Source organism: Ornithorhynchus anatinus, chromosome 21, assembly GCF_004115215.2.
Source record: "Ornithorhynchus anatinus isolate Pmale09 chromosome 21, mOrnAna1.pri.v4, whole genome shotgun sequence".
Taxonomy (NCBI): domain Eukaryota; kingdom Metazoa; phylum Chordata; class Mammalia; order Monotremata; family Ornithorhynchidae; genus Ornithorhynchus; species Ornithorhynchus anatinus.
This window is the reverse complement of record NC_041748.1, coordinates 2,484,214-2,551,262: the sequence shown is the minus strand read 5'-3', so window position 1 is coordinate 2,551,262 and position 67,049 is coordinate 2,484,214. Positions and strand designations below refer to the sequence as shown.

The window sequence follows — 67,049 nt, the reverse complement described above, 5'->3', positions numbered from 1 at the left end:
CGCCGGGCCGGGCCGGACCCCCCGGAACCACAGCACGGGGCCGGGGGGCTCCAGGGCCTCCACCAGGCAGGGCAGGGTCACCCGGGCCCCCCGGCGGGGGCCGACACCCACCTCGCGGGGCTGTCGCACGTCGGGGACGCCGGGCGCCGGGCGGCCCGCTGCGGACGGCGGAGGCCGGGGTCAGAGGTCGGGGGAGGCCGCGCGCCGAAGCTCCGGGAGCGGGCGGCCTCCCGGGGCGCGGACCGCCGTGCCCGACGCCCGGGACACGCCGACGGAGTCGGCAGACGCCCGTCCGAGCCCTCGAGGAGCTGACGGTCTACCGGGCGCGGAGCGCTCGGGAGACTCCGATACGGGGGGAAGACACGATTTCCCGCCTTCCAGGAACTGTCGCGTCTAGAGATCGATAGTCTTTCTTAAGCAGCCTTCAAGGAGCTGCCGATCAACCCATCAATCAAATAATGATGATGATAAATGGTACCCGTTAAGCGCTTACTATGTGTTCAAGCACTGCTCTTGGGGGCTCCTGGGGCCTCCCAGTCTTCATCCCCCTTTTCCAGAGGAGGGAACCGAGGCCCAGGAGAAGTGAGGCGACCGGACCGGGGTCCCCTTGATCTATTTCTTGCTACTGTTCTTGTCCGTCCGTCTCCCCGATTAGACCGTGAGCCCGTCAAAGGGCAGGGACTGTCTCTATCTGTTACCGATCTGTCCATTCCAAGCGCTCAGTACAGTGCTCTGCACGTAGTGAGCGCTCAATAAATACTATCGAATGAACGAACGGACGAATGAATCCGACGGCAAGAATGACTCTCTGGTCTCTTTCTTCCGTCTCCTCTATTTTTAGAAGCTCGAGGAATATTCTCCAGCCGCCCTCGGTGGAAACCAGACCCGCCTCTGACCCGAAAGAGGAAGCCGAGACCTGAGACCTTTGCCGGGGTTAGTTTCTTTGTTTTTATGGTTTTTGTGAAGCGTTCACTACGCGGCGGGTCCCGCGCTAAGCGCTGGGGGGAGACGGGATCCCACGATCGATAAATGTGATTGGATCCAAGCGCTTAGCCAGTGCCCTGCACATAGTAAGCGCTCATAATACTGTTGATGAATGAACGAGGAGGCGGGCCTTCCAGTGAGGCTCCGAAGGCCGGGAGAGCGACGGTCTCGGGGCCGGAGGCGGGACGCGGCGGGCCACAGGGGACCCATCGAGGCCCAGCCAGAAGGTCGGCGTTAGAGGAGCCGAGCGTGCGGGCCGGACCGTACCCGGACCGATCGGCCGGGGGAGGTCGGAGGGGGCGGGGGATGGACGGCTTCCAAGCCGCCGCCGGCGCCGCGGCGTCTTTTTTACAGGTGACGGAACGGAGACACGGAGGATGATAATAATATTTGTGGTATTAATTGAGCGCTTACTCTGCGCCGGGGCACTGGGACCGAGCGCCGGGGGCGGATTCCGAGCCCCTCGGGTCGGACCCGGTCCCCGACCCCCGTGGGCTGACCGCCTCCGTCCCCATTTTCACAGAGGAGGGAACTGAGGCCCAGAGGAGGGAAGCGACTGCCCCAGGGCATAGAGCCGGGCCGAGAACCCGGGTCCTTCTGACTCCCGGGCCCCGGGGCTCCTCCCGCTAGGCCGCCCCGCTTCCCTCCTGCGTCTCGGCTCCCGTGACGGCCCCGGGTCGGGGCGCGGGCGACCCGGCTCTTGGGTCCGGCCCGGCCCCGGCTCCCGAAACCCAAGTCTCCTCCCCTAGACGGTCAGCTCCTCGGGGGCGGGACGGCGTCCCGCTCAACTCCACGGGACTCTCCCGAAGCGCTCGGATACAGCGCCCTGCCCACGGTAGACCGGCAGTTCTTCGAGAGCGGGGACGGTGTCTGCGCAACTCTCCCAAGCGCTCATGCCGGCCGCTCCGCCCACAGTAGACTGGACGGTCCTCCTGGACAGGGCCGTCGTCTGCCAACCGTACTGGACCCTCCCTAGCCGCTAAGCCCCGTGCCGAGCGCCGGGGCTCGGGAGAGAGGTGACCCAGCCGGACGCCCCCCGCCCCACACGTATCCACCCCGTCCCCGCCGGACCCCTCGCCGCGCCGCGGTCGCTCACCGAGCCCAAGGACGCCGGCCAGGAGGGTCAGCGAGGTCACGGCCCCGGGCCTGGGGGGAGCCATGCCGGCCGCGAGGTCCGGGGGGCGGGGGCGGGGGGCGGCCACCGACTTACCGCCCTCCCGACCGCCCGACGCGGCGAGCCCACGGACCCGCCGGCCGCCGGTGGGGCTCGGGGGAAGAGGAAGCGGCTGCCCGCCTCGGATCTTGCGGAAAACTGGGCCGCGGGGAGGGGGAGGAGGCCGGGCGCCGACCGGACGACCGCGTGACCGTCACCCGCCCGACGTCCGCCGTCAGATATTCCCTTCCTCTCGGGCGGCCCCCGAGGTCAACCGACCTCCCCGGGAGAGGGGCCTGGAAACGGCCCGGAGACCGCCGCCGGCCTCTGGGCGGTTTCCGGGGAGGCCGCCCCAAGTCGGTCTCTGGAGGTTCGGAGGCCTCAGCCACGGAGGGGCAACGGGGCGCGGGGGGCCAGCGGCGGGGCTCAGCGGGAAGAGCCGGGCTTCGGGAGTCGGAGGTCACGGGTCCGACTCCCGGCTCTGCCACTCGTCAGCTGGGTGACCGTGGGGCGAGTCACTTCGCTTCTCTGGCCTCAGTTCCCCTCATCTGGAAAATGGGGATTGACTGAGAACAGTGCTCTGCACACAGTAAGCTCTTACACCATACCGACATTATTATTATTATTATTGTTAACCGTCGACCCATCGCTGCTATTTTCGAGCACCTCCTTGGGGCAGGGCACTGGACTGAGCGCTAGGGAGAATTCCCATCCGACACAGAGGGTGTCGGATACGAGCCCCCCCCCCCCCCCCCCCGTCCCCCATCGAATATTATTATTGCGCGTTTCTGTGTTTCGGGCACCGTAAATGGGTTGGCCGCCGGTCCCCGTCCTACGCGGGGCTCCCCGGTCTCCCTCCCCATTGTCCAGATGGGGGAACTGAGGCCCAGAGAAGTGAAGTGCCTCGCCGCAGGTGCCTCGCCTCCTCCGAGAGGCCTTCCCAGACTCGAGCCCCCTCTTCCCTCTGCTCCCTCTCCCCCTCCTTCACCTCTCCGCAGCTAAACCCTCTCCTCCCCCCTTTTCCCTCTCCTCCTCCCCCCCTCCCTTCCCATCCCCCTCGGCGCCGTACTCGCGTCCGCTCGACTGTCTACATCTTCATCACCCTGTTTATTTGTCAAAGAGATGTACATCACCTTGATTCTATTTATCTGCTATCGTCTTAATGAGATGTTCTTTCCCCTCGATTTCTATTTATTGCTAATGTTCCTGTCTGTCCGTCTCCCGTCAAAGGTCAGGGCCTGTCTCAATCTGTTAACCGATCGGGTCCCATTCCAAGCGCTCAATCAGTGCCCTGCACGTAGTGAGCGCTCGCTCAAGAAATACTATTGAACCACGACCTCTGCCTCCCAGGCCCGGGCTCTTTCCACCGAGCCCCGCTGCTTCTCAATTTGTAGTGACGCCCGTCACCCCACTTCGGGCCTGTGAACTCGTTCCGGGCGCGGGGGCATCGGTCGGTCCCGGGGCGGGCGGTTCCGCCTTTCGACCAGCAGGTGGCGCGGCGGTCGGGGGGGGGGGAGGGGAGTCCCGGCGCGCAGGCGCGCGCGCAGGCGCAGACGCGCTCCGCGTGCCCGGCGGAGGGTTTGGGGGCGGAAGCGGGCGACCGGAAGCGAGCGACCCGGAAGCGGCCGGCTTCGGCTTCCGGCGTCGGGCGCGGAAGATGGCGGAGCGGCAGGAGGCGCTGAGGGAGTTCGTGGCGGTGACCGGGGCGGAGGAGGATCGCGCCCGCTTCTTCCTCGAGTCGGCGGGCGGGGACCTGCAGGTGGGGCCGGGGGCGCGCGTCCCGGGGGGGGGGGGGGCCGGGGGCGCGCGCGGGGAGGGAGGGGAGCCCCGGATCCGCAGCGTCCCCGCCCCCCCACCGGAAGTGAGGGGGCGGGGCCCGGGGGGGGCGACAGAGAGACCTTGGACAAGTCGTTTCCCCCCCCCCGGGTTCCATCCAGCGCAGCGCTTAGGACGTAGTAAGCACCACGCCGTCGTAAGGGCTGCTGCTGGGGTGGCTCCTTGCTAAGCGCCTCCCAGGTGCCAAGCGCCGTTCTAAGCGCAGGGGGGGCTGCAGGGTCATGGGGTGCCCCCCCCCCCCCGTGGGGCTCACGGTCTCCGTCCCCATTTTACTGACTGGGAACGCAGTGCTTAGCTCACAGTGAGCACCGACCACGCATGATAGAGAAGGCAGCGAGGCCAGTGGAAGGAGCCCGGGCTTTGGGAGTCCGAGGGCGTGGGTTCGAATCCCGGCTCGGCCACTCGTCGGCCGACTGTGGGCGAGTCGCTTCACTTCTCTGGGCCTCAGTGACCTCATCTGGAAAACGGGGATGAAGCCTGGGAGCCCCACGGGGGGCGACCTGATTCCCCCGTGTCTCCCCCCCAGCGCTTAGAACGGTGCTTCGGCACAGAGTGAGCGCTTAACAAATACCAACTTGATGATTATTATTATCTGATTCTATCCAGCTCATCGCTTGGCGTAGCGCTTAGCTCATAGTGAGCACCCAACGGGGGGGGGGTGGCCACTGGGGCCCCCTCGATTCTCTTTAGCACAGTCAGCACCAACCATGCATCATCCTGATCCTAGAGAAGCAGCGTGGCCCAGTGGAAAGAGCCCGGGCTTGGAGTCCGAGGTCACGGGTTCGAATCCCGGCTCGGCCACCTGGCGGCCTGGGTGACGTGGGGCGGGTCACTTCTCTTCTCGGTGCCTCAGTGACCCTTATCTGGAAATGGGAGAAGCCTGGGAGCCCCACGGGGGACGACCTTGATTCCCCGTGTCTCCCCCAGCGCTTAGAACAGTGCTCGGCACCTAGTAAGCGCTCAACAGATAGCAGCGTTATTATTATCGTTGTCCGCCCGCTTCCCCTCCCCGCTAAGACGAGAGCCACGTGTGGGACGGGGGAGGGGCTGGGTCCCAGCAGCCTGTATCCATCCCAGCGCTCAGCACAGTGTTCGGTCCACGCTCGGCCCCTCCAGGGACGGAAATGGTCCCGGTCCCGCCCTCCCCCCCCGGCCGGGAGCCCCCCGTGGGGGGGACGGGGGCCTGGCGGTCCCGCCAGATCCTTGCCCATCCCACCGCCTAGCACAGTGCTTAGGGCATAGGAAGCACCAACTGGGGCAGAAAGGGGCTCCTAAATATGCTCGATCCCCCCGCCACCGACCCGCCACTTAGATGGGGCCAAGGCTGGGTACGGGGACGGGGGGGGCGGGGGGGAGGGGGGTGGACCTGCGGCCAAGCCGTGTGGGGGTCGGGGGTCCCCGATTTCAGATCGCCCTGCCAGCTTCTATGAGGACGGAGGGGACGAAGACATCGTGCCCCTCCCCCCAGCCCCTGGGCGGCACCGGCCCGTGAGCCCCCCCACAGGTGAGGACCCCCCCCCCCCCCCCCAGGCCCCCTCACGGATTCCTCTTCCGCACCCCCTCTCCGAGGTGCGGGAAACCGAGGGCTGCAGAACCAGCCGCCCCCTCGGTGGTCTTGACGCGACTCCTGCTGGAGCCGGGCACCGTACTAAGCGCCCGGAGAGTCCAGCACAGCAGAGTGGATGACACGTCCCCGGCCCCCGAGAGCGACCGTCTAGACGGGGAGACGGCAAGGGGATGGGAGTGAGAAAACGAGAGGAGGGGGACGGAGCGGGGCTGGACGGGGGAGGAAAGAGAGGAGCCGGTCGGCCCACCAAGAGACGGGAGGAGGCGCGGTCGGGGAGGCCCTGGGAGGAGGAGGAGGAGGAGGAGGCGGGCCTGCCGTAAGGCTCGGAAGCTGGGGAGACTCATCGTCTGCGGGATTTGAGGAGGGAGGCAGCCAAGTGAAGTTGGACCGGAGCGAGGAGAGGCGGGAGGTCGGCGGAGGAGGCCGATACGGCGGCTCCAGGTGGGAGAGGACGAGGGCCTGGATTAACCTGGGAGCCGGTTGGATGGGGGGGGACAGGGCGGATCTGATGATGTTGGTATTTGTTAAGCGCTTACTATTGATCTGAGCCACGCGCCAGGTGGGGACCCAAGGATCTATGACGGATCGACTAGGGGGTCGAGAGAGAGGAGCGGAGGAGGAGCGAGGTGCGGGACGGCGGCGCCGTCTACGGCGACGGGAAAGTCCGGGGGAGGACGGGGTTCGGGCGGGCAGACGAGGAGCTCGGACGCTTTAAGCCGGAGGCGACGGGAGGACCTCCCGGCGGAGACGTCCCGGAGGCGGGAGGAGAATGGGAGACGGTGGAGAGGGAGATTGGGAATAGTCCACGTCGGGGGCGGTGGGAGCGGTGGGAGGGAACCGGGAGTTCTCCGGGGAGTCGGGGTAGACGGAGAAGAGAAGGGCGCCCGGGGCTGAGGGAGAAGCGGACGGACGGACGGACGGACGGACGGGGGGAGAACCGGGAGAGGACGGGGTCGGCGAGGCCCAGGTCGGATAAGGATTCCGGGAGAAGGGGGTGGGCCACGGGGTCCCGGCCGGCGGGGAGGCGGAGGAGGACCCGGATGGAGTCGGGGCCGGAGGATTGGGCGAGGAGGAGGCGGTCGGCGACCTCCGGCGGGGCGGCCGCCGGGGAGGGGAGGGGACGGGAGCCGGACCGGAGGCGCCCCGGGACGGACTCAGAGGAGAGGTGAGACGGACTCGCTGGGGGAGTCTGGAGAGGAGGGGCGGAGGCAGCCGGGGGGGCGTCCACAGGGGGTGTCGTAGAGACGCGGTGTTTGAGGCGGCGGGGAAGAAGCCACTGGAGAGCCGACGGTTGAAGAAGGCCGCCGGGAGGGAGGTTTTTGGGGCAGCGTTCGGATGAGGCGCGAAGGGACGGGGAGGTGGGGGGGGGGTCTGTCTGTGAGGCAGAGCGGCCCAGCGGGTAGAGTCCCGGCCCGGGTTCTCGTCCCGGCTCCCCTTGCCCGCCGCGTGGACCTTATGCGAGTCGTTTCGGTCCCGGCCTCGGTTCCCTCTCTCTAAAGTGGGGACGGGGGACTCGCCCGACCCGTTTTGCTTGTTTCCACCTCAGCCCTCGGTACAGGGCCTGGCACCCGCCAACTCCCCCGATTACTATCGTTATCAATGCGATCTCGATGTATCTCCCCCAGCACTACGGTCCGGGACACGTAGTAAGCGCTTACCGGATACCACCGCCGTGACCGTCCGTACGCGGGACGACCGCCCCGAGGTCACCCGGCGGCCGGGGGCCGCTCGGGTCTCCGACCTCATCCCTCCCGCTGTCTTCCAGCGAACACAGGGGGTGACGTCGTTCAGAGACCTCGTGCACGCCCAAGAAGATGAGGAGGAGGAAGAGGAAGGTCAGAGGTAAAAAGCCTCCCTCGGGGCGTCTCCCCCGCCCCCGTCCCACCCTTCTCCCGCCCTCGGCCGGCCCAGCCGACCGGCGGCGCCTACCGCCCGCCCGCCGCGGGCGGAGCGCCCTGCCGAGCGCCGTCGTGGGCCGGGCGCTGCGCCGCACGCTCGGGAGAGGCCCGATCCCCGCCCCCGCGGAGCCCCCCCCCGCCTCTCTCGGTCGGTCGGTGGCGTTCACCGGACGCCTAGCGTGCGCGGAGCACGTGTCGCGGGCTCGGGGAGTCCGGGGGAGTCCCTCGCGGGAGCCGACCGTCTCCTACGTGCAGAGCGCCCCGCCGAGCGCCGGGGAGAGTCCGCTAGAGTGAGCGGACGCGATCCCCGCCCTCGAGGAGCCGCGCCGAGCGATCGGGAGAGTCTCGAGGAGCCGGGGGGGGGCCGGGGGGCGGTCCCCGGCCCGCCCGCCGACGTCCGCCTGTGGGGGCCGGGCCGGGGGGCGGCGGGGGGCTCCAGGTTCTACGCCGGGGGCTCGGAGCGCAGCGGTCAGCAGATCGTGGGCCCCCCGCGCAAGCGTAGCCCCAACGAGCTGGTGAGGACCTCTTCCGCGGGGCCAAGGAACACGGGGCCGTCGGCCGTCGACCGACCCGCCAAGGGGGCCGGGGGACCAACAGGCCCAAGGTGCGGGGGAGGCCGGGGAGGCCGGGGGATCCGGGAGGCCCGACGGGCACTGAGGGCGGGAGGCCGGAGGCCCGGCCCCCGCCGACGGCCGCCACGTTGGGTTCCCCCAGCCGTTCGCCGGGGGCGGGTACCGCCTGGGCGCCGGCCCGCAGGAGGAGTCGGCCTACGTGGCCGGGGAGGAGGAGGCAACAGCAAACAGGCCGGGCAGGACGTGAGTAGCCGCCGCCTCCTCCCCCGCCTCACCGGGTGGGATCTAAGGAGCACCGGACCAAGCGCGGGGAGGGGACGGCGCGGGGTCCCGCGGGCGGGAGGGGGTCCGTCCGCGTCGGCCCGGCCCACCGCGTGCCCCCGCGTGTGCCAGGTCCACGTGGTGCTGAAGCTGTGGAAGGGAGGCTTCAGCCTGGACCAGGGCCAGCTCGGGCCTACCAGGACCCCGCCAACGCACACTTCCTCGAGTCCATCCGCAGAGGGTAGGCGCGCGGCCCCTTCGGGGGGCGGGGGGGGGGGGGTCGGTCACTCCGTCGAAGCGTCCGATGGCCGCCCGCAACCCGCGTGGGGCCTCACGCCCCTTCCCCCGCAGCCCCCCGTCCCCCGGGGGCAGACCGGCCGGGCGGGTCCCCCGGAAGAAAGGCGTCCTCTTCCCCTTCCCCAGGAGGTCCCGGGCCGAGCTGCGTCGGCTGGCGAGGGGCGGGCAGGTGAACCTGGACATGGAGGACCACCGCGACGAAGACTTCGTCAAGCCCAAGGGCTCCTTCAGGGCCTTCACGGGCCAGGGACAGAAGCTGGGCAGGTGAGCGGCCCGCCGGGGAGGGGCCGGAGGACCGGCAGCCGGGCGCCGGCTCTCCCCACCCGCGCTCCCCGCCTCCGAGGAGCCGACGGGCCTCCCGGCCGCGGGGCGCCGGACCGAGCGCCCGGGGCGGGGAGGGTCCGACGGGGCGGCGGGCGGCGGGCGGCGCCGTCCCCGCCCCCGGGGAGCCGACGGTCCCCTTCGCGCGGAGCGCCGCGGGGCGGTCCGGGAAGGCTTCCCGGGGACGGCGGGGGGGCGGGAGGAGGCGGGGGTGGGGAGGATAAGGGGGTGAGGAGGAGAGGGTGGTCCTGGAAGGCTTCGGGGAGGGCGGAAAGGGGTCCGGGAGGGGGGAGTAGCCCGGGAAGGGTCCCCGGAGGAGGTGGGTGCGGGAGGCGGCCTCAGCCCCGTCCCCCCTTTCCTCCCGTCCCCCCCCCCGCAGCACGGCCCCTCAGGTTGCTGAGCTCGGAGGCCGGCGGGCTGGGGGCCGCCCCGCCGCCCGCGCCGGGAGCCCGAGACCCCCGCCCCCTCCGGCCCCGCCGGCCCCGCCCCCACCGCCGCCGGCCCCGCCCCCACCGCCGCCGCCGCCGCCGCCGCCCCTCCGCCCCCGCCGGCCCGGACGTGGACGAGTCGCAGCCCACCACCAACGTCCAGGTGCGCCTCGTCGACGGACGGAGGCTCGTCCACAGGTTCAACCACAGCCACAGGTCAGACCCCGCCCCGACCCCCCGGGGACCCGGCCCCCGACCCCCGGCCCTGGGCGTCGCCAGCTCCGGGGCGGCCTCGGGCCGCTCCCTTCCCTTCACCCGGCCTCGGCTCCCCCCCCTCCGGAAAACGGGGACGGAGACCGGGAGCCCCACGGGGACGGGGACCGCGTTCCCGCCCCTTTCGCTCGGATCCACCCCGCCGATTAGCAGTGAGCGCTTAACGGATACCGCGAGAGCGATCGTTCCATTACTGGCTGGTATCTTCCTCCGCGCTCAGCGTGGCGCCGGGCACGTAGCGGACGCGTCAGTCCCGTAACGGGAATTAGGTAATTTTAATAACACGGTGATCGTCGTCGTCCGCTCGGTACGGCGCCGGGATGGAGGAGACGCTCAACGTGTAACGATGGCGGTTTTCCGCCTGCCTCTACCCCGGCACGCGGCGTGCTGCCGGGCACGGCCCAAGTCCTCACCGAATACCCCGATCGTCGACGTCACCCTCGGCGTCCCGTACGCGTCGCGCCGCCCGGTGCTGTGCCGGGCGCCCGGCAGACGTCTGACGGATAGCCCGACGATATCAAAGGTGACGATAATCCCTAATCTGAACAGTCGGTTCAGTAGTATTTATCGAGCGCTCACCACGTGCAGAGCGCCGTACCGAGCGCTCGGAACGAACGAGCCGGCGACAGATAGAGACGGTCCCCGCCGTTCGCCGGGCTCGCGGTCTGATCGGGGGAGACGGACGGACGAGAACGACGGCGACGGACAGAGTCGAGGGGAAGGGCGTCTCGTAAAAACAATGGCAGCTAAATAGAATCGAGGCGATGTCCATCTCGTTAACGAGATGATGAAAGTACATACAGTTGAGCGGACGGGTGCGGTGCCGAGGGGATGTGATAATACGTCGTTACCGTTATTATCCGCTCGCATCCGCCCCGGCGCTCGGCACGGCGGCCGGCACGGAGCGGGCGCCCGACGGACGCCCCGACGATTCATCCTCGTCGTCCTCATCCTCTCGGTATCTGCCCCGGCGCTCAGGTCCAGGGCCGGGCACAGAGGAAGCGCCCGACAGAGACCACAGAAAAAGTGGTTTTGGGGGGGTGGTCGCGGTCCACAAGTTGGGGGGGGGGGGGGGCCGCCCCCCCGTGCCTGCCTCAGTCTCCCCAAGACGAAGGGGGCCGTGCGGCCGCGCTGACCGCTCGGGTCTCTCCCCCGCCCCCCGCGCAGGATCCGGGACGTCCGCCTCTTCATCGTAGCGGCGTGCCCGGCCATGGCCTCCGCCGGCTTCGTCCTGACCACCACCTTCCCCAACAAAGAGCTCACGGACGAGAGCCAGACGCTCAAGGAAGCCGACCTCCTCAACGCCGTCATCGTCCAGCGGCTAGTGTGACCCGGCCCCGGCCCCCCGGCCCCTCCGGCCTCCCTCCCCCCCGCCGGCGCCGCCCCCTCCCCGCTCCCCGCCCCCCGGTTGGCATCGCGGTGGACTTGGAAAGAGAGAAACGAATAAAAAGCCCACGTGAGGAGGAGCCGGGAGCGAGACGCGGCCGCCCCGGGACGTGCCGGGAGGAGGGCGCGGGGGTCCCGGTCGCTGGCCTCCCCCCGGCCACGGGTCGGCCGGGGGGTCGGGGGGGGGGGGAGGGGGGTCACCCCCGCTTGACGGAGGAGGCCCAGGGAGGTCAAGCGAGGGGCCCGAGGTCACAAGGCAGGCCGCCGCACCGGGCCGCGCCGCCCTCGCTCGCTCCCACGGTCCGGGGCGAGGGGGGTCGGGGGGGGGGGGGGGGGCCCCTCTTCCCGGCCGGGACCCCCTTCTCCCCCCGGCCCCGCTTCGTACCCACGGAGACCCCCTCCCGCCGCCGGTTTCCGAGCGGGACGGGGAGAGGCGGTGGTGCGACGGTCCCGGGCGCTGACCCCAAACGGTCCCGGGTCGAGCGGGAGGACGGCCTAGTGGGTGGCGCCCGGGCCCGGGTTCTCTCCTCCCGGCGGCTCCGCCGCCCCGTCTGCCGTGTGACCTCGGGCCGGTCGCTTCCCCCCTCCGGGCCTCGGTTCCCTCCTCTGGAAAACGGGGGCGAAGACCGAGAGCCCCAGGTGGGACGGGGATCGGGTCCGACTCGACGGGCTCGTATCCGCCCCGGCGCTCAGTAGGGTGCCCGGGGCATAGTGAGCGCTCCACAGACGCCGCGACTATCAGAGAGGGGGCCCGTCCCCGTTTTACGGAGGAGGAGACCGAGGCCCAGACAAGTCGGGCGACGGGTCCGAGGTCACCCGGCGGGCTGCCGCGCCGGAACGTGGCGCAGGGAGAATGATAGTAATTGATCGTAATTACGGTAAGGTGAGGCGACCGGCCCGAGGTCACCCGGCAGACGAGCGGCGGGGCCGGGCCGGGACGAGAACCCGGGACCTCGCGACGGCCGGGCCCGCGCTCCGCGGGCTGAGCCGCGCTCCCCGTTGGCGTCGGGGAGGGGAGCGGGACGGGATGGCCGCCTCCGCCCCGGGGAGGGGGCGGGGCGGGGCGGGGGGGGGGGTCCGCGCTCCGTCCGTCCACTCCCACGGAGACCCCCGGGGTCCGGTTTCCGGATAATCCCCCGGGAGACCCCCGAGGGCCCGTGTTCGAATCGTGGACAATCTGGGCCTCTTTGGGTGAGACCGGTCCTCGGGCGGCGGGGGCCGAATTCTGCCCAGACACCCCGAGGGTCCCCGATCTGGGGCCCACCGGCTCGTGGCATCGGTTAAGCGCTCACTACGGGGCAGGCACCGCACCCCGCGCCGGGGTGGATCCGAGCCTACCGGGTCGGACGCGGCCCCCGTCCCACGAGGGGCTGGCGGTCTCCCCTTCCCCCGTTTTCCGGGGGAGAAGACCGAGGCCCGGAGAAGGGAAGCGACCGGCCCGAGGTCACGCGGCAGACGAGCGGGCGGAGTCGGGTCCTCGGGACGCCCGGGCGCGGGCTCTCCCCGGCCACGCCGCGCCGCTTCTCCTCCGAGTCGCGTCTCCGCCGGAGGGGAGGGGGCCGACCGATCCGGGGTATTCACTGAACGCTTACGGGCCGCAGAGCGCCGTACTAAACGCTTGGGAGGACCCGGGACAATAGAGGTGTTTTGTACCGGAGCGGTGCGGCCTAGTGGGTGGAGCCCGGGCCTGGAGATCAGAGGGACCTGGGTTCTCACGCTGAGAAGCAGCGTGGCTCAGTGGAAAGAGCACGGGCTTTGGAGTCGGAGTTCATGGGTTCGAATCCCAGCTCGGCCACTCGTCGGCCGTGTGACTCTGGGCGAGTCACTTCACTTCTCTGCGCCTCAGTTCCCTCATCTGTAAAACGGGGATGAAGACCGTGAGCCCCACGTGGGACCACCCGATTCCCCTGTGTCTCCCCCAGCGCTTAGAACGGTGCTCGGCACATAGTGAGCGCTTAACAGATACCAACATCATTATCCTCCGGCGCTTAGAACGGTGCACGGCACGTAGTAAACACCTAACGATCACCGTCCTTAATAGTCTCACCCCAGCTCCTCCCCTTGCCTGCCGAGTGACCCTGGCCAAGTCACTTCACCTGTCTGGGCCTCAGTTCCCTCCACCGTCCAACGGGGACGGTGACCGTGAGCCCCACGGGGCCCGGGGCCCGGGTCCCACCCGGTTAGCTTGGATCCACCCCACCGCTCAGTCCGGTCCCCGGCACGTAGTAAGCACTTAACACCACGATGATGGTCGTCACCTTTTTTATCATCGCTGCCAACGCAATAATCATAATCACTTAAGACGGCGAGCCCCATCGGGGACTGATCGTTCCGCATCCGCCCCGGCGCTTAGTCCGTGGCCCGGCGCGGAGTGAGCGTTTAACAGGTACCACCGGCGGCGGCGGCGTCATTCAACTTGTAGGCCGGGCGTCGCCCCCAGCGCTCAGCACACGCTACGCGCCCAGGAGCCGCAGGGCGTAGCGGGTAGAGCCCGGGAGCCTGAGGACCTGGGTTCTAATCCCCGCCCCGGCCCTCGTCCGCCCCGCGACCCCGGGCCGGTCGCTGTCCTCCCCCGGGCCTCGGTCCCCTCATCCGGAAAACGGGGACGGGGACCGCGAACGGTCGGCTCGGGCTCGGTCCGGCGCGCGGCGCACGGTAAGCGCTCGACGGACACCGTCGCGGTGCGGGGCGCGGTTCCGACAGAGGCCACGACCGTCGTCGCGGCCGCACGGTGTCTGTCGCACGGTGAGCGGCGACCCGGGCTCGCGGGTCAGGGGTCGTGGGTTCTAATCCCCCCCCGCCGCCGCTCGTCAGCTGGGGGGCTGGGGGCCAGAGGCTTCACTCGAGTCACGCCTCGGCGACCTCGTCTGTCAAACGGGGACGAAGCCCGCGGGCCTCCCGTCTCTCCCCCGGCGCTCGGCACGTGGTAAGCGCTTAACGGAGAGCGGCGCCATCATCGCTAACACTTGACCGCCACCACGGTGAGGACCGTCCTCCTCGCGGCAGAAGGCCTAAGAGCGCAGCCCCGTTTTTCCCGGAAAAAAAGGCCCCCGTGGGGGTGGTTTTTTTTTAATCACTAAGCCCGCCAGCCCCAGGAGGGAGGCGGGTTTCCCCCCTCCTCGTCCCGTGAGGGCCGGCTTAGAGTGGGCGCCCCTGGGGCTGGGGGCCGGGGGGGGGAAGGGGCGGCGGGGGCCCAAGATGGCGGCGGGGCGGGTCGCGGGGCATGCCGGGACGGCGGGGGCGGCGACGTCGTGCGTGCGCGCGCCCGCGGGGGGGGGGGGGAAGAGAGCGGGGGCGGGACGCGAGGGCGCGCACGTGCGCCGACTCTGCTCCGGCCGGGCGCAGTCCGGACTCGCCGCCGCCGCTGCCGCCGCTTCCTCCTGCTCCCGCTCCCGCTCCCGCTCGCCCAGCGTGCCGCGCAGCGTCCCGCACACACGCAGACACACGCGCACAGAGCGGCCCCCCCCTCCCCTCCCCCCGCCATGGGCGTGCAGGTGGAGACCATCGCCCCCGGAGACGGTGAGACGACGGCGAGCCCCGGATCTGCGCCTCCCTCCTGCTCCCCCCCCCCCACGGTGCCTCCCCTGCCCCTGTTCCTCCTGCCCCCGCCCCGTCTCCCCCGTGCTCCCCTCCCTCCTCCTCCTCCCCCCCCCGTGCTCCCTTGCCTCCCTCCCTGCTCTCCCCCGCGGTGCTCCCCTGCCCCCTTTCCTCCTCCCCCCTGCTCCCTTGCCTCTTTCTCTCCTTCCCCCCGCGCTCCCCCGCGCTCCCCGGCTCCCTTTCCTTCCTCCTCCGGCCCCCCCCCCCCCGTTCCTGTCCCTTTTGCTCCCCTGCCCCCTTCCTTCCTGCTCAGGGCTCCCTTTTCCCCCCGCCCCCCTTCCTCCCCAGCCCGCCTGCTCCCCCTCCCCCCCCCCCCCCGGCAGTACCCTCTGTTCTGGCCGCCCCCGCCCTCTCTGCTCTCTTCCTCCTCCTCCTCCTCCCTCCTCCCTCCTCCCTCGGCCGGGCTTCTCTCTGTCTGTGTCTGTCTCTGCGTCTCTCCCCCCCGGGGGGTCCCGCGACCCCCTGACCGTGTCCCTCCTTGCCCCCCCAGGACGCACCTTCCCGAAGCGCGGCCAGACGTGCGTCGTCCACTACACAGGTGAGCGCCCGGACGGGTGACGGCGAGGGGGGGACGCCACGACACGCACACGCACACACATTGTCCTCTCTGTCTCCGGCCGCCACCCCCCCCCGGTCCGCCCCCCGCACCCCACCGGGTAGCGTCCAGACGCCTGCCGGCGTCTCTCACGCTCCCCGCCGTCGCACACGCCTCTCCCCCCGCCCCCCGGGCCCGGCCCGGTCACCTCGGCCGGGTCGCTCGACCTCCCCGGGCGGGCCCCGACGCCGCCGACCCGGCCGGCGGGCCGTCGGTTCCGCTCGCCGAGCGCCTGCGGCGCGACCGCGAGGACCCTCCGCCCCGTCGACCGGTAGATTCCCGGTGCTCGATGGGCGCCTGCCACGTGCGGAGCGCCGCGGCGAGCGGCGGGGAGGGTCCGGTCGAGTCGGGAGAGGCCACCCCCGCCCTCGTGGAGCCGACCGTCCGGCGCCCGCTTTGCCCGGAGCGCCGGGCCCGGCGTCCGCGAGAAGACGGCGGATGCGGGACCGCCGCCGCCGCTATTGACCGAGCACCCGCCGCGTGCGGAGCGCCGGGCCGGGCGTCCGGGAGGGTCCCCTGGAGTCGGGAGACGGGCGTGGGCGTCCGTGGAGCGGCCGCTCCGTCGGGGGCACCGTACGGGACGCCCGGGACAGCCCGCCAGAGTTAGGGGACGGTCGGCCGATGCTCTCTATCGAGCGCCGCGCCGAGGGTTCGGGAACGTCCGTCGCGAGACGGCCGCCGCGCGCGGGGCGCTCGGGAGAGTCCGCCAGAGTTAGGAAAGGGTCGGCCGGCGCCGCTTACCGAGCGCCCGCCGGGGAGGGTCCGGTGGAGTCGGTCGCCGGTGGTTCCGGGGCGGCTGCCGCCGCGTGCGGGGCCCCGCGCCGGGCGCCGGGGAGGAGAGGAGCGGGGCCGCGGGCCGGGGAGCGCCGCCGAGCGCCCGCTGCCCCGGCGAGGCGTGACGTCGCGGGGGGCACGGTAGCCCGGAGGGCGACGGGAGGGCCGCCTCGCGCCGCCCGTCCCGCCCACCCCCGAGAAGCGCCGGAACCTCCCGGGGCCCGGGTTCTCGTCCCGCCTCCGCCCCCCGGGTGACCTCGGGCCGGTCGTTTCGCCTCCCTCCTCCCGTCGAACGGCGACGGGAGCCCGTGGGCCCCCCGAGGGCCGCGGTCCCGCCCGATCGGCCGGGCCCCCCCCCCCCCGCCGCCCGGCGCTCCGTAGGCGCCCGGCGCTCCGTGGGCGTCCGACGGATACCGTCGGAAGCCCCAACGCCGGTCGCGGGGGCGGAAGGGAGAGGGTCCGGGTTTGTGGGTGGCGGGCGACGGGCCCGGATCGTCCAGGGGACGGGCCGAAGCTCTGAGCGAAAAGCGCGAGTGCGAATCCGGCGGCCTGGGCCTGGCTCGCCCCTCGGCCGGGTCTCCCCCGCCCGCCCTTCCCCGGGCCCTGACGGTCCCGTCCCCCGGTTCCTCCCAGGGTTGCTGGAAGACGGGAAGAAGTTCGACTCGTCGCGGGACAGGAACAAGCCTTTCAAGTTCGTCATGGGCAAACAGGAAGTCATCCGCGGCTGGGAGGAAGGAGTGGCTCAGGTGGGCCCCGCCTCCGCGCCTCTCTCGGCCCCTCCCTCCCGCCCCCGCGTCCGTCCGCCGGGACCATTTGCCCGACGCCCCGGTAGTCTCCGCGGGGCTCACCCAGCGCCCGTCGGGCGCGGGGCGGCGTACCGGGCGCCGGGGACCGGACGGGACGGAGGAGGGACCCGTCCGCCCGCCCGCGAGGGGCTTCCGCCCTTTGGGGGCGACGGGCCGGGCCCGGAGATGCCGTCGGGTCGGCCTCCCCCGGGCGCTCGGTGGGGTGCGCTCCGCACGCCGGGAGCGCTCCGTGAACAGCGCGGATCGAAACGGCGTCCGCGTGCCGGTCGGGGCCTCCGGGCTGAACTTTTGGAGAAGCGGCATGGCGTGGAGGGTGGAACCCGGGCCTTGGGGGGCGGTCAGGAGGTCACGGGTTCTAATCCCCACCGCGCCCCTCGTCTGCCGGGTGACCTCGGGCGAGTCGCCTCCCTCCTCCGGGCCTCGGTTACCTCGGCTGTAAAAGGGGGATGGAGACGGTGAGCCTCACGGGGGACGGGGACCGCGTCCAACCCCATTTGCTCGTCTCCGTCCCGGCGCTTAACGCGGGGTCCGGCGCGTGATAAGCGCTTAACAGACGCTACGGGTGTTATCGTTTTTATTATTATTCGTCGACTCTCCGCTCGACTGCCGGGACCGTGTCCGCTGACTCTCGTGCCCCGCCCGGAGCGGCGCTCGATGCCGTCCGTTCCGTGCGTTCGTACTGATCCGGCGCCTCCCGCGGGCGGAGCGCTGTAGTAGACGATGGGGAGAGGGCAGTACAACAAACCCCAGTCGGCTGCCCCGCGAGGAGCCGACCGAGAGGTCTCGAGCACGGGGACGGCGTCTGCCGTCGGCTCCCCGGGCGCTCGGTCCGGGGCTCCTCCCGCGGCGGGCGTTCAGCGGCTGCCGTCGACCGACGGTCGGCTCGTAGAGGGCGGGGACGGCGCCGACGGTCGGCGCCACGCGGGCAGGGATCGGTGCGCGTCGGATGGTCCCCGGCGCCCGGTCCGGCGCCCCTCGCCCGGCAGAGACGGCCGAGGGACCCGGGGGGGTGGGGGGGTGGAGGGACCCGGACCCAGGCCCGGCCGCCGCCGCCGCCTCTCGTCCCTCTTCAGATGAGCGTGGGCCAGAGAGCCAAGATGACCATCTCGCCCGACTTCGCCTACGGGGCCACCGGCCACCCGGGCATCATCCCGCCCAACGCCACCCTCGTCTTCGACGTGGAGCTCCTCAAGCTGGAGTGACCCCCGGCCCCCCCCCCCCCCCCCCCCCCGGGGTAAGTCACGCCGGGAACCCCCCTCCCCACCCCGTGCTCCCGACTCACGGGGGCGGCCGTAGCGATGGCGACGACGGGGCTTCTCGGGCGCTTACTGTGTTCTGAGCGCTGGGGGAGACACGGGGTCGTGAGGCGGTCCCCCGTGGGGCTCACGGTCCGAACGCCCGTTTTACGGAAGGGGGGAGGGAGGCCCGGAGAAGCGAACCGACTCGCCCAGGGTCCCGCGGCGGAGCCGGGATCGGAACCCGTGACCTTCCGACTCCCCCGGCGCGGGCTCTACCCGCTAGGCCACGCGGCTTCTCTTCGGAGGAGCGGCAGCGCTTAGAACGGTGCTCGGCCCCTAGCGAGCGCTTAACGGATGCCGCCGTTATGATCGGTGGCGGCAGGAGGAGGAGTAGCGGTAAATAGCGGCAGTCACTTGCCTGCTGGGGGACCTTGGGCCGGTCACCGCACTCCTCGGGGCCTCGGTTCCCTCGTCTGGAAGACGGGGGGGAGGAGCGCGAGCCCCGCGGGGGACGGGGACTGGGTTCGAGCCGATCGCCTCGCCTCCGCCGCGTGACCTCGGGCCGGTCACCCCACCCCCCCCCGCCCCCCCGGCCTCGGTCGCGTCGCCGGAAAAGAGGGGACGAGAGGGAGGCGGGGCGGCCTAGCGGGAGGAGCCCCGTCCTGGGAGTCGGAGGACCCGGGTTCTCAGCCCGGGCCTGCCGTGGCACCTCGGGCGAGTCACTTCGGCCCTCCGGGCCTCGGTTTCCTCCGCTGGAAAATAGGGATTCAGTCCCTGCTCTCCCTCCCCTCGGGACCGGGAGCCCCGCGTGGGGCGGGGACGCTGACCCGGGGGTCCCGGATCTCTCCCGGCGCTTGGTACGGCGCTCGGCGCACGGTAAGCACTTCACAGATAGCTCGGGTGACGACGACTACGTGAGGAGAGGAGGGATCGAGACCCAGGCATCTTTTCCTTGTCCTTTTTAAATGGTATCCGTTAAGCGCCCGCTACGGGCCGGGCACCGTACCGGGCGCGGGGGTCGATTCGAGTCAGTCGGGGCTCACGGTCTTCGACCCATTTCCCGGGTGAGGGAACCGAGGCCCGGAGGAGCGCCCGGCCCAGGGTCGCCCGACGGCCGGGCCCCGGCCTGTCCCCGAGGCCGCAGTTGGTATTTGGCGCGGGCGGGCTGGGCGCGGCGGGGGTGGGTTGAGAGGGGGCTGGGGGGGAGGGGGGGGGGGTCTCCACCATTGTAGTCGCTGAGACATCTGGGCCCTCCGGAAGGAAGGAAGGAAGGAAAGAAGGGGAAGTTTACAGTGCAGGCTGGGTTGGGAATGGAGAGCGGAAAGGACTGAGTCAGGAGCGGGCGACAAGGCCCAAGCCGCTGCCTCCGCCTCCCCCTCCCCTCCCCCCCCCCCCTTATTTTCCTCCTCATCTTCCTTGTCCTCATCTTCTTCCACCTCTTCCTTTTCTCCCCTTCTTCTCGTCCTCCTTATTTTCCTCCTCATCTTCCTTGTCCTCCTCTTCTCCTCATCTTCTTCCACCTCTTCCTTTTCTCCCCTTCTTCTCGTCCTCCTTATTTTCCTCATCTTCCTTGTCCTCCTCTTCTCCTCATCTTCTTCCACCTCTTCCTTTTCTCCCCTTCTTCTCGTCTTCCTCTGTCCTCCTCCTTTTCCTCATCTTCCTCCACCACCTCTTCCTTTTCTCCTCTTCGTCCTCGTCCTCATTTTCCTCATCTTCCTCCACCTCCTCTTCCTCCCTTCCTCCTCCGCTTCTCGTCCTCCTCGTCGTCCTCCCGCCGTTTCTCTCCCCGCCCCCCCCCCCCCCGGAGAAACTGGTAGCCCGGCCCAGGGAGACGTGGAGGGGGGGGGTGGGGAGGCGGGGGCCTCGGCGGTCGGGGGCCGGGCCGGGCCGGACCCGAAGGGCACGGAGGGAGAGACGACAGGAAAGAGAAGGGAGCCGGAAGGCCGGAATCCGCATCCCGGCTCCCTTTCCTTCTCCAGACCGTGAGCCCCCCGGGGGACGGGGGGCTGGGTCCGACCCAGGTAGCTCGGCTCCACACCCCAGCGTTCAGTACAGGGCCCGGCCCAGAGCAAGCGCTTAACAGATATCATCATAATTATAATATAAGTCGGAGTGGCCAAAATGGTGAATTTTGGAGTCCTCGTGTAGGTTGAGGGCAGGGGACACGTGGCTACCCGCTGTTGCAGTGACGCGCAGGGCGGCCCGGCGGGTAGAGCCCCGGACCCGGGAGTCAGAGGGACCCGGGTTCCCGTCCCGGCTCCGTCCCTCGTCTGCCGGCTGACCTCGGGAGAGTCACTGCGCTTCTCCGGGCCTCCGTTCCCTCACCTGGAAAACGGGGGTGAAGAGTTGTGAGTCCCACGGGGGCCCGGGTCCAACGCGATAAAGCCGGATCCAGCCCGGCGCTTAGAACGGCGCTCGGCCCAGAGGAAGCGCTCGACGGATGCCGGGATGATGATGATGATGATGATGATGATGATCCCACGGAGACCCCGACCAACCCCGCCGCCTCCGCGCCGTGTCTCTGTCCCTCCTCAGGCTCGGACCGTGGCCGAATCCGGAACGTCAGCTTGGAAGAGAACGCACACGAGTTTGTCTGGACCCCCCAACCCTCTGCGCCCCCTCCTCCCCCCGACCCGGAGAGGTCCCCACCCCCCAGCCAGGGGCAGCCCCCCGTCCCGCTTCCGTCCGCCCCGCTCCCCCCTCTCACCGGCCTCGTCTAGAAACTATACTTCGTCTTATATAATGTATATTTTTTTGTGGGTTGGGGGGCGGGGGGGAGGGTGGTGGCGGTTGGGGGGGGAGAGGTCTTTCCGGGGTCGCACGCGGGCAGGGTTAGAGCCGCCGGCCCTGGGTTTCGGCACGGCGGAGGGGGAGGGGGGACGGGACATCCCCCCCCCCCCCCCCATGAGGAGACGGGGCCAAAGCCCCCCCACCCAAACCCCCGCCTCGGCCCCCCTCAGGTTTGGATCGTCGCGGCCTGCTTGGCTTAAATCGATCCCGCGGGTCGAGGAGGGGTGTGGAAGGGGGTTCCCCCCCCCGGGGGGAGGGCGGCGAGATGTGGACGTCCCCCCACCCCCGGCTGGGTTTTTTGAGGGCGAGCTCCCCCCCCCCCCCCCAAGGTGACCAGATCCGGGCGCCCCCCCCACCTTCCCTCCCGACCCCCGCCTGTGTTGTGATTGGTGAAAGATGTCGCCGCCACCCCTGATCTCCCCCTCCCCGAATCTCCTCCTCCTCAAGTTTTATTATTGCAATAAAAATGCTTTATGCTGGCTTTTCTCAACCACCATCGCCCCCCCTCCTTACCTTCGCCACGCGCGGCGGAAGTCTTTTGGGGGTGGGGACCCCGCGACCCCACCGGAGTCCAGAGGCGGAGGAGGACTCGGCCGGCCTGGCTGAAAACGAGACCGCAGATGGGTGTGGGTTCATTCGGTCGCATTTATTGCGCGCTTGCTGTGGGCAGAGCACTGGACGGAGCGCTTGGGGGAGTCCAATCCAACAGAGTGGGTAGACGCGTCCCTTGCCCACAAGGAGCCGACGGTCTAGAGGACTTGGGTAAGCGCTGTGCTGAGCACTGGACACCTACAAGATAATCAGATCAGAGACAGGCCCAAACCTACAGTCTAAGAGGGAGGAAACTGAGGCACAGAGAGGAAACACCCCCCCAGGTCACACACGTGGCGGAGCTGGGATTACAACCCAGATCTGGATACTAAACCTCTAGGCAAAGGTAAAGGGGCACATTCATTCAATTGTATTTATTGAGCGCTTCCCGGGTGCAGAGCACTGGGCTGCGCGCTTGGGAGAGTCCAATACAACACTGAACGGACCCATTCCCTGCTCCCAACGAGCTCACGGCCTAAAGGGGGAGAGACAGAGGTGAACAGAAAGAAAGAAGTGACGGATAAGGACGTGAGTGGCGGGGGGATGAATGAGGGGAGCGAGGCGGAAGGGAGTGGGAGAAGAGGAAAGGGGGGGTCTAGTCAGGGAAGGCCCTCTCACGGCTCATCGATGGCCTCCTTCCCGCCAAATCCAACGGCTCCTATTCCATCCCGATCCCCCTCGACCTCTCAGCCGCCTTTGACCCCGTGGACCTCCTCCTTCTCCCGGAAACGTCGTCCGACCTCGGCTTCGCCGACCCCGTCCTCTCCCGGTTCTCCCCCCTTCCGTCCGGCCGCCTCCCGCCCCCGCACCGCGCAGATCCCTCCGTCCCTGGTCCCCTTCTCCGTCTGCCCCGACTCCCCGAGAGGACTCCTCGTTCCCTCCCACCGCTTCCACCCCCACCTCCACGCGGACTATTCCCAAATCTCCCTCTCCGCCGCCTCCCGCCTCCGGGACCTCTCTGCTCGGAGGTCCTCCGGTCACCTCCGGCTTAAAGCGTCCAAAACGGAGCTCCTCGTCTTCCCGCCCGAACCCCACCCCCTCGGACTCTCCCGTCGCCGTAGACGGCGGCGCCGTCCCGCCCGTCTCACGGGGCCCGATCCTCGCCGCCATCCTTCGCTCCCCTCATCCAATCCGTCGCCAAATCCTTCACGCCGTGGTTAAAATCTGCCCTCCCCTCTCCATCCGAACCGCTACGGCACCAGTACCGTCGCTGGTGCCGTCCTGCCCGGATGCCCGCCTCGGCCTCCTCGCCCACCTGCCAACCTCTCCCCGCTCCGGTCCGTACTTCACCCCGCTGCCCGCGTCGTTCTTCCACGGAAACGTTCGGGGCGCGTCACCCCCCTCCTCGAAAACCTCCGGCGCTCGCCCATCCAACCTCCGTATCAAACGGGACGCTCTTGGCTTCCCGACTGGCTCCCTTTGCTCTTCCCCCCCGTCCCCGCCTCACACCGTTCACATTTAATTCTGTCGATGCCCGTTCACTTGTATGGATGTCTGTCTGCCCCCCCCCCCCCCCCTCTAGATAGGGAGCTTCTTGTGGGCAGGGATTGTCTCTATTGCTGTACTGGACTCTCCCAAGCACTTAGCATAGCGCTCTGCACACGGTAGACGCTCAAGAAATACGATTGAATCGGCGAGGAGGCGGGCCTTCAAAAAGGCTTCGAAACGGGGGGAGGGCGACGGTCCGTGAGGGGGGTCGGGGCCCGGCGGCCACACGGGACCCAGCCAGGCCCGTTGGCGTGAGGGGAGCCCAACGCGGCCGGGCCGGGCCGTACCGGACGATCGGCCGGGGGCGGCGGGAAGGGACGGGGGACGGACGGCTTCGAAGCCGAAGGGGACGAGCCTCTGTTTGGCGCCGAGGCGGACGGGCGACCGCCGGAGGGTCTCGAGAAGCGGTCGCCCATCCGCTCCTCAAAACTGGCGGAGCGCACCGGGTGGGAAACGGAAGCCGCGACGCTCATCGCGCGCCAGTACGCTGTACTCGCCCAGGTAGCGTCTGGCCGGCCCGCAGTGAGCGCTCAACAGATACCGCAATTATCACTATTCCCCTTCCGTCGTCATCGTGGTAACCGTGCTATCTGTGGAGCGCTTACTCTGGGTCAGGCGCTGTTCCGAGCGCAAGCTAATCGGGTCGGACCCAGTCCCCGTCCCCCCCGGGGCTCACGGTCTTCATCCCCATTTTACGGAGGAGGGAGCCGAGGCCCCGAGGAGCCACTTGCCCGAGGTCACACCGCAGACGGGGGACGGAGGCGGGATCGGAACCCAGATCCTCCTGACGCCCAGGCCTGGGCTCTACCCCTTGGGCCGCGCCGCTTCACGGGAACCCCCGTCTTCTCCCGAGCTCTCCCGCCGCCGTGGCCGGCGATGGGTCGGTACCCTTTCCCCAACGCCTACTGTGTGCAGGGCGCCGTGCCGAGCGCTTGGGAGAGTCCGATCCGCCAGAACCGATCCCCGCCGACAGTCCGGAGGGGGAGACCGGTCTGAAAATAAATCCGGATGGGGGAAGGGGCGGGGGGGGGGGGGGGGAGATAAGGATGCAGCCGCAAAGCCCGTTGCGGGCGGGGAATGGGTCCGTTCTATCGCCGTACTGGACTCTCCCGGGCGCTTGGTACAGTGCTCGGCACACAGTGAGCGCTCAATAGATACGATTGACTGATTGAATGTGGGGGTGGGGTGAGTCTCCAAGTGCTTTAGGGGACACAAACGCTCCCGCTGGCATAAAAAAATAAACAGACGGTAAGCAAAATGATATGTAAATAAGCACCCGGGTTTCAGCTGGGCTCACCTTCTGTTTTGGAGTTGGTGCAGGGGGGAGGGTCAGATGGGGATTCGATTCGACCGGCGCTTATCACTTGTCACCGAGTCAGCGCTTAACAAATACCATCATTATGGCTATTATCGTTATTTTTCGGTCCCTTGGGCGAGTCGCTTCGCTCCTCCGGGCCTCAGTTTCCTCATCTGTCAAATGGGGATCCAATCCCTCCCGCCGTGTGGGACGGGGGCCGCGTCCACCCTGATTAACTCGTATCTGCCCCGGCGCTTAGACCGCCGCTCGCCACACGGTAAGCGCTTAACAGAGCCCACGGTTCTTCTTCTGTTAACTGTTACTTAGGCTGGGGGGGTCCCACGTGGGACCTGATGATCTTGCATCTAACCCGGTGCCTAGCACAGCGCCTGGCACATAATAAGCCCTTGACAGATCCCACCGTGACTGTCGATTAACGGTATTTACCGAGCGCTCAGCAGTGGCCTAAGCGCTCGGGAGAATCCAATCCGACCCGGTAGACCTGCTCCCTGACAGTCTGGGAGGGGCGGGGAGACAGACGTGAATACGAATCGATCCACAGATGGTATTTGCCGAGCGCTTCCTGCGCGCAGAGCGCTGTACTAGAGAAGCGGCGTGGCTCAGTGGAAAGAGCCCGGGCTTGGGAGTCAGCGGTCATGGGTTCGAATTCCGGCTCCGCCCCTTGTCAGCTGTGGGACTGTGGGCAAGGCACTTCACTTCTCTGGGCCTCGGTGACCTCATCTGTAAAATGGGGATTAACCGTGAGCCTCACGTGGGACGACCTGATGACCCTGGATCTCCCCCAGCGCTTAGAACGGTGCTCTGCGCATAGTAAGCGCTTAGCAGATACCAACATTACTATTAAACGCTTGGGAGCGTCCAATCCAACAGAGTTGGTAGACGCGTTCCCTGCTCACAAGGAGCTGAAAGCCTGGAGCCTTTTCTGGGTCTCAGTTTCCTCCTCTGTAAAATGGGGGTGAAGACTGTGAGCCCCACAAGGGACAGAGCTTTGTACAGTGCCTGGTAGAGAGTAAGCGCTTAACGAATACCACAATTATTAATATTATCTTCTCCTTCCATCTCCCCTTCCCACCTCCCTCTCCTCTTCTCCCTCCCCCCCACCTTCCTTTTCTTTTTTTTCTCTCCTTCCTCATCACTCATTCATTCATTTTTAGTGAGCGCTTCCTGTGTGCAGAGCACTGTACTGAGTGCTTGGGAGAGTCCCGTATGACAATAAACAAGTGACAGTCCCTGCCCACACCCCCCTCCCCTTCTCTGCGCCATCCTTCCTCCCCTCCGTCAGTCAGTCGATGCTATTTATTGAGCACTTACTTGTGTGGTTTGGGAGAGTCCAGCGGAGCAGAATTGGTAGACGCGATCCCGGTTCACGAGGTGACAGTGTAGAGGACTCCTTCCCCCCCCTTTCCTATTCCCTCCTCCTTCCTTCCTCCTCATCCCCACCCCCCCCCCATATTATCAAGCACTGTACTAAGCGCTGGGGTGGATCCCAGCCACTCGGGTCGGACCCATTCCCCGACCCCCGTGGGGCTGACCGCCTCCATCCCCATTGAGCAGAGGAGGGAACTGAGGCCCAGAGAAGGGAAGCGACCGGCCCAAGGTCACCCAGCAGACAACTGGCGGAGCCGGGACTAGAACCCAGGTCCTAATGATTCCCGGGCCCGGGCTCTACCCACTCCACCATCCTCCTTCCCTTATCAATTAATCCATCAATGATATTGATTGAGCGCTTACTATGGGCAGAGCATTGGACTGGGCGCCCGGGGGAGTCCACTGTAACCGAGTTGGTAAATAGGTTACCTGCCTCTTCCTCCTCCTCCCTTTTCATTCATTCGATCATTCATTCAATGGTATTTATTGAGCGCGTACTGTGTGCAGAGCACTGTACTAAGCGCTTGGGAGTGGCCAATTAGCAACCGATAGAGGTAATCCCTGCTCACAAGGAGTTCACAGGCCAGAATTTACCTGCCTCCTGCTCCATTCATTCAATCATTCATTCAATGGTATTTATTCATTCATTCAATAGTATTTATTGAGCACTTACTCTGGGCAGAGCACTGTACTAAGCGCTTGGAATGGACAAATCGGTTTATTGAGCACTTACTGTGGGCAGAGCACTGTACTGAGCGCTTGGGAGAGGCTAATTAGCAATAACTAGAGGTAATCCCTGCCCACAAGGAGCTCACAGGCCAGAACTTACCTGCCTCCTCCTCCCTCTTCATTCATTCAATCATTCATTCATTGAATGGTATTTATTGAGCACTTACTGCGTGCAGAGCACTGCACTAAGCGCTTGGGAGAGGCCAATTAGCAATAAATGGAGTTAATCGCCGCCCACAAGGAGCTCACAGGCCAGAACTTACCTGCCTCCTCCTCCTCCTCCTCCTCCCTCTTCATTCATTCAATCATTCATTCATTCGGTGGTATTTATGGAGCGCTCACGGCGTGCAGAGCACTGTAGTGAGCGCTTGGGAGAGCAGAAGCAGCGCGGCCCAGTGGCAAGAGGCCGAGCTGGGGAGTCGGAGGTGGTGGGTTCGAATCCCGCCCTCGCCGCTTGTCAGCTGGGGGGGCTTTGGGCAGGTCGCTTCGCCTCTCTGGGCCTCGGGGACCTCATCTGCAAAATGGGGATGAAGCCTGGGGAGCCCCACGAGGGGATAATCTGATTACCTGGCATCTTCCCCAGCGCTTAGAACAGCGCTTGGCACCCACCCCGCGCTCCGGAAATGCCATCCTAACGATGATTAGGGTGGGGGGGAATAAAGAGAGGCCGCGCGCCGGCCCGCTCGCGGGCGGGGCCCGGGCGTCGCGCACGTGGCGGGGGGCGGGGCCGGCGTTGCCCCTTTAAGGAGCCGCCGCCGCCGCCGCCGCCGCGCGCCGCCGCGCGCCAGCGCTGACGTCACCGCCCTCCCTCCCCGCGCGGGGGCTTCTGGGAAGGGCGGCCCAGCGCGCGCCTGCAGGAGGGGGGCGGGGCCCGGCGCGCGCGCCTGCGGGAGGGGGGCGGGGCCCGGCGCGCGCGCGCTGTGGAGGGGGGCGGGGCCCGGCGCGCGCGCGCTGTGGGGGGGGGGGGGGCGGGCGGGGTCAGCGCTCACTTGGTGCCAAGCACTGTACTAAGCGCTGGAGGGGATGGAGGCTCAGCAGGTCCCCCAGAGTCCACGCCGAGCAAGTGCCTAAGCAGCGTGCGTGGCTCGGTGGGGAGGCCCGGGAGGTCCTGGGTTCTAGTAATAATGTTGGTATTTGTTAAGCGCTTACTATGTGCAGAGCACCGTTCTAAGCGCTGGGGTAAACACAGGGGAATCGGGTCGTCCCACGAGGGGCTCCCAGTCTTCATCCCCATTTTACAGATGAGGGAACTGAGGCACCGAGAAGTGAAGTGACTCGCCCACAGTCACACAGCCGACATGTGGCAGAGCTGGGATTTGAACTCATGACCTCGGACTCCAAAGCCCATGCTCTTTCCACTGAACGAAGCGCTTACCATGTGCCACAAGCACCGTTCTAAGCGCTGGGGGAGATGCAAGGCTATGAGGTGGTCCCACACGGGGCTCACGGTCTCCATTCCCATTTGACGGATGGGGTCACTGAGGCCCAGAGAATAATAATGTCGGTATTTGTTAAGCGCTTACTATGGGCAGAGCGCCGTTCAAAGCGCCGGGGGAAGATACAGGGTCATCGGGTCGGCCCACGTGAGGCTCACGGTTAATCCCCATTTGACAGCTGAGGTCACTGAGGCCCAGAGAAGTGAAGCGACTTGCCCAAAGTCCCCCAGCTGACAAGTGGCGGGGTCGGGATTAGAACCCACGACCTCTGACTCGCCAGCCCGGCCTCTTGCCACTGAGCCGCGCCGCTTCTCACTCGTCTGCTGCGTGGCCTTGGGCCGATCACTTCACTTCTCTGGGCCTCAGTTCCCGCCTCTGTAAAATGGGGATGGAGACCCTGAGCCCACGTGGGACAAACTCATGATCTAGTATCTCCGCCAGCGCTTAGAACAGTGTTGGCACATAGGAAGCGCTTAACAAATACCATTACTGTTATTATTATACCACAGCTGGGTTAAGTGGCGGAGTCCGCATTAGAACCCAGGTCCTTTGACTCCTAGGCACCCAGTATCGGCGCCTAGAACAGTGCTTGGCACATAAGTGATGGCTCAACAGATACTATTATTATTTCCGATCATTCATTCAATCACATTTATTGAGTTTTTACTGAGTGCAGAGCACTGTACTAAGCGCTTGGGAGCGCCCAAAAGAACAACAAACCGACACAGTCCCTGCCCACTACGAGCCGACAGTCTAGAGGGGGAGACAGACGGGAATAAAAACAAATCGATAAATACATAAATAAATGCATTAACAGATCTATACATTATACACAGGGGCAGTGCCCAACCCAATTTGCTTGTACCCACCCGAGCGCTTAGTACGGTGCTTGGCCTATAGAACGCCCTTAACAAATACCATAATTATTATTATTATTATTTCCAATCATTGATTCAATCGCTTTTATTGTGTGCAGAGCACTGTACTAGGCGCTTGGGAGCGTCCATTAGAACAACAAACAGACACTTTCCCGCTCACAACGAGCCCACACTCCAGAGGGGGAGACAGACAGGCTTAGTCCAGTGCTCCGCACACAGTGAGCGCTCAATAAATACGATTGAATGACTGAATGAATGAATAGATCAATACATAAAAATAAATAAATTTCAGATCTATACATACCCATAGGGAATGTGTCCAAACCAAGTTGCTTGTATGCACCCGCGCGCTTAGTACAGTGCCTGGCACACAGTAAGTGCTTACCAAATGCTATCATTATTACTATTATTATTATTAATTATTATCATTAATATGTATATTCCCGTGGGTTCGTGGCGCCCCCTAGTGGCCCAGGGGTGCGCTGACGACTCTTGGTTCTGGACTTCCTTGTAGCTCCATCCATCCTTATTATTATTATTATTATTTTAACAATAATAATCGTATTTATTGAGCACTTACTGTGCGCGGAGCTAAGCGCCTGGAAGAGTCCAATAGAACATCAGACACATTCCCTGCCCTCGAAGAGTTCACAGTCCTAGTACACTACTATTTCTTGAGCTTCTACTGCGGGCAGAGCGCTGGACTGAGCGCTTGGAAGAGTCTCGTCAGTCCGGAGTAATAATAATAATAATAATAATAATAATAATAATAATAATAATGGTTGTGAAGCGCCGAGCACTGTTCTAAGCGCTGAGGGGGATACGAGGTCATCGGGTGGTCCCACGTGGAGCTCACGGTCTTCATCCCCATTTTACAGATGAGGAAACTGAGGCCCAGAAAAGTGAAGTGATTTGCCCAAAGTCACACAGCCGACAAGTGACGGAGCCGGGATTAGAACCCACGACCTCGGACTCCCAGGCCCGGGCTCCTGCCGCTGAGCCACGCCGCTTCCACTTATTGAGTATTTAATGGGCACCTACTGTATCTGTATAGATCCGAAATTTATTTATTTCCCTAATTAGTTATTTCTATTGATGTCTGCCTCCTCCTCTAGTAGGCCGTGAGCTTGTCGTGGGCAGGAATGTGTCTGATTCTTGTTCTATTGGACTCTCCTAAGCGCTTTGCACGCAGTGCTTTGCACACAGTAAGCGCTCAATAAATGTGACTGGATGAATGTATGAATACTGTGGGCCGGAGCGCTTTACTGATTCCCTGGCAAAATATCAATCGAGGGTATTTATTCAACATCTACTGAGCGCTTGAAAGAGTCACAGCCAGTCCAGAGTATTTATTGAGCACTTACTATGTGCAGAGCGCATTACTGACTCCTTGGCAAAGTGTCAATCGACCTATGCTATTTATTGATAGTAATGATAATAATAATAATAATAATGGCGTTTATTAGGCACTTACTATGTGCCAGGCACTGTTCTAAGCACAGGGGCGGATACAAGGTCATCGGGTTGGACACGGTCCCTGTCCCCCGTGGGGCTCACAGTCTTCGTCCCCATTTTCCAGATGAGGTAATTGAGGCCCAGAGAAGTGACGTGACTGGCTCAAGGTCACACAGCAAACAAGGGGCGGAGCCGGGATTAGAACCCACGACCTCTGACTCCCCAGCCTGTGCTCTCGCCGCTAGGCCAGGCTGCTTTCTTGGACATCTACCGAGTGCGGAGCGCTGTACTGAGCGCCTGGAAGAGTGTCAGTCAGGCTAGGGTACTTACTGAGCACCTACGGTGAACGGAGCGCTTTACTAAGCCCCAGGGAGAGTATCCATCCATCTTGAGCACCCACAAAGCGCAGAGGGCTGTGCTGAGCGCTCGGAAGAGTATCAGCCGGTCCAGAGTAGTTCTTGAACACCTCTTGTGGACTGAACATTCATTCGTTCGTTCAATCGTATTTATTGAGCGCTTCCTGTGCGCAGAGCACCGGACTAAGCGCTTGGAGGAGGACGATACAACAGTAAACTTTACTAACTCCTTCGGGGAAGCGTCGAGCAACCGGTAATATTGACTGAGCGCCTACCGTCCGCGGAGCACCACGCTGACCGCTGGGGAAATCACAAGGCCAACCGTGGCATCCCCTTTCGACAGAGGAGGGAAACTGAGGCCCAGAGACGGTCGAGTGAGTTGCCCAAGGGCACCCAGCCGGGACGAGGACCCAGGAACGTACAACGTACGCGCATCGGGGTGGCGGGGATGGAGTACCCGCCACCTCCTCTCTTGGCACCTAGTGGGGACACTGGGGGTGGGGGGTCAACCAGGGAAGGCTTCCTGGAGGAGGTGAGGTTTCAGGAGGGCTTCGAAGGGAGAGCGGGGGGTTCGGCGTTCGTTCGATTCATTCCATCGTATTTACTGAGCGCTCGCTCCGTGCAGCGCACTGGACGAAGCGCTTGGAAAGTACGATTCGGCTATGGAGGGAGCTCCGGGCCGGAGGCCGGACGCGGGCGAGGGGTCGGCACTGAGGGAGACGAGGCGGGCCACACCGACCGGGTCGGCACTAGGGGAGCCGAGTGTGCGGGCCGGACTGTACTAGACGCTCGGCCTAGAGGTGAGGCGGGAGGGGGCGAGCTTGAAAGAGCTCAGTCGATCGCGTCTCTTCCTCCGTTACACTGTGCAGAGCGCCGTGCCCAGCGCTTGGGAGACCCAGCCCCTGTCCCGCGTGATGTCCCCCGTCTCGGACCCCGTTTTCCGGATGAGGAAACTGAGGCCCAGAGGAGGGAGGTGGCCGGCCCCAGGTCCCACGGCAGACAGGTGAGCCCCGCGTGGGACGGGGCCTGTATCCGCTCCGATCTGCTTGTCTCCATCCCCAGCGCTTAGTACGGGGCCTGCCACCTAGTAATAACAATAATAATAATGATGATGGCATTCGTTAAGCGCTTACTATGTGCGAAGCACTGTTCTAAGCGCTGGGGGCGGGGGGGGATACAAGGTGATCGAGTTGTCCCACGTGGGGTTCACAGTCTTAACAGATGAGGTCAGTGAGGCCCAGAGAGGTGAAGTGACTCGCCCACAGTCACCCAGCTGACAGGTGGCGGGGCCGGGATTCGAACCCATGACCTCGGACTCCCCAGCCCGGGCTCTTTCCACTGGGCCACGCTGCTTCCACACACCACCACCATCACCGCCGTTATCCCGAGTGTCGGGGCCGGGATGAGAAGCCAGGCCCCGGGCCCTCCCCGCTAGGCCGCAGTGCTTCTCTGTGAGGAAGGGAAGTGACTCATCCGAGGTCGCCCGGCAGGGAAGGGAAGGGGCGGAGGCGGGATCAGAACCCAGGCCCGGGCTCTCCCCGCTGGGCCGCGCTGCTGCTTCGCAGCCTAGAGGGTTAGTCCGGGGAGACTTCGTGGAGGAGGCGGGCTTGGGGGGGAAGGAAGAGCCCGGTCTCGGGGAGAGGGGGGAGGTTGAGCCGGTGGGACGGGAAAGAAAAAGAAAAAGAAGAAAAAGCAGAAAAAGAAGAAAAAGGAGGAGGGAGGAGAAGGCACAGTCCGTCCCGTCCCGTCCCCGATTGACACCTTCTGACCCCGCCCCCTCCCCGGTTGGCCCCGCCCCTTGACGATGATTGGCGCCTCCTGTTGATTGGCAACCCCTGGCCCCGCCCCCCGCTGATTGACGGGTTGCGGCCGGGCGCCCCCCCGCTGATTGGCGCCCTCTGGCCCCGCCCCAGCCTGATTGGCGGCTTCTCACCCCCGCCCCACGTGGCCGTTGGTCCCGCCCCCCCCTGCGAGATGGACGGCTCCAGTCCCCGCCCCTGTGTGGCTCCTGGCTCCGCCCCTTGTGATTGACGGCTCCCGGCCCCGCCCCCTGCTGCCGATTAGACCGAGAGCCCGTCCTTGGTCAGGGACGGTCTCTATCTGTAGCCGAATTGTCCACTCCAAGCGCTCAGTACGGTGCTCTGCACATAGTAAGCGCTCAATAAATACTACCGAATGGATGACTGTGCCTCCCCCAGCGCTTACTACAGCGTTTGACGCGGAGTGACTGCTCTAATAATCACATTATATCATTATTATTTTCCCTTCCAGGGCTTGGCACAGAGTCGGTCCACCCTGAGGTGAGGGAGGCGCCGCAGGAGGCGGGAAATAGCCGGGCTGAAGGTTAGAAGGAGGGCGGCCGCTTAGTACAGTGCCTGGCCCATAGTAAGCGCCTAACAAATGCCATCATTATTGGGAACGAGAGGACCCGTCTGCTGGGGGACCTCTCGGGGCCTCAGTTCCCGCGGGGGACGGGGACCGTGGTCCAACCCCAGCGCTTGGCACACAGCGAAGGCTTTACAGACACCACCGCTCTTATCGTTAGACTAATCGGGCCAGCGGCGCGGATGGAGACCCGGTTTATTGCTTCCAACCGAGATCTCTTCATCGCCCTCTCCGTCTCCGCGCCCCGGGAGTCAGAAGCACCTGGGTTCTCATCCCGGCTCGGCCCCTTGTCTGCTGTGAGACCTTGGGACGGTCATTTCCCTTCTCCCGCGTGGTGGGGGGGGAGGGGCTGCACCCGACAGCGCCCCCCGACGGAAAGCGAACGTAGTGCCAAGCACGGGGGAGGTGGGGGCAGAAGGCTCCAGCGCCCCCCATTCCTCGGCGCCCGGTGGATCAGTCCGACCCCCCTCTCCACCCCCCGCCCCTGGCTACAGATGGACCAGTCCGGGACCCCCGCCTACAGGTGGACCAGTCCGGCCTTCCCTATCTTTCCTTGCCGATGGACCAGCCTGGGACCCCCCCCCCTCCCCGGCTACAGGTGGACCAGTCCGGCCTCCCCCATCTCCTCTTGCCGATGGAGCGGTCCGGGACCGTCCCCCTTGTCCCCACCCCGGGTGCAGGTGGAACAGCCCGGGGACACCCCGCCCCCCCCCCCCCACCGGGCTGCCGATGGATCCGTCCGGCCGCCCCTCCCTCACACCCCCTCCCCTGTCCCGGGGCGGGGGGGGTGGTTACAGACACAGCTCCCGGGGGGGTGGGGACACAGAGACGGCTCTCGGGAGGCACAGAGATAGCTCTTGGGGGGGTGAGGGTGGGGGCACAGAGACGACTTTCCGGGGGGGCGCAGAGATAGCTCTCGAGGGGGGGGGGATACAGAGACGACTCTCAGGAGTTGCAGAGACAGCTGTCGGCGGGGGGGCTCGGAGACGACTTTCGGGGAGGGGGGCGGTGCAGAGATAGCTGTCGGGGTGGGGGAGGTGGAGAGACGGCTCTCAAGTGCGGAGTTGGTGGGGGGGAGGTCAGAGGTCACGGGGGGGGAAGGAGGGGAGAGGGTGGGCGAACAGTTCCTCCCACCCCACGGTCAGACAGGCGACGGCCCCCCCGTCCCCCGTGCCTCAGTTTCCCCCGCCGTGGAGGGCAGGGCGGGTCAGAGCTGGGGTCGGGCGGGGTCGGCGGGGGGGCAGCGGGCCCGGCGGATGGAGCCGAGGGCCACGGTGCAGCAGCCGCGGAGCAGCGAGGGGACGTTATAGAGGGGCTGGCCCGGGGGGCGCGGGCCGCGGCACAGCCAGGCCACGGTGGGCAAGGCCGGGACCACCACGGCCAGCAGGTCGACCACCAAGTGGCGGCTCCAGTAGCCGCCCGGGGGGGCGGGGGCCGCGGCCTCCCCCTCCTCCCCGGCCTCGCCCCCCTCCCGGGCCTCCCCCCCCTCCTCCCCCCCCTCCGGGCCGCCCTCCGGGAGTCCGGCCCTCCTGGGCCCGCGGGTCACGGCCCGGGGGTCCCCGGGGTCCCCGGGGTCCGCGGCCCCCCCGTCCGTCTGCATGGCCCGCTCCCGCAGGCTGCTGACCTGCACGCCGGCCTCGGCGCTGCCGGGCGGGGGCTCTCCCGGCCGGGGGTCTCCGCCGCCGGCGTCGCTCAGCTTGGTGTAGGTGGAGCTGCGGGTGAGGGAGCGGGCGGGGGAGCCCCCGGCGGACCCCCCGGCGGAGGCGGACCCCCAGGCCTGGCCCGGCTCGGCCTCGGCCAGGCCCTGCAGCAGCGCGTCCAGCTTGCGGTTGTGCGGGCCCGGGTCGGGCCAGTCGGGGGCGGCCAGGCCGGCCCGCACGGCGTCCACCACGTCCCGCAGCTGCTGGATCTCGCGGCGGGCCTCCTTCAGGGCCAGCTGCGCCTCCACCCGCTGGCACTCCTCCTCCACCCAGTCCTCCTGCATGCGCGACAGCTGAGCCTTCAGCTCGTCCACCTCCGAGTCTCTGCGCCCGGAGACACACGGGGTCGGGTGGGGGGGGGGGGGTCGGGGGGAGAGACGGGCCGTCACCTTCCGCCCCCGCGGAGCCTGATGACCGTGGCGTTCGCCGGGCCCTCGCTACGTGCCGGGCACCGTACTGACCGCTGGAATTCTCTCCCTCCGGGTCCGTCTCTCCCCCTCCAAGACTAGGAGCTTGTGGGCAGGGAATGCCTCTGTTTATGGTCGCACCGGACTCTCCCGAGCGCACTGTGCGGCGCTCCGCACACAGGAAGCGCTCAAGGAATGAATGCGTGAACGAAGACCTGCGGCGGTTGCCCATCAGCCTCCGCACAAAACGAAAACTTCTCACTCTAGGCTTCGAGGCTCTCCATCACCCTATTTATTTTGTCAGTGAGATGGCCATCACCCTGATTCTCTCAATCTGCTATCGTCTTAATGAGATGTTCTTCCCCTCGACTCTCTTTACTGCCATCGTTCTCGTCCCTCCGTCTCCCCCGATTAGACCGTGAGCCCGTCAGAGGGCGGGGCCCGTCTCTCTCTGTTGCCGATTTGTCCAATCCGAGCGTTCAGTCCAGTGCCCCGCACGTAGTAAGCGCTCGATAAATTCTATGGAATGAATGAAGGGAAGCCCTTTGAGGGCGGTTCGCATTGTTCCCAACTTCCCGACGGCCGGTACAGCGTCCCGGCTGGCCCCGAGCACTCTGGCGATGCCCCAACGACCGCTCCGCCGTTGGAGCGGAAGCCCCTTGCGGGCGGGGAACAGGTCCTTTCTCTGTCCGGTCCTGAGCGCTCAGTACACCGCCAGGGGGGCGCCCAGGACACGCCCTGCCGTCGCCCGGGCCCTTTAGAGGGGAAGCCCCTTGCGGGCGGGGAACAGGTCCTTTCTCTGTCCGCCCAGTACACTGCCCCGCCTCCAGGGGGCGTCCCGTACATGCCCTGCCGTCGCCCAGGCCCCTGGGCGCGGAAGCCCCTCGCGGGCAGGGAGCGGGGCCCTTCCCCGTGCCGTGCCGAGCGCTCAGTACACCGCCCCGCCCCGGGCCGCGCCGCGCCGCGCCGCGCCGCTCACCGGATCTGCAGGCGGTCGTGGGCGTCCCGGAGCCTGGCGCGCAGGTGCCGGATGCTGACCTCCTTCTGCTGCAGCGGCGTCAGGTACTGCTCCGGGGCCGGCGCCCGCACCCCGTGGTTGTCGCTGCACAGCGTGTAGCGCAGCGCCCGCCTGCTCCCCCGCCCACGGCGCCCGCGTCACGCTCCGGACGCCTCGGCCGGGCACGCCCACGTGACCCGCCCCCCCCGGCACGTGACCCGCCCCCTGTCCGTCACGCCCCCACGTGACCCGCACCCAGACACGACCCGCCCACGTGACCCGCCCCCGGCCACGCCCCCCGGCGGACGGGCTCCGCCCACGTGACGCCCCCGTCCCGTCACGCGCCACTCGACAGGCCCCGCCCCCTGTCCGTCAGACCCGCCCCCTGTCCGTCACGCTCCCACGTGACCCGCCCCCTGACACGCCCCGCCCCTTGTCAGACAAGATCAGGCCCCTCCCCCTGTCCGTCACGCCCCCTGTCCGTCACGCTCCCACGTGACCCTCACCCTGACACGCCCCGCCCCTTGTCAGACAAGATCAGGCCCCGCCCCCTGTCCGTCACGCCCCCTGTCCGTCACGCCCCCTGTCCGTCACGCTCCCACGTGACCCGCCCCCTGACACGCCCCGCCCCTTGTCAGACAAGATCAGGCCCCGCCCCCTGTCCGTCACGCCCCCTGTCCGTCACGCTCCCACGTGACCCGCACCCTGACACGCCCCGCCCCTTGTCAGACAAGATCAGGCCCCGCCCCTGTCCGCCCCGCCCCCCTGTCAGTCAGGCTCCGTCCCCGGACACTCCCCCTGTCGGTCACGCCCCCTGCCAGACTAGCTCCGCCCCGCCCCCGCCCCCTGAGAGCCAGGCTCCGCCCTCGGCCACGCCCCCTGTCCGTCACGCGCCACTTCTGACCGGCCCCGCCCCCTGCCCATCACGCCCCCCGTCAGACAGGCTCCGCCCACGTGACCCGCCCCTGTCAGTCACGCGCCACTTCCAACGGGCCCCGCCCCCCCGGACACGCCCCCTGCCTGTCACTCTCCCGCGTGACCCGCCCCCGGCCACGCCCCTTGCCGTGCAAGCTCCGCCCCCGGACACGCCCCCTGCCGGTCGCGCGCGTCGTCGGCTAGGCCCCGCCCCCTGTCCGTCAGACCCGCTCCGCCCCGCCGGTCACATGCAGCGTCGGCCACGCCCCCTACCGGTCAGGCCCGGGCCGGCCCCTCCCCCTCCCCCCCACCTGTCCGCCTCGCCCGCCGTCGGTCGGGCCCGGGCCGCCCCTTCCCGGGCACGCCCCCTGCCGGTCTCCCCCCGCCCCCTCTCGGCGCCGCCCCCGTGTCCCGCGGCGGTTTTCGGGGCGCCCGTTACCTGGGGGTGGGGCTGCTGTCGCCCCCCTTTCCGGAGCCGGAGTTGCTGCTGCTACTGCGGGAGGAGGCGCCTCCCCCGCTCCCGCTCCCGCCGCTCCCGCCGCCTCCGCCGCCGCCCCCTCCCCCGCCGGGGTCCCGCGGGCTCCCCGGGCCCGGCGGCCTCCTGCGGGAGACGGACAGGGGGGCGCGGGGGAGGCGCGGGGGACACCCGCCTGCCGCCTCTTCTCCCTCCCCCTTAGGACAGGACTCCCCCACCCCACCTCGGGGGGGCGGGGACGGTGTCTCCCGCTGTCTCTCTCCTGAGCGTTGAGCACAGGGCTTGGCACAGGCCGGGGGGGCACGGTCACCTTGGGCCTAGGTGGGTTGGGAAGGGGCGGGGCCGCTGTGACCCCGACCCCCGGAATGGACTCCCCCAGAAAGGTCCCCCCCATGGGGCTCCCCCCCCCCGCCCCCATCCCCGCGGGCTCCCCCCAGTGGACTCCCCCAGGCGGCCTCCCCCCTTACTAGTCCCCCCCCCATCCCCCGGGGTGGGCTCCCCCCCGAAGGACCGGCTCCCCCATGCCGGGCTCCCCCCCGGTGGACTCCCCCAGGAGAGCCCGTCCCCCTCCCCGGGACCCCCGGACGTCCCCACCCCCCAGGTGGGCAGGTGGACAGGTGGGCACTCACCTGCGGGAGGGGGCGGCGGTGGCGGCGGCGGAGGAGGAGGAGGAGGGTGGTGGGGGGCGCCCCCCGAGGGGCGCGGTCATGGCCAGGAGACTCTGGGTCCTGGTGAGGGGGGCGGGGGCGGCCCCTCCGCCGGCCGGGGACAGGGACCGCGGCGGGGCCGCCGGAGGCAGGGCCGGACCCGGCCACGTCATCCTCTCCCCGGGACCCCCGCCCGGCATGGCTGAGGACGACGACGACAACAACCATCATCACGACGATCGCGACCCCGGCCGGCCGTGGTATCCGGGGAGCCCTCACGACGTGCCGGGCCCCGTGCTGGGCGCCGGGGTGGATACGGGCCAGTCGGGGCGGACCCCGTCCCCGTCCCCCGTGGGGCCGGCGGACTCCATCCCCGTTTTCCAGAGGAAGGGAACCGAGGCCCGGGGAAGGCCCAAGGTCACGCGGCGGGCGGATGGCGGAGCCGGGATGAGAACCCTCGACCTTCCCACTCCCGGGCCCGGGCTCTACCGCTAGGCCCCGCTGCTTCTCCTCGGCGCTCACCACGTGCCAGGCGCTCGCTGTACTAAGCGCTGGGGCGGGAGTGAGTTATTGGGGTTGGATCCGGTCCCCCTCCCCATCTGACAGAGGAGGTGACCGAGGCCCGGAGAAGGGAAGCGACCGGCCCGAGGTCACCCGGGTTCCTCCGACTCCCGGCCCCGGGCTCCACCCGCTAGGCCGCCCCGCTTCTAGCGACCCTCGCCCTCGGCTCAGACGGGGGCCTCGGATGCTTTAGGGAAGAAAGTCCATCTGTCAGTCCGACGGCGGTACCGTCTGAGCGCTTACTGTGTGCGCGACGCTGGGCTAGGCGCTGGGGAGAGGACGGCAGAATTAGCGGTAGGCGTGATCCCTGTTCTCAAGGAGGGTCTATCACGGCCACTTACCGCGCTCCTCCTCTGGGCAGGGCGCTGGACCGGGCACTTGATGATAATAACGATTATATCCGTTAAGCGCTTACTCCGTGCCCAGCACTGCTCTAAGCGCTGGCACCGTTCTACTCGGGGGAGTCCAGGAGAGTCACTAGACACCTTCCCCGCCCTCAAGGAGCTGACGCGGTCTACTGCGTGCAGAGCGTTGGACTGAACCCCCGGGGAGAGTCCGATACAGTTACCGGACACCATCCCCGCCCTTCAGGCGCCGACGATCTGTCGGTGGTATTTACTGAGCTCCCACCTCGGGCGGACCGCTGGACCGAGCGTAGATTTAGCGGACCCGATCCCGGCCGTCAAGGGGCCGACGGTCCGGTGGAGTGACTGCGGTGTTTGGTCGGCGCTTACTACGTGTCGAGCGCTGTACTAAGCGCCGGAGGAGCTACAAGCTAATCAGGTCCCGCACGGGGCTTCCAGTCTAAGGAAGAGGGAGGACAGGGATGGAATCCCTCCCCCATTTGACAGAGGAGGAGACCGAGGCACACGGTGAGGCGCTCAATAAATGCGATTGGATGAATGAGGCGCAGAGAAGGGAGCCCCACGCGGGACAGGGACTGTGTTCAATTTGCTTGTACCCACCCCAGGGCTTAGTACAGTGCTTGGCACAGAGTCGGCGCTGAACAGATACCGCCATTATTATTCTTGTTATAACTGGGGTTTTTAGGCGCTTACTAAGTGTCAGCTCCTCGAGGGCAGGGCTGGTGTCTGATAACTGTATCTGGACTCTCCCAAGCGCTCAGTCCAGTGCTCTGCACGTAGTAGATGCTCAATAAACGCTACCGATGAGGTCCTTGAGGACAGGGACCGTGTCTTCCGGCTGTATTTGGCCTCTCCCGGGCCTCAGCACATAGTAGACGCCCTAGAAATACTCCCGATTTGTCTGCTACCTGCGTCGGGCTCTCCCAGGCCTCAGGCCAGTGTCCTGCCCAGTGTGGGCGCCCTATAAATACTCCTTATGGGCTCCTAGAGGACAGGGACCGCGTCTGCTAGCCGTACCGGCCTCTCCCAGGCCTCGGCACAGTGCTCTGCACACAGCGGACGCCCTAGAGATCCTCCCGATTAGCTCCTAGAGGTCAGGGACTGTATCGGCCTCTCGCAGGCCTCAGCACAGTGCTCTGCACCTCGAAGCCGCCGTAGAAATACTCCCGATTAGCTCCTCGAGGGCGGGGACGGTGCCTGCTGGCCGCATCGGGCTCTCCCAGGCCTCGGCACGGTGCTCTGCACACAGTAGACGCTCTGTCAAGGGTTGTCTGAGGGATGACGGGTCCTGTGCCCCTTGGGGGGGAAGGGGGGGGGGGTCCCCCGGGGGGGAGGGGCGGAAAAAATAAGGAGTCACGATTAACCCTTCTATCCCCGGCCCGCTCTGCCCCCCCCCCACCCCCCCCGGAGGGATGGGGGGAGGGGGAGGGGGGGAGGGGCACCTGCCAACGCCCCTCCTTCTCACCTGCGGGCCTGGGCCTGGCGGCTGGCTCTGCCCGGGCTCCGGCTTGCCGCAGAAGCTCTGTCCGAGGTGCGGCTGGCCGCAGCAGCGGCTCTGCCCGGGCTCCGGCCGGCTGTTGCAGCAGCGGCTGTGTCTGCCCGGGCTCCGGCGGGCTGCGGCGGCGGTAACAGGTGCCTGTGTCCGGGGGGCGCGGCCCGAGGACCCTCCTCCTCCTCCCCTCCTCTTCCCCTCCCCCTCCCGCGCCCTCCCCCTCCCCCCGCCCCCCGCCGGGTGCCCCCGGTCCCGGGTGGCCCCGGTCGGGACCCGATGCGGCGCCGCTGCGGCTCCTCCTCGCCGGCGCCCGCAGCGGGACACACGCTCCGCTCCCTTCGGCTCCCTTCGGCTCCGCTCGGCTCCCTTCGGCTCCGCTCCCTTCGGCTCCGCTCGGCTCCCTTCGGCTCCTCTCCCTTCGGCTCCGCTCGGCTCCGCTCTCCCTTCGGCTCCCTTCGGCTCCGCTCTCCCTTCGGCTCCGTTCGGCTCGGCCCCGCTCGGCTCCGTTCGGCTCCGTCCGGCTCGGCTCGGGAGGGCAGGAGGGCGGGGCTGCCAGGGAGACGGGGGAGAGAGGAGGAGGAGGAGGAGGAGGAGGAGGAAGGATACAGGAGGAGGGAGAAGAGAAGAGGAAGGAGTAGAGAAGGGCGGGAAAAGGAGGGAGGAGGAAGAGGTGGAGGTAGGGAAGGAGAGGAAGGGTCCATCCCCAGCCCGAGCGCACGAGCTCTGTCCATCATTCATTCAATAGTGTTTACTGAGCGCTTACTCTGTGCAGAGCACTGTACTAAGCGCTCGGAATGGACGATTCGGCAACAGAGAGAGACAATCCCTGCCCAACAACGGGCTCACAGTCTAGACGGGGGAGACAGCAAAGCAAAGCAGAACAAAACAGAACAACAAATCAAGGAGATATACACCTCATTAACAAAATAAATAGGGTAATAAATAATCTATACAAATGAACACAGTGCCGAGGGGAGGGGAAGGGGGAAGAGCAGAGGGTGGGAAAGGGGGGAGGGGGAAAGGGGCGTTCGGTCTGGGAAGGCCTCCCGGAGGAGGTGAGCTCCCAGTAGGACTCGGAAGAGGGGAAGAGAGTGAGTTTGGCGGAGGTGAGGAGGGAGGGAATTCCAGGACAGCGGGAGGAAGTGGGCCGGGGGTCGATAGCGGGACGGGTGCGAAGGGGGCACGGTGAGGAGGTGAGCGGCGGAGGAGCGGAGCGTGCGGGCCGGGCCGGAGAAGGAGAGAAGGGAGGTGAGGTAGGAGGGGGCCGGGGGACGGAGAGATTTGAAGTCTAGAGTGAGGAGTTTTGTTTCGTGCGAAGGTCGTTAGGCAACCACTGGAGGTTTTTGAGGAGGGGAGTGACACGCCTAGAGCGTTTCTGTAGGAAGACGATCCGGGCAGCGGATTGAAGAATAGACCGGAGCGGGGAGAGACGGGAGGAAGGGAGATCGGAGAGGAGGCTGACACGATAATCCAGTGGGGATATTATGAGAGCCTGTACCGGCACGAAAGCCGTTTGGACGGAGAGGAAAGGGCGCATCTTGGCGATGTCGCGAAGGTGAGACCGGCAGGCTTTGGCGACGGATGGGATGTGCGGGGCGAATGAGAGAGCGGAGTCGAGGACGACACCGAGGTTGCGGGCCCGCGGGACGGGAAGGACGCTGGTGCCGTCCACGGTGACGGGGAAGTCAGGGAGAGGAGGACGGGGTTCGGGAGGGAAGATGAGGAGCTCGGTTTGAGACATGTTGAGTTTTAGGTGGCGGGCGGACAACCGGGTGGAGACGTCCCGGAGGAGGGAGCAGATACGAGCCCGGAGGGAGGGGGAGAGAACGGGGGAGGAGATGGAGATCCGGGTGTCGTCTGCGTAGAGATGAGGGTCGAAGCCGTGGGAGCGAATGAGTTCCCCGAGGGGGTGAGTGTAGATGGAGAACAGAAGAGGGCCCAGAACTGACCCCCGAGGAACCCCGACGGTCAGGGGATGGGAGGGGGAGGAGGAGCCCGCGAAGGAGACGGAGAATGGACGGCCGGAGAGACGGGAGGAGAACCGGGCGAGGACGGAGTCCGTGAAGCCGAGGTGGGATGGAGTGTGGGGGAGAAGGGGACGGTCGACGGCGTCAGAGGCAGCCGAGAGGTCGAGGAGGATCGGGGTCGAGTAGGAGCCGTCGGGTCCGGCGAGAGGGAGGTCACGGGGGACCTTCGAGAGGGCGGTCTCGGTGGAGCGAGGGGCCGGGGGCCGGGTCGGAGGGGGACCGGGAGAGAGTCGGAGTCGAGGAATTCGAGGCAGCGCGTGTAGACGACGCGTTCCGGGAGTTTGGAAAGGAAGGGCGGGAGGGAGACGGGACGATACCTGGAAGGGGAAGTGGGGTCGAGAGAGGGTTTTTTAGGGGGGGGAGACACGTGGGCGTGTTTGAAGGCAGGAAGGTGCTCGGCCTGGGAGTCAGAAGGACCTGGGTTCTCATCGTGACTCTGCCCCTTGTCTGCCGTGTGACCTTGGGACAGTCACTTCACTGGTCTCAGAGAAGCAGCGCGGCCTAGCGGGTAGAGCCCGGGCCTGGGAGTCAGGCGGTCACGGGTTCTCATCCCGGCTCCGCCGCCTGTCTGCTGTGTGACCTTGGGACAGTCACTTCCCCGGGCCTCAGTTCCCTCCTCTGGAAAATGGGGATGGAGCCCGTGAGCCCCACGGGGGACGGGGACTGGGGCCGACCTGATGAGCTCGGATCTTCTCCGGCTCTTAGTACGGTGCCCGGCGCCTAGTAAGCGCTGAGCAAACACCTTACAAAAAAAAATAAAAAGAGGCACTCACCTTCTGATTGGAGGCTGATAACGAGGCCCGGCGTTATTAAGCTTGACTACTCTGTGCTAAGCGCCGGGGCAGACAGCAGGCGAGGCGATCAGAGCCAGGCTCCCTCTCATCCACCCCATATTCTCCAAAGCCGTTCTCGGCCTGTGTTCCTTCTTTCTTCCCGCTTTACTCCTGGATGGCCCAGTGTCCTTGGCAGGCCTCCGAGCAATCAATCAATCAGTCGATCAACCGATCCATCATCAATCAGCCGATAGAGCACCTGCTGCGTGCAGAGCCCCGGACTGAACGCTTCAAAGAGTCCAATGGAGTGAGCAGACCCGATCCCTGCCCTGGAGGAGCTGACAGTCTCCTGTGTGCAAAGCACTGTGCCGAGCCCTTGGGAGAGTCCACCAGAGTGGGCAGACACCATCCCTGCCCCTCGAGGGGCTGACCGTCCTGTGTGGAGACTTTCTCATGTTAACGGTAATTATCGAGCCGCAAAGACGGAAGTGCTTTGCAGAGATGAGTGCTCAATAAATATGAATGAATGAACGAATGGATCACGTTAAACCCCCGAATCGATGGCGTAGTGGGTAGAGCCCGGGCCAGGGAGTCAGAAGGTCCTGGGTTCTCACCCCGGCTCCGCGCCTTGTCTGCCGTGTGACCTTAGGCAAGTCACTTCACTTCTCTGGGCCTCGGTTCCCTTATCTGTAAAACGGCGACGGAGACTGTGAGCCCCACGGGGGACAAGGACCGTATCCACCCTTCCGCCACACGGTAAGTGTTTAACAAATTATATATAGATATAAATGTATACATATATATATATATAAAATACATGTCTCTCTATATAATGATTCTTAGATATACTGTTACTGTTATTATTATTATATAAAGCCCAAAGAACTGGCACCTTGCTGGGGCTTGACACCTGACGCTTGAAACGAACCACCTTAAAATCCATCAACTCTGGGGCCTTTTATTTCTTCACTCTTCCAGACACGTTTAAAACAACATTCCGAAAAACGGGTGGTATTTTTGATGGACCACACCCTCCCCCGCCAAAAAAGATTTAAAATGTAAGCTTTTCTTCATTAAAACGTTTTTGGCGAATCGCCATTCCGGTGGTCAGTTGAGTTGGGGGCCTGGGGATGGGGGGAGCCCAACTCTGACCCTTTCCGGTGTGCCCGGGGAGGGTGGATGTGGGACGGGGGACCGGGGGCGAGGGGGGACGGGGAGACCCCAGCGGGGCTCAGAGCTTGGCAAACATAGGGCCCACGGTGGCTATGATGTCGGCGTAGGGGCCGCTCTGGCTCAGATGAATGGCCCCGTGCTTCTTCAGGACGAGGAAGCTGTAGAGGTTCATCGCCACTTGCTTCTGGTCCTGCTTCTCGCACAGCTTCAGGAGGCTGAAGTGGGAGGACCCTTCCTCGTAGGAATGCTGGAGAGAGCGGAGGATGGGGAGGGACGGGGGAGAGACGCGGGGGATGGGGGGGAGACGGAGAGGGAGAGAGCGGGAGGGAAGAGGGAAGGGAGAGAGATGGAGAGAGGTCAAAAAGAGAGGTGAGGAACGGTCAGGGAGAAAGATGGGAAGATAACGGAGAGAGATGAAGAGAAGTCAGGGAGAGAGATGGAGAGAGGTCAAGGAGAGAGATGGGGAAAGGTCAGAAAGAAAGATGGAGAGATAACAACGGGGGAAAGGGGGGAGAGAGGGGACGGTCAATCATTTTTTGGGGAGAGATGGAGAGCAGTCACGGAGAGAGATGGACAGGCCAGGGAGAGAGGCAGAGGGGAGGACGGGGGGAGAGATGGAGAGAGAAGAGATGGAAAGGGAGGGGGAGGGACACGGGGAGAGGGAGAGAAGGGAGAAAAGTGTGAGGGGGAGAGACGAGGTGAAGCGGGGAAAGAGAGAGGGAGGAGGGAGACACGGAGGGAGGGGGAAGGGGGAGACAGGGAAAAGGGAAGAAGCAAGGGGGAGGGAGGAGGAGAAAGCGGGATATGGAAAGGAGGGGGAGAGAGAGGAGGATCGGGGTGGGGGAGCAGAAAAGGGAAGGGAGGCGGAGGGAGGAGGGAGAGAAAAGCAGAGAGAGAAGGGGAGTGGGGAGAGACAGAAAGAGGGAGAGCGAGAGAGAAGGGGGAGGAGAAAGTGGGATGAAGAGGAGGAGGAGGGGGAGAGACAGGGGAGAGAGAGAAGGGGGAGGGGAGGAGAGAGAGAGTAGTGTTGGGGGGGAGCAGATAAACAGATGGCAATAAGTGCATCGTGCTTAGTACACCGTGGGTGTTTAATAAATGTCACATCACCAGCGGGGGCATTTTGGCGGCTGGTCTGGAGATGTCTGGGGATGCCAGCTCCCCCTCCCCCCACCCCCCTCGGGGTTTTGGGGGCCAGGCTGGGGCTGGGAGGTGGGGGTGGGGGGAATCCTCCAGGCCCTCGGGATCCAGCCTGGACATACGGCTCTTCTCTCCCTCTCTTCTCTCCCTCTCTTCTCTCCCTCTCTTCTCTCCTCTCCCTCCTTCTTTCCCTCTCCCTCCCTTTCTCCCTTCTCCCCCTTTCCCCCTCTCTCCTCTCCCTCTCCCGTCCCTCATCTCCCTCTCTCTCCCTTTCCCCCATCTCCCCCTCTCCCTTTGTCTCCCTCATCTCCCTCTCCATCTCCGCCTCCTTCCCTCTTTCCCTCTTCTCCCTCTTTCCATCTCTCCCTCGCTCTTTCTCCCCTCTCCCCCTTCCCCATCTCTTCTCTCCCTCCTTCCTTCTCTTTCCCATTTCTCCACCCCCCACCCCATCTCTTCCCTCCTCCCTCCTCCCATTTCTCCATCTCCCCACCCGTCTTTTCCTTCTCCTTTCCTCCTCTTTCCCATTTCTCCATCTCCCCTCACCCATCTCTTCCTTCTCCCTCCCTCCTTCCTTCTCTCTTTCCCATTTCTCCATCTCCCCCACCTGTCTCTTCCCTCCTTCCTTCTTTCTCTCTCCCTTTTTTCCATCTCCCCCACCCCATCTCTTCCTTCTCTCTCCCCTCTTTTCTTCTCCCTCCCTCCCTCCCTCCTCTTTCCTATTTCTCCACCTCCCCACCTCCATCTCTTCCTTCTCCCTCCCTCTCCTTTCTCCTTCCCTCCTTCCTTCTCTCTCTTTCCCGTTTCTCCATCTCCGCTCACCCCCCGCCCCGCCTCTCACTTCTCTCTCTTCTTCCTCCCTCTCCCTCCGTCCTTCGGCTCCTCTGCCTCTTCGGGGGGGCGAGGGTCGTCCCGTGCCCCGTTGGGTCTGGGGGGATGGCACGCCACGCCGGGCCACGCCACGGGGTGTGGACGGGACCCCCTCCCCAGGGGCTGGAGCCTGGGCGAGCAGCAGTGGAATAAACAACGGGACCCGAGGCCTCGGCGGGAGGAAATTCTTGGGCTAATTGGGCTCCTGAGGCCCTCGCCCCGGAGCCCGGCGGGGAAGTGCGAGCGGAAAACACGGTGGACAGGACCCGCGGTGATCCCGTGGTACTCGCCCCACCGCTTAGGGCGGCGCTCTTCACTCCGTAGGTGCTCGATAAATAATACTCTCCGCGGGGGAGAGACGGTCAGCTCCTCGAGGGCGGGAATCACGTCTAGGCACCCTCTAGGCCGTCCGCCTGTTGCGGGCCGGGAACGTGTCTGTTTATTACTGTACTGTCCTCTCCCAAGCGCTCAGTACGGTGCTCCGTACCCAGGAGGCGCTCAATAAATACAGCGGACCAACTCGTTTGGGCTCCCCCGCGTGCTCGGCCCGGCCCTCTGCCCCCCGGGAGGCCCTCAACGGAGTCCACTCGTCGATCTTCCCGTCCCAAGCGTTCAGCCCCGCGTTCCGCCCGCAGGAAGCGCTCGACGGACACCACCGATCGAGCGTCCTCCCCCAGGCGCTCAGCACAGTGCTCTGCACGCAGCCCAGTCGCGAAGGAACGGATCGAATGGGGTTTGTGGCCGCGACCTCCGCCCCCGAGGGCCGTCGAGGGTAGCGGCGGCCCCCTCCGCCCGAGAGGCAGAGCCCCCGGCCCTTTCCGCGGGAAGGCCGGAGTGTCGTACCCGCAGTCGGTTGAGCATGGGGTGGATGGTTTTGTTCCAGATGGCCTCCTCGCCCTCCTCCTCCTTGTCCGTCAGGAGCTGGAAGGGGGAAGCGGGAGGGGGAGAAGGTGGAGCGTTTCTCTCCCGGGGTCGTGGCCTAGGCTTTCTCAAAGATGGGGGGCGGGGGGCGACCCCCACCTGCTCCCCGGCTTCTCTCTCAGAGGGTCGCGCCAATGCCGGACTACATGTTCTGTTTTCTTGCCCGTCTCCCCGCGTTTAGACCGTGAGCCCGTCGTCGGGCAGGGATGGTCTCTATCTGTTGCCCGATTGTACTTTCCATGCGCTCGGTACAGTGCTCTGCACATAGTAAGCGCTCAATAAATACGATTGAATGAAATACCCCAATTATTATTCTTATTTCCTCTCTAATGGTACATAGGAAGCGCCTAAAAAATACCCCATTATTACTCTTATCTCTTTTCTAATGGCACATAGGAAGCACTGAACAAATACCCCAATTCTTATACAAATACCCCAATTCTTATACTTATTTCCTCTCTGATAGCACATAATAAGCGCCTAACAAACACCCCGATTCTTACTCTTATTTCCTCTCTGATGGCACATAATAAGCACCTAAAAAACACCCCGATTCTTTCTCTATTTCCTCTCTAATAGCACATAGTTAGCGCCTAAAAAAATGCCCCAATTATTTTTCTTATTGCCTCTCTGATGGCACACAGTAAGCTTCTGATACCCGCCCCCCCCGATTTTTACCATTATTTCCTCTGTAAAATGGGGGCGAAACATTTAGTCTGCGAGCCCCACGTGGGGCCCCGACGATCTCGTATCACCCTCGGCGCTCAGTCCAGTGCTGGGCACATAGAAAGCGCCTAAGGAGCACCCGAGCTATCATCGTTATGCCCGGCCCCCTGGGCTCTGGAGGAGAAAATCTCGGCGGGCCGCCCGTCCGGGGGAAAACCTCCATCAGCGGCCGGGCAGGTTTAGGTGTGGCTACCCCCCGCCCCCGGCCCCGCTCTCTACGTACGCTGTCCGGTTCCGTGGAGCGGCTCTCAAATTCTTCTTCCGAGGAGATGTCCTGCAAATCTTCCGTGGTGGAGCGGACCATTGTTTCAACGGCTTCGGGCTAATGAAGATTATTATTATTATTATTAATAATAAGAATCGTATTTATTGGGCGCTTACTGTGTGCAGAGCACTGTACTAAGCTCTTGGAGGGATTGTCTCTCTTGACTGCTGTATGGTACTTTCCCAGCGCTAAGTACAGTGCTCTGCACACAGTAAGCACTCAATAAATACGACTGAATGAATGAGTGGACCATATAACATCAGACTGTTTTGAGTCAGGGGTCCTTGCGGAGATCATCGCGTTCTCTCAATAACAATAATAATAATAATGATGATGATGGCATTTGTTGGGCAGTTACTATGTGCCGAGCACTGTTCTAAGCACTGGGAGAGATACGAGGTCATCTGGTTGTCCCACGAGGGGCTCGCGGTCTTCATCCCCTTTTACAGATGAGGTCACTGAGGCCCAGAGAAGGGAAGCAACTTGCCCAAGGTCACCCAGCGGGCCGGGGCGAGTCGGGATTAGAACCCAGGACCTCCGGACTCTCAGGCCTGGGCTCTATCCACTGTGCCATGCTATATTCCCTCCCAGCGCCTAGTACAGTGCCATAGTAAACGCTTCACAAATACCACAATTTATTATTATTATTATTATTAGGATGGAGGTAAGAGAAACCACCATCGTTTCCAAGCCAATTTGCTCATATCCACCCCAGCGCTTAGTACAGTGCCTGGCACTTAGCGCTTCACCAATACCTCAATTGATTATTATTAATAAAACGAAATGCAAAGGGGGGGACTTACTTCCCAGTCGAGGTTTTCGGGACTGTCTTCCATCATGTCTGTTTCGGGCAGAAACGGGGGCGGCTCCATGTCGTGTATCCGGGTCTTCCTCGAGTCTGACCTCGGCAACGAGCCGGCCTCTGTGGAAGCAGGAGTTTCTGGATTGACAAGAAATCGTTCCTTCAATCAGTGGTTGTTTATTGAGCGCTTATCGAGTGCGGGGCACTGGACTGGGCGGTTGGGAGAGTCCGGTACAGCGATAAACAGACCCGCTCCCTGCCCCCAAGGAGCTGACGGTCTAGAGGGGGGGACGGACATGAAGAAAAATGAATATACTGTGTGCAGAGCACTGGGCTAAGCGCTTGGGAGAGTCCAGTAGGACAATAAACGGACACATTCCCTGCCCACAGCGAGGTGACAGTCTAGAGGTGGGAGACAGACGTGAAGAGAAATCAATATAGTGTGGGCAGAGCACTGTACTGAGCGCTTGGGAGAGGACAGTAGACGAATAAAGAGACACATTCCCCGCCCACAGCGAGCTCACAGTCTAAAAGGTCAAAGAAAGGGGCCCAGCGGGTAGAGTCGGGCCTGGGCGTCAGAAGGACCTGGGTTCTAATCCCGGCTCCACCGCTTAACTGCCGTGTGACCCTGGGCCAGTCCCTTCCCTTCTCCGGGCCTCGGTTCCCTCCTCTGTCAAACGGGGATGAAGACCGTGAGCCCCACGGGGGACGGGGACCGTGTCCGACCCGATTTGCTCGTATTCGCCCCAGCGCCTAGAACGGTGCTTGGCCCATAGTAAGCACTTAACAAATAGCACAGTCATCATTATTATCAGTATTATTACGACTCACCTAACCCATTTTTGTTTCTGGCTTCCGTCGCTTCAGATATCACCCTCTTGCCTTTTTTTTCTTTTTTAAGGCCAGATGACAGGATGGAGGCGAAGAGCTGCAATGAAATGCGTATTTTGCGTGTGAAGTTTTACAGCGGGAAAGGCGGGGCGGCCGTTCAATTAAACGGCGAGACCCGTTCCACAAGACACGAGACCCGGGAAGCGGGGCGGCCTAGCGGGGAGAGCCCGGGCCTGCGAGTCCGAGGAACCTGGGTCCTCGTCCCGGCTCCGCCCCTCGTCCGCTGGGCGATCCTGGGCCGGTCGCCTCCCATCTCTGGGCCTCAGTTCCCTCGTCTGGAAAATGGGGATGAAGACGGTCAGCCCCACGGGGGACGGGGACTGTGGCCAGCCCCATGACCTTGTATCTGTCCCGGCGCTTAGAACGGTGCCTGGTACATACTCGGCGCTTAACAAACACCAGAAAAACAACAACGAAAAGCCACCCAAACAAAGATAAGCTTGGGGCATTTTGAAAACGTCCGGGGCCTAATTCTCCGCAGGGCGAATGGGGCTCGGGGTTCAAGCCGGACCGCGCCCTCCCGTCCCCTTCTCCGGCTCCCTTCCGCGTCGCCCTGACTGGCTCCCTCTCTTCCTCCCCCCGTCCCGGCCCCTCACCGCTCACGTCCCCCTCCCCTCATTTCTTCATTTCTCCTCACGTCCGCCTCCCCGTCTAGACCGGCAGCTCATCGTGGACCGGGAATGGGTCTCTTTATTGTTCTATCGTCCTCTCCCAAGCGCTCAGTACAGTGCTGTGCACACAGTATACTGATTTCTCTTCCTGTCCGTCTCCCCGTCTAGACCGTCAGCTCCTCGTGGGCAGGAGGTGTGTCATCTACCGTTGTACTGGACTCTCCCAAGCGCTCACTCAGTACAGCGCTCTGCCCTCATTAAGCACTCGATAAATACGACCGGCTGACTTTCCCGATTTGTCAGATTCATTTATTTCTTTCTATTCCTGTCCGCCTCCCCTCCCTCTAGACTGTGAGCTCCCTGTGGGCAGGGAATGTGTCTGTCTGTTGTTCTATTGGACCCTCCCCAGCGCTTAGTTCAGTGCTCTGCGTGCATTAAGCACTCAGTAAATACAACTGACTGACTTTCCTGATTTATATAGTTGATTTATTTCTCTTCATGTCGGTCTCCCCTCCCTCTGGCACGCATTAAGCGCTCCTAAAATACAGTTGACTTTCCTGTTTTATACGGTTGATTTCTTTCTCTTCGTCTCTGTCTCCCCTCCCCGTAGACCGTCAGCTCGTTGCGGTCAGGGAACGTGACTGTTCTATTGTCGTACCGGACTCTCCCGAGCGCTCGGTACAGCGCTCTGCCCCCGGTCAATCGATCTCCATTCCCCATTGGTCTCCCCCTCTAGACGGCCAGCTCCTCGCGGGCAGGGAACGTGTCTGCCGGCTGTTATGCCGGACTCTCCCGAGCGCTCAGTACGGCGCTCCGCCCACGGTCTATCCATTTCAATTCCCGTGTGTCTCCCCGCCTAGACCGTCAGCTCCCTGCGGGCAGGGGAGGGGACGCGTCCGTTCTATCGTCGTGGCGTCCTCTCGCGAGCGCTCGGCACGGGGCCCCAGCGGCCCGGAGGAGGGAAGGAGCCTTTACCCCTTCCAGCTCGGCGCCGATGAAGGGCTGAGCGGGTCGGGAAAAGAGGGCCCCGATGCCGCCGGTCTCCATCCACTCCATGAGCTTCCTCCTGGGCGGGGCCATGTCGATGTCGGGGTTGAGGGTGTCCTGGAAGTGGAGGATCTGTTTGCGGAAGAGCGGCCTGCTGATTTCTTTCACGGGGTCGACGAGGAGGACTCTCTTCTTCCTCTTCTTCCTCCCCGACGGGGCTGCGGGCGACGGAGGGGAAGCGTCGGCCGGGAACGCGGCGGCCCCCCTCGGCCCGTCCCCTCCCGGCCCGGCCCGGCGACCGGGCGCCGGCTACCGGGCGCCGGCTACCGGGCGCCGGACTGAGCGTTGGGAAACTACAATCCTACAATCCTGCGGCCTGGCCCTCAGCGGGCTCGCGGGTTACGGAGTGCTGGGGGAGGACGACGGGGGAGCGGGCAGACAAACATTCATTCATTCAGTCGTACTCACTGAGCGCTTACTGTGTGCACAGCACTAGGCAAAGCACTTGGAAAGTACGATTCAACAACGAAGAGATGATGATGATGATGACGGTCTCTGTTAAGCGCTTACTATGTGCCAAGCATTGTTCTGAGCGCTGAGCACTGAGAGACAATCCCTGCCCACAACGGGCTCGCGGGCTAGAGGTGGGGAGACGGACATTCATTCATCCGGTCCTTCGTATTTATTGAGTGCTTGTTGTGTGCGGAGCGCTGGGGTAAGCGCTCGGAGAGTACGGTTCGGCAATAAAGAGAGACGATCCCCAGTGGGCTCAGGGGCCAGGCCGGTTCTCGGTCTGCTCTGCCGGACTCCCCCGGCCGCTCGGTACGGTGCCCGGCACACGCGAAGCGCTCGATAAATTCCATCGAGCGAACGGGCGTATTGTTCTTTCCCAAGCTGTTCAGGGAGTGCTCAGGAAGTGCCAGCGACTGACTGATAGACTCTCAGGGAATGCGTCCGCCAACTTGGTCCTGGTGGACTCTCCCGGGCGCCCAGTACAGTGCTTGGCACGCAGAAAGCGCTCAATAAATTCCACCGCGGGACGAATGAACCGGCAGCTCCACGTGGGCAGGGACTGCCGCGCTGTCCTCTCCCAAGCGCTCAGTCCAGTCAGTGGGTGGAGCCCGGGCTCGGGAGTCGGAGGTCGCGGGTTCTCATCCCGGCTCCGCCGCCGATCGGCCGTGGACTCGGGTCAAGTCGCTCCGGTCACTCCCAGCGCTCGCTACGGTGCTTGGCGCGTAGTAAGCGCTTCACAAAGACCACAGTTATCATTATTATTACCACTTCACTGCTCTGGGCCTCGGTTCCCTCCCCAGGCAAACGGGGATGGGGACCGTGAGCCCCTCGGGGGACCACCCGCTGACCTCGTTCGTCCCCCGGCGCTTAGAGTGGAGCCGGCACACGGTAAGCGCTTCCCAGACACGGTAGTGATGCAGACGAGGAGGAGGAGGAGGAGGAGGAGGAAGCGGGGAAGGCCTCTCACCTGTGGCTTCGACGGGCGCCAAGGCGAAGCCGTCATCCTCGCCGGGGCCCGGGCCGGCTGGCTCCTCCCATCCTCCGCCCCCCTCGGCCAGGTCCGGGTCCGGGGAGTCCGCCTCTGTAACGAGAGCGCCCCGGCCGGGACGACCCCCGCGCCCCGCCCCGGCCCCGATTCGAAAAGGCGAGTCGGGCGACGGGCCGCCCGCGACGACGAGGAGCGCCGTCGGCGGAGGGGCCCGGGTTCTCCTGCCGGGCGGCCCCGGGCCGGGCGCTGCACTTCTCCGGGCCTCGGCTCCCTCGTCCGTCGGATCGGGGGGAAGGGCGGGAGCCCCCCCGGGGCCGGGGGCCGGGCTCCGCCCTCACGGTCTCGGATCCGCCACCGTGCTCGGAACCGTGTGCCGGGAACCGCGCCGAGCAGTGGGGCTGGCCGTCTCCGTCCCCATTGGACAGAGGAGGGAACCGAGGCCCGGAGAAGGGAAGTGAAGGGTCCAGGGTCACACAGCGGACAAGAGGCGGAGTCGGGATTATTGTTGTTATTATTCTGGCATTTGTTAAGGACTTATTACGTGCCGGGCACTGTACTAAGCGCAGGGGGTGGAGCCAAGCTAATAGGGCCGGACCCAGTCCCTGTCCCTCTTGGGACTCGGGGTCTCCGTCCCCATTTTATAAAGGAGTAGTGAAGTGACCGGCCCAAGGTCACCCGGCGGACGAGGGGAGGAGCCGGGATGAGGACCCAGGTTCCTCAGACTCCCGGAACCCGGGCTCTCCCCGCTAGGCCGCACCGAGGAGCAGCCACCGCGCCCAGCGAAGACCACCGGTTTTCTTCTCGGGGTGAGATCGGGGTCGGAGTCGAGGACGGGAGGTTCGTGTCTCCCCCATCCCCGGCTCTCTCTCTCTCTCTCCGGGCTCCCCCGCCCTAGACCGCCAGCTCCTTGCGGGCGGGGAGCGCGTCTACCCACTCTGCTGGATTGGACTCTCCCAAGCGCTCGGTACAGTGCTCTGCACACGATGAGCGCTCAATAAATCCCATCGATGGACTGGTAGGCTGGAAGCTCCACTTAGAGTCCCCCGATTCTGTTGGATTGGATTGTCCCACCCGCTCGGTCCAGTGCTCCGCACACAGGGAGCGCTCGGTAAATGCCGCTGACCGACGGATTGATTCTAAGCTCCTTGTGGGCAGGGAAGGCGGCCACCCACACCCGAGCGCCCAGAACAGTGCTCTGCACCCGGTCAGCGCTCAGTAAATACGACCGAACGAACGAATGAACGAGCGCTCGGCAAGTACCAATACGGGAAAGAAAAACAAAAAACCCCATCCTTCACGCACCCATCACGCCATCCGGAGGGGTCGGCGGGAGCGAGACCCGCCGGTCCGGCGTCACGTCCACCAACAGGCTGAACGGCTCGTCCTGCAGCAGCTCGTCTTGGGAAAAAAACACCGGACGGGAAAGCGAGACGCCACGGTCGCAGCCGGGAGGGAGGGTCGCCGGGAAAAGGTGAAGACCGGTTACTGTTTAAGCGCTAAAGCGGGCCGCGCGAGAGCCGGGAAATACGCCGATCAGTCGGGCGGGGGGTGGTCCGCGTTGCGGCGGCGGTCTGACCAGAGGAGAGGTGTCGGGACCGGGACCGGGAGTCAGGAGGAACTGGGTTCTAATCCCGGCCCAGTCCCCTCCCTTCTCCGGGTCTCGGTTCCCTCCTCCGGAAAATGGGGATGCAGGCCGGGAGCCCCCCGGGGGACTCGGAATATCCCCGGGGCCCAGAGGAAGGACTCGCCCGAGGTCACGACGACCGACGGGAGTGGGGCGTCCCGGGCCCTACCGATCATCTCGCCTTTGCTCCCTTCGTCTCCGAATCCGTCCCTGCAGTCGTAGGTGGCGTCGTGGTCTCCCCAGAGGCTGGTGGAGCTGGGTTCCAGAAGCTGGCTGGGGGCGCTCGGCACGCTCTCGTCCAGGAAGCTCAGTCCTCTGAAGGACTGGGTGGCCTCGGCTGAGGAACCGCCGCGGTCGGGGTGGCCGGGGGGAAGCAGGCCGTTACCGTGACGGTCTCTGTTAAGCGCTTACTCCGCGCCGGCGCCCCGCGGGGCGCCGGGGCGGCTGCGAGGTCAGCCGGTCGGACACGGCCCCCGCCCCCCGTGGGGCCGACCCTCTCCGGCCCCGTTTTCCAGAGGAGGAAACTGAGGCCCGGAGGAGCGAAGCGACCCGCCCGCGGTCACGGGGCAGACGGGTGGCGGGGCCGGGATCAGAACCCGTGACCTCCTGACCTCCCCCTCCCCGGTCCCCAGCCACTAAGCCGGGGCCGCCCCTCCCCCAAGCGCCTCGTCCGGCGCTCCGCACGCGGTCGGCGCTCCGGGGGTACGGCCGAATGAATGAGTGAGCGAATGAACGAACGGCACCGAGGAAAGGTAGAACGGCATCCGCGGGGCACCCCAAACAGCCCCCGTCCGGGACGTGCGGGAGGAGGGGTCCCTTACCGCGCCATTCTTCTTTTAGGGTGATGTCTTCCGCTCGGCTCTGGTTGAGGCTGAAGTGCTCGCCCACGCTGATGTCGCTGCGGAGAATCGCACGCGATCCATCCCTCCGCCCGTCGGGGATACTCACCGAGCGCTCGCTCCGTGCCGCAGCGCCGTACCGGGCGCCCGGGAGCGTCCGACGCCCCCCGGAGTCGGTAGGCCCGTCCCCCGCCCGCGGTCCGTCCGCCGTCCTATCTGCTGAGCGCTTCCTGTGCGCGGAGCGCAGCGCCTGGGGGAGTCCGGTATGGCAGTCGGTAGACGCGCCCCCTCCTCCCAATCGATCAGTCGGTCAGGTCGACGGAGCGCCTCCGGCGTGCTGAGCCCCGGAGGGGAGGGATCGCGTCTACTGGTTCTACTGTACTGGACTCCCCCCAGTGCTCCGTTCGGTGCTCTGCCCCCGGGAGGCGCTCAGAAGATAGTTTCGATCGACGGCCCCGTCGTCGTCTCCCCTCTAGACCGGCAGCTCGTGGCGGGCGGGGACCGTGCCCACCGCCTCTGTCGGACCGTACTCCCCCGAGCGCTCCGTGCAGCGTTCTGCGCCGGGGAAGCGCTCGGTAAATACCACGGATGGATCGGCTGAATGAGGGCAGCGATCGCATCTGCTAGACGTTGTTATTATTCATCCGTTCGATTCATTCAACCCTTACTCACTGAGCGCTTAGTGTGTGCAGAGCACCGGACCGAGCGTTCGGGAAAGTCCAATTCGGCAACGAGTGGGATCTACCGACTCATTCGAATTGGACTCTCCCAAGCGCTTAGCGCAGCACAGCGAGTGCAGCCCGGGAGATCACGGGTCCTCATCCCGGCTCCGCCCCTTGCCTGCCGCGTGACCTTGGGCCGGTCGCTTCCCTTCTCCGGGCCTCGGCGATCTCACCTGTCAAACGGGGAAGAAGACCGTGAGCCCCACGGGGGACAACCCGATGACCGTGTATCTCCCCCGGCTGCTTAGAGCGGTGTCTGAAACATAGTGAGCGCCTAACCATCTGTTGCTGATTTGTATTTCCCGGGCGCTTACGTCCAGTGCTCTGCGCTCGGTAAGCGCTCGATAAATACCATCGAATGAATGAGCGCCCCCAATGAACGATTATTATTAGCCGCGCTCTGCGCGGGGCAGGTGCTCCGGAAATACCACTGAGAGTGAGGAGGAAGTTGGGCAGGGACACGGGACGTGGCCGTTCACTGTTGTCCCGGCCTCCCCGGAGCGCTCAGTCCAGTGCTCTGCACACGGGGAGTGATCGATAACTACGGCTGATCGATCGATCGCGGGCGGGGGATTCGTTCGTTCCTTCGTTTGAGCGCTTAGAACGGTGCTCGGCATGCAGTAAGCCCTTCCCGAAGACCATCATTATTATCATTATTATTTCTTGAGCGCTTACTGCGTGCAGAGCCCTGTACCGGCCGCTCGGAAAGTCCAACGCGGCAACGAAGAGAGACCATCTCCGGGGGATGTGTCGACCGTCTCCGTCGGACTGTCTTAGTCCGGTGCTCTGCGCACGGTGAGCGCGCGGTAATCATCATCATCGTCATAATGATGGCGTTTGTGAGGCGCTTCCTATGTGCCAAGCGCCGTTCTAAGCGCTGGGGGAGAGGTGGGGCTCCCGGGCTTCATCCCCATGTTCCAGAGGAGGGAACCGAGGCCCGGAGAAGGGAAGCGACCGGCCCGAGGTCACCCGGCAGACGAGGGGCGGAGCCGGGATGGGGACCCGCGGCCCGACTCGCGGGCCCGGGCTCCACCGGCCGGGAAGCGCTGCTTCTCGTTAAGTGAATAGAAATAAATGATAGAAATAGAAAGCAATAAGCAGAAATAAATATCGACAGAGCCGATGGATCGACCGCGGGCCGGCGGCGTCCCCCTCCCAGGCGCTCCGGCCGGCGCTCCGCGCACGCAGAGCGCTCAGTAAATACCACCCGGGGGAAGGAGGGGGTAGCGCCGGCCGGGCCCGAGGCGGCGGGAGGAAGAGGAGGGTTTTACTTGAGGGGGGGCAGCTGCACTTCGAAATCGTGGAATTCCTCGGGCAAGGTGATGGCGGCGTAGCTGGCCTCCAGGCGCTCTTTGGGAAGGTCCAACAGATCTGCGGGACCCAAGGCAGGGGTCAGGCCGGACCCGGCCGGAGAAAAACCACACACCCTTCCCCCCCGCCCCCCTCCCTTCGGCCCAGCCGCCGGACGGGGCGCTCCCTCGGCGCGGAGCGCTGTCCTCCCCCCCGCCATCCCTCACCCCCAACGACGTGGCCACCTACTTCATCAGGAAAATGAACACCATCGGGTCAGAGCTCCCCAGGGTCACCCTTCCCCGTCCTCCATCCCCCCCGCTCCCCACCCTCTCCCCTACTTTCCCATCCTCCCCGCACGGTCCTCAGAGGAGATCTCCTCCCTCCTCCCGAGCGCCCCACCCTCCGCCTGTGCTTCGGACCCCATTCCCGCTCACCTTATAAAAACCATCGCCCCTCCCCTCCTTAACTTCCATCTTCAACCGCTCACTCTCCTACGGCTCCTTCCCCTCCGCCTTCAAACACGCCCACGTCTCCCCCCTCCTAAAAAACCCTCTCTCGACCCCACTTCCCCATCCAGGTATCGTCCCGTCTCCCTCCCGCCCTTCCTTTCCAAACTCCCGGAACGCGTCGTCTACACGCGCTGCCTCGAATTCCTCGACTCCGACTCTCTCCCGGTCCCCCTCCGACCCGGCCCCCGGCCCCTCGCTCCACCGAGACCGCCCTCTCGAAGGTCCCCCGTGACCTCCCTCTCGCCGGACCCGACGGCTCCTACTCGACCCCGATCCTCCTCGACCTCTCGGCTGCCTCTGACGCCGTCGACCGTCCCCTTCTCCCCCACACTCCATCCCACCTCGGCTTCACGGACTCCGTCCTCGCCCGGTTCTCCTCCCGTCTCTCCGGCCGTCCATTCTCCGTCTCCTTCGCGGGCTCCTCCTCCCCCTCCCATCCCCTGACCGTCGGGGTTCCTCGGGGGTCAGTTCTGGGCCCTCTTCTGTTCTCCATCTACACTCACCCCCTCGGGGAACTCATTCGCTCCCACGGCTTCGACCCTCATCTCTACGCAGACGACACCCGGATCTCCATCTCCTCCCCCGTTCTCTCCCCCTCCCTCCGGGCTCGTATCTGCTCCCTCCTCCGGGACGTCTCCACCCGGTTGTCCGCCCGCCACCTAAAACTCAACATGTCTCAAACCGAGCTCCTCATCTTCCCTCCCGAACCCCGTCCTCCTCTCCCTGACTTCCCCGTCACCGTGGACGGCACCAGCGTCCTTCCCGTCCCGCGGGCCCGCAACCTCGGTGTCGTCCTCGACTCCGCTCTCTCATTCGCCCCGCACATCCGATCCGTCGCCAAAGCCTGCCGGTCTCACCTTCGTGACATCGCCAAGATGCGCCCTTTCCTCTCCGTCCATCTGTGCCAGTACAGGCTCTCATAACATCCACACTGGATTTATTCCGTCAGCCTCCTCTCGGAACTCCCTTCCCCCGTCTCTCCCCGCTGCAGTCTATTCTTCACTCCGCTGCCCGGGACCTCTTTCTACAGAAAGGCTCTGGGCCTGTCACTCCCCTCCTCAAAAACCTCCACGGGTTGCTATCGACCTCCGCACGAAACAAAAACTCCTCATTCTTGGCTTCAAAATTCTCCATCCCCTCGCCCCCTCCTACCTCACCTCCCTTCTCTCCTTCTACTGCCCACCCCCTACACTCCGCTCCTCTGCCGCTCACCTCCTCACTAGGCCTCGTTTTCTCCCGTCCCGCCGTCGACCCCCGGCCCACGTCCTACCGCTGACCCGGAACGCCCTCCCTCCTCACCTCCGCCAAACTAGCTCTTCAAAGCCCTACTGAGAGCTCACCTCCTCCGGGAGGCCTTCCCATACTGAGCCTCCCTTTCCTTCCGCTCCTTCCGCTTTCCTTCCGCTCCTCCTCCCCTCCCCACTCCCCCTTCTCCTCCCCACAGCACTTGTGCATATTTCTATATATTACTTATTACTCTATTCATTTTGTTTATGATGTGTATCCATCTATGAGACTATTTATCTCGATGATATTGACGCCAGACTACTTGTTTTGTTTTGTTCTCTTTGGCTTTGCTGTCTGTCTCCCCCGTTTAGACTCTGTGCCCGTCGTTGGGCAGGGATGGTCTCAATCTGTTGCCAAATTATACGTTCCAAACGCTTAGTACGGTGCTCTGCATAGAGTAAGCGCTCAATAAACACTATTGAATGAATGATCTTATTTCCAGCCCAGCGCTTAATACAGTTCTCGGCACATAGTAAAGCGCTTAACAAGTACTATTATTATCATCAATCTCTGGGCCTCAGTTCCCCCATCTGCAAAATGGGGATGAAGACCGTGAGCCCCACGGGGGGGACGGGGACCGTGTCCGACCTGATGACCTCGTACACCCCACCCCCCGCAGCGCTCAATGTGGTTCCCGGCACCTACTGAGCGCTTTACACACGCCTCGATAATTATTATTATTATTAGCCCTGCATACAGCAGGCGCCCAGGAAATACGACTGCCTTTAGTAAGCGCTGAGCGAGTTCCGTCATTATGACTCTTCTTCTTCGTATTGCTGTTACTGATTATTACTAATGATGCGCTATCACTATTAGCTATCGTCACTACAATCGATCGACCGAGGAGGGTTCTAAGAGGAGGGGGGCTGCACGGGAGTGAGATTTACCTGGGCGGAAGGACATCTTTATTTTAAGAAAGGCTTCGTTGCAGTCTGTGACCAGATAATTTGCTTTTCGGGAATAAATCCTCACCACTCCCAGTAACAAGTGCCCTGACGTGCGGAGAGCTAGTTTTACCTTGAACGATATTCAGAGAAACGTTAGCGACCTCGCGGCAGGCCTCCCGTCGCCCCGCTCGGCTGGACGGGACTCCCCCGGCCGCTCAGTAAACACCGCCGACGGACCGCCAGGCCGTCGGCTCCCCGGGGACGGGGAACCCGTCCACCCGCTCGGCTGGACCGGGCTCCCCCGGGCCGCGGGAAGCCCTCGGTGAATCCCGCCGACCGACTGTCGGTGGGGAGAGGCGTCGGCCGGCTCCGCTGGACTGGACTCTCCCAAGGGCTCGGTGCAGGGTTTTGCACAGAGGAAGCGCTCGACGAGTACCGGTCGCCGAGCGAGTGATCCGTGACACCGAATGGGAGCCGGCACGAAGCTTCTCCGAGAGCACCTGGGACCGTTAATTCTGTCCTCTCATTCGTTCGGTGGTTCCAGCGTATTTATCGAGCGCTTACTGGGTGCAGAGCACTGTCCCGGGCGCTTGGAAAGGACAACTCGGCACCAGAGAGACGATGCCCTGCCCGCAACGGGCTCACAGTCTAGAAGGGGGGAAAGGATGGCACGACAAGGAGACGGGCATCCAGAGCATCAAAACAGATCAACGGAATTATAGGTTCGCTCCCAAACGCTCAGTCCGGTGCTTTGCACACGGTAAGCGCTCGGTAAATACCGTTCATTGATCCGCGGCACTCGACGGGAGCCAGAACAAAGATTCTCGGGGAGGATTTGTTATCTGTCCTCTCCCGAGAGTTCGGTCCAGTGCTTTGCACACGGGAAGCCCTCAATAAATAGGATCTCATGAGCCGACGGACTCCACGAAGGTGGTCTCGGGCTATTAAACCGAGCCCCGGTTTTTTAAAAATTCTTTTAACCGTGTCTTCTCCCCCATTTCATATTAAGAGATAATTTAGAATAAGTAAACGTGGCCTAGCGGCAAGAGGCCGGGCCTGGGAGTCAGAGGTCGTGGATTCTAATCCCGGCTCCGCCGCTTGTCTTCTGTGCGACTCGGGGCCGGTCGCTTCCCTTCTCTGGGCCTCAGTTCCCTCATCCGTCAAATGGGGATGGCGACCGGGAGCCCCACGGGGGACAACCTGATGACCCTCTATCTCCCCCAGCGCTTAGAACAGTGCTCGGCACATAGTAAGCGCTTAACAAATACCAACATTATTATCACTGTTAAAAAGGGAAACAGAATACTTCTCTGAGGGATAAGAAGTCTCCCGCGGCTTTTTCCTTTACGCTTCCGCCTACTGTCTCTCAAATTCCCAAATCTCCTTCTTTCCCCCCAGACGGCTCCAGACCCGGGACCGTATCTGCCAGCTCTGTTGTACTGGACTCTCCCAAGCGCTCGGTACAGTGCTCTGCACACGGTAAGAGCCCAGTAAATACCACTGATCGACTGACTGACTGTGGGTAGGGTCGGACTCTCCCGAGTGCTCAATACAGTGCTGTGCACACAGTAAGCGCTCAATAGATACCGCCGTCCGATCGACCGCGGGCGGGGTTCAGTGCTCCGCACCCAGTGAGCGCCCAATAAGTACCACTGACCGCCTCCCGACTCTGTCGTCCCGGACCCTCCCCGGCGCTCCATCCAGGGCTCCGCGCCCCGCAGGCGCCGGACGGCTGCTCCCGACGGACCGGCCGACCCACCTTGGGCGAGAGGATCCTTTCGACGGTGGCCTCCAGGTTGCAGTCGAAGACCTGAGCCTTGGTGAGCTTCTTCTCCAGGTGAGCGGCCAGCCAGATTTTGGCCAGGGGCCCCCGCTTGCTGATCAGAAAGTGTCCGTAAAACATCTTGCCCAGAGCTTGGGATTCCACTCTGGGAACTGAAAGAAAAGACAGAAAGGGACACTTCCATCTGCAACCGGGTCCGCCGCAGCGGTAGGGAGACCTGCGGCAGTGATAACCACGATGGCACGGGCTAAGCGCTTACTGGGTGCCGAGCGCTGTTCTAAGCGCTGGGTGAGGGGGGGGATTCAAGGTCATCGGGACGTCCCCCCGCGGGGCTCCCGGTCTTCATCCCCATTTCCCAGACGAGGGCACCGAGGCACAGAGAAGTGACTCGCCCGAAGTCGCCCGGCTTACTGGTGGTCAGTCACGAGGCCATCTGCCAAGCGCCGACTCCGCGCCAAGCACTGGTCTGAACGCCGGGGCGGACAGGAGCCCAGGGGGTGGGATCAGCAGTAATAGTAGCGGTGGGGATAACGGCAGAAGTGACAACGTTAAGCTCCTGCTGATGATAATAGTGACGGTGGTACTTGTCTAGCGCTTACTATCTGCCAAGCACCGTCCTAAGCTCTGGGGCGGATACGAGCGAAGCAGATTGGATCGGCAGTAATAGTAGCGGTGGGGATCACGGCAGAAGTGATAACGTTCAGCGCCGACTCCTGCTGATGATAATAATAATAATAATGTTGGTATTTGTTAAGCGCTTACTATGTGCAAAGCACTGTTCTAAGCGCTGGGGGGATACAAGGTGATGGGGTTGTCCCACGTGGGGCTCACAGTTTTAATCCCCATTTTACAGATGAGGTAACCGAGGCACAGAGAAGTTAAGTGACTTGCCCAAAGTCACACAGCGCGGAGTCGGGATTAGTGACGGCGGTACTTGTCCAGCGCTTACTATGTGCCAAGCACCGTCCTAAGCGTCGGGGCGGATACGAGCGAAGCAGATTGGATCGGCCGTAATAGTAGCGATCGGGATAACGGCAGAAGTGATAACGTTCAGCGCCGACTCCCGCTGATGATAATGGTGACGGTGGTACTCGTCCAGCGCTTACTATGTGCCAAGCACCGTCCTAAGCGCTGGGGCGGACCCAAGCCAAGCGGGCGGGACGGGCGGGAGGAGCGGCGGCGGCAAGACTAGCAGTAGAAGGAGTACCGGTGATCGGAGCAGCGGCGGGAGCGGGTCTCGGCGGCCGCCCGCTGGATCCCGGGCGCCCCGGGGCCGTCGGCGCCAAAGAAGTGACCTGTTCCCTGACCTCCGGGGACCTCCGACCTGACGGGGACACGCGCGGGGGGGAAAGAAAAGAGAGGAGCTTCCATTAGAGCGGCCCGATGGCCGTGGGCCGGGGCCGGAGGAGGCCTCCAATCCTCCTGCCCGCCTGTCCGTCCCCAGCGCTAAATACGGCGCTCTGCACATAGTAAGCGCTCAGTAAATACCATCGAGTGAATGAAAGGGACGTGACTGGCCCGAGGTCACACGGCAGAGGGGGGGCGGAGCGGGATTAGAACCCAAGACCGGCTGGCTCTGGGCTGCGACCACCGCGCTGCGCTGCGCTACGGATCGGAGCCTGACCCCCCGCGGGCGCCCGGGCTTGGGAGTCGGGGGGGGAGGGGGCGTGGGTTCTAATCCCGCCGCTCGCCCGCCGTGTGACCGCGGGCGAGCCGCTTCGCCTCTCTGGGCCTCAGTGACCTCATCTGTCAAATGGGGAAAAAGCCGGTCAGCCGGTGACCTCGTATCTCCCCCCAGCGCCTCCAACAGTGCTCGGCACATAGGGAGCGCTTCGCAAATGCCATCCCGATCGGGACGGTGGTTTTTCTCCTCACTGTCCCTGCCCTCCTCCGGCCGTTTTTCTCCTCACGGCCCCCCGCCCCCCCCCCCCCCCCCCGGCGCGGGTCGGTTGGTCGGGGCCCCCGGGGGCGGCCGTACGTGGGCAGGCCCCGTCGAGGCGCCGGGCCTGGCGCCGGGCCTCCCCCTCGGCCTCCCCCTCGACCTCGACCTCCTCCCCGGCCCCGGTGGGGGCCCGGGAGGCCGCCTTGGCCGCCGCCTTCGTCGCCACCTTCGACGCCGGCGACGCCTTCGACGCCTCCCCTTTCGAAGCCGCCTCAGGGTGGGCGCGCCTGCGCGTGGCGGGGCCTCGGCGCGCGAAGGCCGGGGCGCCTGCGCGCGGCGGGGCCTCGGCGCGCGGCGGGAAGCTCGGGGCGCGTGCCGAAGGGCCTCGCGGGCCGCCTCGGCACGCGGCGGGAACGCCTGGGGCGCGCGCAGGCGCCCCGCGGGCCGCCTCGCGCCGCCCGCCTGAGCGCCCCCAAGGCGGTGGGCGGCGCGCGGAACTCGTTGCCAGGCAACCGCCCCGAGGACCAGCCAATGGCAGCTCGAGTGGCCGGGGTGTTTGTTAAGCGCCTACTACGTGATGGTGTTCGTTAAGCGCCTACGACGTGCCGACCACCGTTTTAATCATAATAATAATGTTGGCATTTGTTAAGCGCTTACGATGGGCAAAGCACTGTTCTAAGCGCTGGGGGATACAAGGTGATCAGGTTGTCCCACGTGGGGCTCACAGTCTTAATCCCCGTTTTGCTGATGAGGTCACTGAGGCCCAGAGAAGTGAAGTGACTTGCCCAAAGTCACACAGCTGACGAGCGGCGGAGTCGGGATTCGAACCTATGATCTCTGACTCCCCAGCCCGGGCTCTTTCCACTGGGCCACGCTGCTTCTCGCGCTGGGGGAGATCCGAGGTCATCGGGTGGTCCCCCGTGGGGCTCCCGGGCTTCATCCCCATTTTCCAGATGAGGGAACTGAGGACCAGAGAAAGGTTGGTATTTGTTAAGCGCTTACTATGTGCCGAGCACTGTTCTAAGCCCTGGGGTAGATACAGGGTCATCAGGTTGTCCCACGTGAGGCTCACAGTTAATCCCCATTTTACAGATGAGGTAACTGAGGCACAGAGAAGTGAAGTGACTTGCCCACAGTCACACAGCTGACAAGTGGCAGAGCCAGGATGAGAACCCACCACCTCTGAATCCCGAGCCCAGGGTGTGGCCACTGGGCCACGCAGTGATGGTATCTGTGAAGGCCTTACGATGTGCCGAGCACTGTTCTAAGCGCTGGGGGAGATACAGAGTAATCAGGTGGTCCCACATGGGGTTCACGGTCTTCATCCCCATTTTACAGAGGAGGGAACTGAGGCCCAGAGAAGTGAAGTGACCGGACCAAAGTCACGCAGCTGATAACCAGCAGAGCCGGGATGAGAACCCACCACCTGACTCTGACTCCCAAGCCCGGGATCTTGCCCCTAAGCCACGCTGATAACGATGGTATTTGGTAAGCGCTTACTTTGTGCCAAGCACTGTTCTAAGCGCTGCGGGAGATGCGAGCTCATCAGGTTGTCCCACGTGGGGCTCACGGCCCTTATCCCCATTTTACAGACGAGGGAACCGAGGCAGAGAAGTGAAGTGCCTTGCCTAAGGCCACACAGCAGAGAAGCGGCAGAGTCAGGATTAGAACCCACGTTCACGGCTTATTCTGGGGCCATCTATCAGTGGTAATAACAGTAATTCATTCCATCCTATTTATTGAGCACTCCCCATGAACAGAGCACTGTGCTAAACGCTGGGATGGCTACAAACAAATCGGGTTGGACACAACCCCTTGTCCCAAGTGGGGCTCAGAGTCTCCATCCCCATTTGACAGATGAGGGAGCTGAGGCGCAGAGAAGTGAGGTGAATTGCCCAAGGTCACAGAGCAGACAAGCGCCAGAACGGAGATTAGAACCCGTGACCTTCTGGCTCCCAGGTCCGGGCTCTAGCCACTCTGCCAAAAATAAATGAATTACAGATCTATACATATGTGCTGGGGGCCTAAGAGCGGCACTGAAGGGAGTGGGAGAGGAAGAGGCCTTAGTCAGGGAAGGCCTCTTGGAGGAGATTCATTCGTTCAATTGTATTTATTGAGCGCCCACTGTGTACGCAGCCCTGCACTGAGCGCTTGGAAAGTCCAATTCGGCAATAAAGAAAGACAATCCCTGCCCACACCGGGCTTAGAGTCTAGAGGAGGGGAGAGACAGACACCAAAAAAAGAAAACAGGCACCCATAGAAATAGAATTCTACATCTAAACATCTCGAAACAAGTGTATGGTTTCAAAGGGGGGGAAACGATCAGTCCGATATGAGGAGGGAGGGCGTTCCAGGCCAGATGTAGGAATGTGGGCGAGAGGTGCTCAATAAACACCACGGATTGATTGATTCACTGATCAATATAATGCGTTGTTCCTAACGGTTGAACAGCTGGACCGCGGACGCTAGATGGCGCCATGACGCAACTGTTGTCGGTCGAAATGTGACAATCGATCGATCAAGCAATAGTATTTCATTCATTCATTCATTCATTCATTCAATCGACTTTAGTGAGCGCTTCCTGTGTGCCGAGCACTGTGCTAAGCCCTCGGAAAGTGCAATTCGGCGACAGAGACAATCCCTTATTAAGCGCTTCCTACATACAGAACACTTGGGAGAGGACAATACCTCAGAAGGAGTGGCCCTGTGCCCTGTCCATAACGAATTTATCATCTAGAGTTACAATATCGATATTACTTGGTCCGGATCTGGGAGTCTGAAGGTCATGGGTTCTAATCCCGACTCCGGCACTCGTCCGCTGTGTGGCCTTGGGCCAGTCATTTCACTTCTCTTAGGAGAAGCAGCGTGGCTCATTGGAAAGAGCATGGGCTTTGGAGTCAGGGCTCGTTAGTTCGAATCCCAGCTCTGCCACTTGTCGGCTGTGTGACTGTGGGCAAGTCACTTAACTTCTCTGGGCCTCAGTTCCCTCATCTGTAAAATGGGGATTAAGACTGTGAGCCCCACGTGGGACAACCTGATTCCCCTATGTCTACCCCAGCGCTTAGAACAGTGCTCGGCACATAGTAAGTGCTTAACAAATACCAACAATATTATTATTATTATTACTTCTCTGGGCCTCGGTTCCCTCACTTGGAAAATGGGGATTGAAGGTGTGAGCCCCACGTGGGACAGGAACTGTGTCC

The 67,049-nt window shown here is 64.2% G+C and overlaps 3 protein-coding genes, 1 long non-coding RNA gene and 1 pseudogene across 10 annotated transcripts; 2 read left to right on the top strand and 3 right to left on the bottom strand.

Annotated features, from left to right (window-relative positions):
* The first annotated feature begins 3,794 nt into the window (after positions 1-3,794).
* LOC114806182 lies at positions 3,795-11,056 on the top strand (annotated as a pseudogene).
* A 3,226-nt stretch (positions 11,057-14,282) lies between these two features.
* LOC114806059 (peptidyl-prolyl cis-trans isomerase FKBP1A) lies at positions 14,283-17,973 on the top strand. The gene is made up of 4 exons (XM_029048852.2): positions 14,283-14,495; positions 15,064-15,111; positions 16,576-16,688; positions 17,822-17,973. The coding sequence occupies exons 1-4, from the start codon at positions 14,459-14,461 to the stop codon at positions 17,948-17,950; spliced, it is 327 nt and encodes a 108-aa protein (XP_028904685.1). The 5' UTR covers positions 14,283-14,458; the 3' UTR covers positions 17,951-17,973.
* Positions 17,974-17,983: 10 nt separating this feature from the next.
* On the bottom strand, positions 17,984-25,613 carry LOC114806060. Of its 3 annotated transcripts, none has more exons than XR_003754175.1 (3): positions 21,290-21,484; positions 20,312-20,552; positions 17,984-18,090 (listed from the first exon to the last, which is right to left on the bottom strand). It is a non-coding gene; the product is annotated as an uncharacterized LOC114806060 (long non-coding RNA). The 3 variants fall into 3 exon arrangements; XR_003754176.2 differs by lacking the exon at positions 17,984-18,090 and adding an exon at positions 25,485-25,613 and having other exon boundaries at positions 20,071-20,552; positions 21,290-21,378; XR_005661232.1 differs by lacking the exon at positions 17,984-18,090 and having other exon boundaries at positions 20,071-20,552.
* Positions 25,614-33,615: 8,002 nt separating this feature from the next.
* Positions 33,616-40,548, bottom strand: SNPH (syntaphilin). Its single transcript, XM_029049569.1, has 7 exons — positions 40,313-40,548; positions 37,904-38,123; positions 37,498-37,591; positions 37,239-37,345; positions 35,867-36,016; positions 34,276-34,804; positions 33,616-34,227 (listed from the first exon to the last, which is right to left on the bottom strand). The coding sequence occupies exons 2-7, from the start codon at positions 38,119-38,121 to the stop codon at positions 33,988-33,990; spliced, it is 1,338 nt and encodes a 445-aa protein (XP_028905402.1). The 5' UTR covers positions 38,122-38,123; positions 40,313-40,548; the 3' UTR covers positions 33,616-33,987.
* Positions 40,549-44,076: 3,528 nt separating this feature from the next.
* On the bottom strand, positions 44,077-63,454 carry RAD21L1 (RAD21 cohesin complex component like 1). Of its 5 annotated transcripts, none has more exons than XM_029048848.2 (14): positions 63,172-63,247; positions 61,941-62,116; positions 60,182-60,311; positions 57,477-57,576; positions 55,466-55,542; positions 54,814-54,981; positions 54,323-54,418; positions 53,000-53,113; positions 51,508-51,737; positions 49,862-49,958; positions 49,032-49,168; positions 48,187-48,285; positions 47,160-47,237; positions 44,077-44,559 (listed from the first exon to the last, which is right to left on the bottom strand). In XM_029048848.2, the coding sequence occupies exons 2-14, from the start codon at positions 62,082-62,084 to the stop codon at positions 44,371-44,373; spliced, it is 1,659 nt and encodes a 552-aa protein (XP_028904681.1). In that variant the 5' UTR covers positions 62,085-62,116; positions 63,172-63,247; the 3' UTR covers positions 44,077-44,370. The 5 variants fall into 5 exon arrangements, with proteins under 5 accessions (XP_028904681.1, XP_039770965.1, XP_028904682.1 ...); XM_039915031.1 differs by lacking the exon at positions 63,172-63,247 and adding an exon at positions 63,071-63,090; XM_029048849.2 differs by lacking the exon at positions 63,172-63,247 and adding an exon at positions 62,376-62,679.
* Between the last annotated feature and the right edge of the window lie 3,595 nt (positions 63,455-67,049).

Excerpts from the sequence above, each read along its gene's own strand:
- LOC114806059 (XM_029048852.2), top strand. The coding sequence starts at position 14,459 with ATGGGCGTGCAGGTGGAGACCATCGCCCCCGGAGACG. Across the intron at positions 14,496-15,063 it reads GACCATCGCCCCCGGAGACG|GACGCACCTTCCCGAAGCGC; the intron begins GTGAGACGACGG and ends TTGCCCCCCCAG. Across the intron at positions 15,112-16,575 it reads GTGCGTCGTCCACTACACAG|GGTTGCTGGAAGACGGGAAG; the intron begins GTGAGCGCCCGG and ends GGTTCCTCCCAG.
- RAD21L1 (XM_029048846.2), bottom strand. The coding sequence starts at position 63,335 with ATGGAAGCTCCTCTCTTTTCTTTCCCCCCCGCGCGTGTCCCCGTCAGG. Across the intron at positions 62,117-63,171 it reads CGCCGCTGCTCCGATCACCG|TTCCCAGAGTGGAATCCCAA; the intron begins GTACTCCTTCTA and ends CTTTTCTTTCAG. Across the intron at positions 54,419-54,813 it reads GAGCAAAGGCGAGATGATCG|ACGAGCTGCTGCAGGACGAG; the intron begins GTAGGGCCCGGG and ends TTTTTTCCCAAG.
- SNPH (XM_029049569.1), bottom strand. The coding sequence starts at position 38,121 with ATGCCGGGCGGGGGTCCCGGGGAGAGGATGACGTGGCCGGGTCCGGCC. Across the intron at positions 37,346-37,497 it reads ACCGTCCCCGCCCCCCCGAG|GGAGGCGGCGGGAGCGGCGG; the intron begins GTGGGGTGGGGG and ends GGGGGCGGCGGC. Across the intron at positions 34,805-35,866 it reads CACGACCGCCTGCAGATCCG|AGACTCGGAGGTGGACGAGC; the intron begins GTGAGCGGCGCG and ends CTCCGGGCGCAG.